This window comes from Giraffa tippelskirchi, chromosome 8 (assembly GCF_054371585.1).
Source record: "Giraffa tippelskirchi isolate mGirTip1 chromosome 8, T2T-mGirTip1v1.2.pri, whole genome shotgun sequence".
Taxonomy (NCBI): Eukaryota; Metazoa; Chordata; class Mammalia; order Artiodactyla; family Giraffidae; genus Giraffa; species Giraffa tippelskirchi.
Window position 1 is genome coordinate 55,902,130 of NC_137282.1, and position 72,089 is coordinate 55,974,218.

The following is a 72,089-nucleotide window of genomic DNA, read 5'->3' on the forward strand; positions in this document are numbered from 1 at the left end:
AGGGGGTTGTGTTTTAAAATAATCTTTGGTGACATCTTTTTGAAATTGTGAGGGGTGCTAAGAAGATGCAGACCCTTCGTTAGGAGAAGCTGAGATCCATTTGTATGAAAGGCATGTTGTTGTTGGTCAGTCGCTCAGTCATGTCCGACTTTGTGACCCCATGGACTGCAGCACGCCAGGCTTCCCTGTCCTTCACTATCTTGCAGAGCTTGCTCAAACTCATGTTCATAGAGTCGTGATGCCATCCAAACATCTCATCCTCTGTCGTCCCCTTCTCCTCCTGCCTTCAATCTTCCCCAGCATCAGGGTCTTTTCCAATGAGTCAGCTCTTCACATCAGGTGGCCAAAGGATTGGAGCTTCAAACCATCTCAACTGGATGATGACAGAAACTGTACCTGGGACAGCGGAGTGTTGCATAAAATAATTATGTAGTTTGCAGTCTCTGAGTTGCCAACTCCCTACTATGTTAATGATGGAGCATCAACAGTTTTTTGCCCTAAGGACTCCTTCCACCCTAGTGACTTTTGGAAGACCTTAAAGGGTTCACAGTTTCCCCATGTACCCCCACACATAATCCTATACCTTTTTCCTCCTCTCTTGACAACTCTGCCCCCCACCCCCCACTATCCCACAAACTCTGCCTGCAAAGCCCCTCTGTTGTCCCAATCTTCCAAGGACACTAAACACTCTGGGCAGGTCTTGGAGCTGCTGGGCGTTCAGGCTGCAGGCTGATGAGGGGCAGAGGCTGGGAGGAAGAAGGGTCTTCCCCAGGTGGTTTACTTTGTGACTTTGCAACTCTAGACACAATGTCAGCTGCTCAGTGTCCCAAGTGACCAAGTTCTTCAGATTGGTCAGTGGTCTGGAGCATCTGAATCCTCTCTGGTTGGGAGTTTTAAACTTGCTCCAGGAACTTCAGCGAGCAGGTGCCCCTCACCCTTGAAAATTTTCTTCTTCTCATTTTAGTCTCTCCTCCTCAAAATGTCCACTCTCTCCTCCCATTTTCAAAATCAAACACGTTGGATGTGAATGAAACAGAACAATCCTACTGAGGGGCTGAGGGGGCCTTGATTTCAGGCGCATTGGCTTTTATGCCTCCATGAATTCCTTAGAGGCCCTGGGCAAGGACTCAGGCCAATGAGTTTGCTTGGCAAAGAAGCAAAGTTAAACGTGGTGAACTTGCATTGGATGGAATTGATTTTAAATAAAAGAAGGGAGGTGGCTGAGGTTGCTATTTCACTTTGGAGCTATCTGGAGGAGTAATAAATCCCAGTTGAGTAGCAAGGAGCATTGGTGAGATGGAAAGTGCAGCTCAATGGTTAACAGATGGAACTCCCTACCCCTCCCCTTCTTCCTTTCTTCTTTTTACTAACGTTGTAATTTTGACAATTTTACTTAACATCTGTGAGTCTCTGTTTCCCTATCTTAGAAGATGAGCATAAAAAGTATAACTTGAGTCATAATGTCATGGACTTCCCTGGTGGCTCAGCCTTTTCTGCCTTCAATGCAGGTGACTCGGGTTTGATCCTGGGTTGGGAAGATTCCCTGGAGAAAAAAATGGAAACCCATCCAGTATTCTTGTCTGGATAATCCCATGGAGAGAGGAGCCTGGAGGGTTACAGTCCATGGGATCACAAAAGATTCCGACACTACTTGGTGACTAAACCAACCAACATAGTGTCATTAGCGGGGTTACATGAGGTTTATACCTGTAAACATCCAAGCATTCTGTTTGACTCCTAGGAATGCTCTATTGCTTTTAGAAATTATTATGTTCAGCTGTCTTTCTACTACAAAAAGTAATAGACTTCTAGTTTTCTCACTCCTCTTGCTTCCTGGCCAGTTTGTCTCATGCCTCACATGCTCTCATTATGGATCTTAAAACCATTCCCTCATAACCTCCTTGTAACCTCCAAAACCTGCCAGCTGGCCCCAACTTTCTCCTCTCCATTACAAATATTATAGTATCCTACAAGATGAACTTTGAGAGACGGTATTATTAGTCTGAAGCTATAGTTTCACTTTGGCATTTAACAAACAGAGACAGGGACCTCCCTGGTGGTACAGAAGTTAAGACTTCACCTTCCAACACAGAGGATACGGCTTGGGGAGCTACATGGCGAAAAACCAAAACAACAGCAACCAAACATAAAACAGAAGCAATATTGTAACACATTCAATAAAGATTAAAAAATATATGTGTGTGTGTGTGTGTGTTTTCTGTTATGTCCTACTCTTTGCGACCCCATGTACTGTATAGACCATCAGGCTTCTCTGTCCATGGAATTTTCCAGGCAAGAATACTGAAGTGCGTTGCCATTGCCTACTCCAGGGGATCTTCCCGACCCAGGGGTTGAATCCAAGTCTCTTGCATTCCCTGCATTGGCAGGCAGATTCTTTATCACTGAGCCACCTGGGAAGCCCTTAAAAAAATGGTTCTCATTAAAAACAAACAAACACAGATGCATAGAACAGTCTTATGGATCCTGAGGGAGAAGGTGAGGGTGGGACGTTCTGGGAGAACAGCATTGAAACATGTATGTTATCATATGTGAAACAGAACGCCATTCCAGGCTCGATGCATGAGACAATGCTCAGGACTGGGGCAATGGGATGACCCAGAGGGATGGGATGGGGAGGGAGGTGGGAGGGGGTTTCAGGATGGGGAGCACATGTAAACCCTTGGCTGATTCATGTCAATGTATGGCAAAAACCACTACAATATTGTAAAGTAATTAGCCCCCAACTAAAATAAGTAAATTAATAAAAAAAACCTGAATTATACATATCTTCCAATTTAAAAATAAATAAATAAATAAATAAAAACAGACAACTCAGAGGCAGTAAATGTTGTAGACATGGTTGCGCAGTAAAAGCTAACTGGTCTAAAAGTGGACCAGACTGTATGTTGTTTCGCCACATGAACCCACCTAAGCTAATTTCATCCTTAAACCACGCCTCCTGAGATAGGTCCCATCGTTACCCTACCTGTCAGATGAGAAAGTTGAAGCTCCAAGAGGTTAAGTAACTTTTCTGCAGTCACGTGGTTAATGAGGGGGAAGTGCAGGACCTGCACCCAGGGAGGCATGCCCCACGGTCAAGTGCTCCTGGCCACTGTGCTCTGATACCTGCAAATGCGATGCTTCTGCTTATTCCTCAGCATTAATTGCCCTCCACCAGTGCAGCATGGATATTCCTGGCCGGGCACCTGGAATGGTCTTGATCAGGAAAAGCCACATGTGGTCACCCACCCCTCTTGCTGATGATTTATTCAGGCTGGGCCAAGCCAAAGTGGGCCATTGCAATGGGAGGAATTAATTGATTACATTCAGTTTCTCATCCCATAAAATGAGGTTAATAATCACAACCATTACAGAAGATTGTTAGTGAGGATTAAATGAGTTCATTTAAAAAGAGACCTGGATTTCCTAGATATTAGCTATTATTTCTTCTGCAAATTGTTACTCACTGATGGTTACAATGGACTGAGCTTTGTGCTGTGTTTGGATGAAGTGTTTTGATAAGAAAGCCACTTCAGCTCGTGTGTGAGAAGGACTCCAGAGACACACTCAGAGAGAGGGGTTTGGAATTCTCTGGGAGAAACACAGGAAGGGAAAGGGGAGCCTGAGACCCAGTGGATAAGAGCAGAGTTCAGCTGGAAAAATTTTCCGGAGCTGAACATAAGGGAAAGGGACTTGGATTCTTAAATTGTTTGTTCAAGGAATTTACTAGAAAACCATTGCTTCAGTCTTAGTTTGATTCAGAGACACTGGTCAAAATGTATTTGGTGACCAGTGAATGTGTTTGCTCTGGGTTTGGTGATGAGTCAGCGGAGCACGTTGCCAGCCCAGGATCAAAGGGCAAACAGAGTAGAGACAGGATTTAGGGGAAAAGAGGAAGCCTGGATTTCTCCATGACAGATAGATTTCATTAGGATGCTGTCTATGATTGAGGGCACATGGGGGTCATGCATGCAGTGTTCTGAGAGCTCTGTGAAATCAGCCTTAGGAAAAAAAATAAGATTGTTACAGAAGTAAACACAACGCTAGCAGCATGTCTGAAAGAACCGGGTTCCTCTGCAGTTATAATTCCCCCACCGAACAAAAAATCTTTTCCTAATATTAAATAATATCAAACAGTTTTATTGTGCCAATAGATTATACATTTATTCAATCACCAAACCTCTCTTATACATACACACTTATATATACACACTTTGTATCAGGTATCCTGTCAAGTGCTGGGAAGACCTTGATTAATAGGACAGTGCCTCTGTTCACCTTGAGGTCGCACTGAGCCTCTCTGCAGGGGAGAAGCAATGCAGTGTGGTCAGTACACAGGGCTCGGAGAGCAGCTGGCGTCTCAGAGGACAGCCTCTGGAAAGGTGATGGTCGTGTGGCCCTTGGAAGGGGAGATGGATTCTGCCAGAAGTGAGAGCAGCAAAGCTAGGATGCCGGATCCTCTCCGCTTACTCCTGCAGACCTGTTCTCCTCCCATCTCCACTGTTCTGTGCCTTTACTTACTGCTTCAATTGGTTCCTTTGTCCTTCAGCTCCCAACTGAACTTGTGGAATAAGTGGTCCTAGGAGCAGATCACAGCTTGGGAGGAGAAGAAAGCTTGGATATTTACTCCTGGCTCCCCGCCTACTGGACCAGGGGTGGACAGTAACTGCAGTCTTTCGCTGAAGGGCATTGCTTCCTATGGGTGACCGTTTTCTGTAGCTACAGCTCTCTTTGGGTTCTGGAAACAGCTCTCTCCCCTTGATGTGCACCTAACATCAGTCATAGCCTTGTGTGCGTGTGTGTTCAGTCACTCAGTCCCGTCCGGCTCTTCCAACCTCGTGGACTATAGCCCACCAGGCTCCTCTGTCCATGGGATTTCGGATTCCTTACCACTGAGCCACCAGGGAAGCCCCTGGTCAGTCTTACAGTTTCTAAATTTGGGGTGGTAGAAAGTCGTTTTGGTTTGCTTTAACCTCGTTCACATCATTAACAATATCCTATTTGAGTGCCTTTGTTCTTCCTGGGAAACCTACAGATACAGCAAGTATCGGGTTGGCCAAAAAGTTCACTCTTTATTTCGGATTTTTTTCCATGAGACGTTACGGAAAAACCTGAATAAACATTTTGACCAACCCAATACATATCATGTCTCTGAAATGTACAATTTACACATGGTAGAGGTTGTTGGTTTTCTCAGAGAGGCGTGGCCTGTGATGACATTAATCATAAAGTCCCAATCATGCTTAGTTTTGCACTTGATATAAAGCATAATTTGGGCCTCAAAAAAAAGTAAACCTGGAATAAACTAGGGAGTTTTTAATGTAATGTCTTTTTATTTCTATTCAAACTCTGCATTTTCTACTCTGTCTATAGCTTTAAGAATAACTTATCCTCAATTTTTAATTAGCCAAACTGTGTGATAGAGTTTGAAGGAAGACTATATTTAAGCATATTCTCTAAGGAGTAATGCAATTTAAAAACAGCTGATTAGCTACAAGAATGTTAACTAGGATATTAAAGGAACATTTGAAATTATTAAGTGATTTTACTCTCTCTTAAATTATGCCAATATAGAAGAGCCAATGCAGTGGACCCTATATCACATAATCGTTATTATGAATCATTTAAACATCAGGGAAAAGTGATCATTATTAAAATTGAAATTAACTTTGATTAACATTTGAGGAAATGTTTTACATTCACGATCATATTGCTTTAACTGACAAGAAATACTGCATTAGTAGGTTTTAGTTTGTACACCGTATGAATGATTCTTAATCCTTCCACACTATGGGAGAAATCAAATTTTATGTGCTTTCTATTGTGAGACCATCTCTTTTGACTTCTGCATTTTTACATTATGGAAGCAACTATGACTCTGAAAACAGCACATGGGTTAAAATCAAGGAGTGCTTAAACCAAATTGTTGGATGATTCTCCCTTGACTTCTTGCTCCCTTTCTTTGTAAAATGTAGTTTTCTGATCTGAAAAGTTTGAATAAGTTGTTGTTTAGTTGCTCAGTTTTATCTGACTCTCTTGTGACCCCATGGACTCTAGCTCACCAGGTTTCTCTGCCCGTGGGATTGCCCAGGCAAGAATATGGAGTGGGTTGCCATTTCCTTCTCCAAGGGATCTTCCAGACCCAGGGATAAAACCTGCCTGTTTGGCAGGTGGATGCTTTACCGCTGAGTCACCAGGGAAGTCCGTTGAATAAGTTATCCATCTATAATTCGTGTGTATTAGGAGAATAAGAAGGGGATGTCTGGGCATTGAGTATTCTCATCAGATTCAAAAAGAGATAGTTATTCCAAGGAAGATGTCTGGGACCTATTGCACTTTGTGCTCAGTCCTGTCCAACTCTTTTTGACATTTCCATGCAACAATCTTGGTGTAGGTTGCCATTTCCTTCTTCAGAAGATCTTTCTGACACAGGGATCGAACCTGTGTCTCCTGAGTTGGCAGGCAGATTCTTTACCACTAGCGTGACCTGGGAAACACCATGTGCAATCATCATCTTGTATGTAAGTTTGACTATTTTCTCTTGTTCATATAAATTCAGACAAAGGTATATACACAAGTGTAGAGGTTAGATAAGTTCTGAGCTCACAAAGTAAGATTCAGACTTCAGAGCAAGACAAGGCGTCAAAAGGGACTAGTGGTTGACAGGCTACTAACCTGAACATTTGCTGAAGGTAGGACTGTTCTGAGAAACATCTGTCTTCTTGTTTCTCCTAAGAGAAACAGGCAAATGCTTCTGAACTTTCGGTAATAAAACTGGTGTCTTTTATTTTTTCTTTTAAATAACCAAAGCTTTTCCTTTGGAGAAGTTTGAAAGATTTGATGGAATGTAGTAGCAGTAGTGTTAGTCACTCTGTCATATCTGACTCTTTGCCAGCGCATGAACAGTAGCCCATCAGGCTCCTCTGTCCATGGAATTCCCCAGACAAGAATACTGGAGTGGATTGCTGGAGTCTTCCCCACCCAGGAATCGAACCAGGGTCTCCTGTATCGCAGGCAGATTCTTTACCAGCTGAGCTACCTGGGAAGCCCTTGATGGAATGTATCCACCATCAAATGATGGAAGGTACCCACCATTCCACTTGTTCAGGCTTCCCTGGTGGCACAGGTGGTAAAGAATCTGCCTGAAATGCAGGAAAACCTGGGTTCTATCCCTGGATTGGGAACATCCCCTGGTGAAGGGAATGGCTACCCACTCCAGTAGTCATGCCTTGAGAATCCCATGGACAGAGGAGTCCATTGGGTCACAAAGAGTCGGGCATAACTGAGTGACTAACACTTCACTTTCATCCACCAGTGTGCAGACATGTAGTTTATGTTGCTGTTCAATCACTCAGATGTGTCCGACTGTGACCCCATGGACTGCAGCTCTCCAGGCTTCCCTGTCCGAAACTATCTTCCAGAGTTTCCTCAAACTCATGATTACTGAGTTGATGATGCCATCCAACTACCTCATCCTCTGTTGTCCCCTTCTCCTCCTGCCCTCAGTCTTTCCCAGCATCAGGGTGTTTTCCATTGAGTCAGTTCTTTGCATTAGGTGGCCAAAGTATTGGAGTTTCAGCTTCAGCATCAGTCATTCCAATGCATATTCAGGGTTGATTTCCTTTAGGACTGACTGGTTTGATCTCCTTACTGTCTAAGGGACTCTCAAGAATCTTCTCCAACACCACAGTGTGAAAGCATCAATTCTTCAGCACTCAGCTTTCTTTATGGTCCACCTCTCACATCCATACATGACTACTGGAAAAACCATAGCTTTGAGTAGATGGACCTTTCTTGGCAAAGTGATATCTCTGATTTTGAATATGCTATCTAGGTTTTTCATAGCTTTTCTTCCAAAGAACAACTGTCTTTTAATTTCATGGCTGAAGTCACTGTCTGCAGTGATTTTGGAGCCCAAGAAAATAAAGTCAGCCACTGTTTCCATTGCTTCCCCATCTATTTGCCATGAAGTGATGGGACCAGGTGCCATGATCTTAGTTTTCTGAATGTTGAGTTTTAAGCCAACTTTTTCATTCTCCTCTTTCACCTCATCAATAGGCTCTTTGGTTCCTCTTCACTTTCTGCCATAAGGGTGGTGATATCTGCATATCTGAGGTTATTGATATTTCTCCCAGCAATCTTGATTCCAGCTTGATCTTCAATCAGCCTGGTATTTCGCACAGTGTACTCTGCATATAAGTTAAATAGGGTGACAATATGATGCCTGGACATATTACTTTCCCTATTTTGAACTAGTCCATTGTTCCATGTCTGGTTATAAACTATTGTTTCTTGACCTGCATACATATATCTCAGGAGGCAGTAAGGTGGTCTGGTATTCCCATCTCTTTAAGGATTTTCCACAGTTTGTTGTGATTCACACAGCAAAGGCTTTAGCTTAGTCAATGAAACAGAAGTAGATGTTTTTCTGGAGTTCTCTTGCTTTTCCTATGATCCAAGAGATGTTGGCAATTTGATCTCTGGTTCCTCTGCCTTTTCTAAATCCAGCTTGAACATCTGGAACTTCTTAGTTCACATTTTGTTGAAGACTGGCTTGGAGAATTTTGAGCATCACTTTGCTAGTGTGTGAAATGGGTGCAATTGTGCAGTGGTTTGCATATCCTTTGGCATTGCCTTTCTTCAGGATTAGAATGAAAACCGACCTTTTCCACTCATGTAGCCCCTGCTGAGTTTTCCAAATTTGCTGGCATATTGAGTGCAGCACTTTCATAGCATCATCTTTTAGGATTTGAAATAGCTCAACTGGAATTTCATCACCTCCACTAGCTTTGTTCATAGTGATGCTTTCTAAGGCCCACTTGACTTCACATTTCAGGATGTCTGACTATAGGTGAGTGATCACACCATTGTGATTATCTGGGTCATTAAGATCTTTTTTGTACAGTTCTTCTGTGTTTTCTTGCCACCTCTTGTTAATATCGCTTGCTTCTGTTAGAGAAGAAAGTGGGGAAAGCCTGTAGGCCATTCAGGAATAACCAAAATCAAATCCCTTATGTATTTTTTAATTCCTTGTATTAATTTTCTACATATTTATAAAAACAACCATTTTACTGTTAAAAACTACCATTATCAATGTGATCTTTTTTTTTTTCAGATTTTCAAAGGAAGCCATCACCCAAGGAAGTTGAACTTTTTACATGCCAAAGTCAAAGAAAGCTACGCTTGTAGGAACAATCTGTCCAAGCAGATCAGGGAACAGATTTCATATAGGTTTCTGATAAGTGGGTAATTAAGAGACTGGTGGGCTTTGACAGGTAGTAATATGTAGGCATTTGTTTCATTATCTGGGTAATCCATGTTGTAGTGTGTATATGCTGGTGACTGGCTTGCTTCCAAAGCCGTGGTTACTAACAGGCTTATGCTGCCAGTAGGTGCGCTGTTAGGAGTGTGACCTGTCGCTGGTGTGTTCCCTCAGTCGTGTCAGACTCTGTGTTTCTGTAGACTGTAGCCCATTGGATGCCTTTGTCATGGGATTTCCCAGGCAAGAAAGGGAATTAATAGTCATTTCCTCCTCCAGGGGATCATCCTGATCCAGGGATCAAACCCACATATCCTTCATTGGCAGGTGGATTCTTTACCTCTGAGCCACCTGGGAAACTCACCTGTCACTGATTGACTGGCTTTAAACGTGATGTCACAGAGCTTACTTTTTTTTTTTTTAATCCCTTAGACATGATTAATGCTGGTTCTCTGTTGTTTCTTGTTAGGGTCACAGGACCAACCACATTTTCTTGAGAGACGGAGAACTCTTCTTCAAAATCTGTTTTTTTTGATCTTCCTTTATCCAAAGTTGCAGCCCAAAGTGGTGACTGTCTTCAATGTTGAATTTTCACATATAGTTTGATTTATAGGTTGTGTGTCTGATTTAGAGTCTGAGATCTGATTTAGAGTCATGAGTCAATATTTCATTCTGTGTATGTCTTTAGTCTTTATTGGCTAGTTTGATGTAACATAGCATTTCTTATTCTCTATTTTTATAGTCCTAAATGCTTTGATCTTCTGTCATTTCATAGTAATATATATGATTTCAAATGTTGGAGTCTCTTTGAGGATTTTATTTGTAGTATTATTATAAGAGAAACACCATGAACAATCATTAAAGAGAAAGTATGTTGAGGAACAGATCAAATTACATGATCATCGTGAATTATGGTTTTTATATAAGTAAAATCATAACCACTCTCTCTTGGATCTTTATTTTTACAGTTTGCCTTGTTTACCTTAACAGTTTACCACTTGTTAAGGTTAATTAATGATTAGAATATCATTGATAAAGATATATTTTCGCAGCATTAATTGTAGTTATGGCCATTTTTGAATTTTTCTAAGAACTGGCAAGGGATAATATGTCTGATAATTATTAAAATTGTTTGTGTTAGCAATAGATTGTGAAATCTGAATTTTAAAGTGTGGGGTGGAGGTTGTCTATAATAATATATAGACTTAGGCAAGTGTTTACTATTATTAAAGTCAGAAATTTAAAATATGAACTGGTAAAAATATTGCCAAAAGAAAGATGACCAAAAATATGACCAAAAGTATGCAAAAGGAGAAGGAAATGGTGGCCCACTCCAGTATTCTTGCCTGGAGAATTCCACGGACAGAGGAGCCTGGGAGGCTACCGTCCATGCAGTAGCAAAGAGTCAGACACGACTGAGTAGCTAACACTGTACAAAGGACAATGTGACAATCAGTGGCTCCAAGGATGTCCAGAAATCTTGTCCTGATGGTCTTATGCAGAAGCTGCTGATTTCATAAAGTGTCTGCTTGTTCTGAGAATCATTTATCATCACTCAGCTTCCATGGACCATCTGCTTCCAGAATTCCTTGGAGAATGATAGTTTGAGATCTCCAATTGCCATGATTTTTTCCATTTTTTGTCATTTGAGAAGGGGTGAAGAAGCATTTAAAGTTTGCTTCCTTGCCATTTCATCGCTATCATGGTGGTCATGAGACAGGGCACAGTTATTCCCAGTGATGTGGGAAGACAGGCTTTCTTTGGTATCTGTTTTATAACCTCAAACCATCTAGTTTTTGTCACTTAGGGGCTGATGATTGGTGAAGAAAAACATCCAGTAAAATTTCATGATCAGACTGAGTATACTGAGTTCTTCTTCTGCAACATTGAACCATATCAGCTGTAAAGTGTAGGAAGTAAGCATCGGTGATGTATTTTTCTGTAACCTAGGCCTGCCAGTGACCACCCTAGAGAAGGAAAATATATACATTCCTGTGAGCTGTGAAAACTGAAGTTAGGATCTTAGGCCCTGAGATTTCAAAGGTGTCTGCTAGTTTAAATCATTTTGGCTTCAATATTCTGTTTTACTTCCAGGGTTTCCATGGTGGCTCAGATAGTAAAGAATCTGCTTGCAATGCAGGAGACCTGGGTTCCATCCCTGGGTGAGGAAGATCCCCTGGAGAAAGGAATGGCTACCCACTCCAGTATTCCTGCCTGGAGAATCCCATGGACAGAGGAGCCTGGTGGGCTGCAGTCTATGGGGTTGAAAGGAGTTAGACACCATTGAGAATGGAGCCCTGCAGGTTACGAGGACAGAGAATTTCCCAACTGAGAAAACCTTAACTAAATCACAAGTAAGTTTCCCAATAAAATATTTTTTTTCATCATTGTAGGATAAGTTATAACTCTCTAACTAGAAAACACAGAATAATATTCTTTTTAAAATCCACTGTGAGTACTAAGGTTTTAAAATAAAAGGAAGGATTATTTCAACATCTCTAAGAAAATAAATGTATTATGACTAGTCCATATCCACAGCACATAGCGGGAGACACTCATCTAACATCCACTTGGAAAAGCTCGAAAAATCTTTTTAAACTATGATTTAATCAGTGTTCTGTCTTTACGGTTTCCCCATGAATTTGTCTTTCTGTTCTGTAGAAGTCCTTTAGTCAGAACAGAGGGTCTAGTATGAAGGTCTGCCAAATTTTCCCCTCTAGCTTACTTTTTTCCCTTTTCACTGTGGGGCTTTACCCTTACGATGGTAGGTTTGGGGAATAGTATCTAGATATCAAGTCATTCTTATATTTTGGACCATGTTCACAGGGGTGCCTCAGGAATTTAAGAACACTCTTGTTTCCATAGCATCCTGGAATTAACAACTGTTCCAAAAGCATATGTCTGTGAGGGTATATATTTACCATTTAAAATTTTTGTTATATTTTGTTGGAACAGAATGTTGTGTTAGTTTCTGCTTTGCAGCATTGTGAATCAGATATATATATGTATATATATCCTTCCCTGTTGAGCCTCCCTCCCTCCCACCCTCCCAGTCCACCCCTCTGGGTCATCACAGAGCACCAAGCTAAGCTCCCTGTGCTATACAGCAGCTTCCCACTAGCTAGCTATTTTACACATTGTAGTGTATATAAAAATTATTTTTACCATGTATCACAATGGGTGAGATGTCAGAAAGAACAGATGTATGCATGCATGCGTGGATATGTACAGATAGATAACTTGTACACATTTAATTTAAATGAAATAAAAACCTTTCACCTCATATAACAAAAACACTGTCAAAAAATGCATTCACAGTCTATTCCAGAAACTACTTGATCCCTCAGCTTGTGCTCGGAGAAGGCAATGAATGGCACCCCACTCCAGTACACTTGCCTGGAAAATCCCATGGGCGGAGAAGCCTGGTAGGCTGCAGTCCACGAGGTCACGAAGAGTCGGACATGACTGAACGACTTCACTTTCACTTGTCACTTTCATGCATTGGAGAAGGAAATGGCAACCCACTCCAGAGTTCCTGCCTGGAGAATCCCGGGGACGGCGGGGCCTGGTGGGCTGCCGTCTATGGGGTCACACAGAGTCGGACACCACTGAAGCGACTTAGCAGCAGCAGCAGCAGCAGCTTGTGCTGCTTTGCGACACACTCCTCTCTTTTGCGTGATGTAAGAATAAATCTAAGGGCCTTGGCATCGATAAATTCTTTGGAGAAAAATAGATGTTCTGGGGTGTTGTTTCCCTGTGTTTCCTCACAGTCGTGCAATCGTTTACAACCATCCACAAGCTTCTCCATCACAGGAAACTGCGGCCGCACGCATCTTGTTTTAACGCTCTTCCTAGACAGGTACATCCTTTCCAGTCACACAACTCTTGGGCATCTGATAGAACTCAAGACCACCTGTGCTTATCTCTAAGCTTTTTAAGGAACAAAGTGCCACAGCTTGCATTGGCTTTGGAGATAGTCTGGTCACAGCCCCATCACTCCACCCCCGAGGAAACTGAGGCAGGAGGAAACCATGACTCTCCCGGTCCCAGGTCTCACTGGGGGCAGAGTCAGGGCTGGGACCAACTCTTCTCACATCCAGTGTCCTGGGATGGTGTCTCCTGCGTGTGCTTCCATCCGACCACATGTTGTAGCAGCCTGTGTGGGAGGGTCTAACGCAAGCTGTCTCCCTCCTATCAGTGCCCCTCAGCCACCGCACCCCAGTTCAGCCAGGCAGAGGGCGTGCAGCGCTCTGAGACTCGTGAAACAACAGATACCCGTTTGTCAGATCCGTGCAGGCACAGTCCTCACTCTTATCTAGCTGCCTGCAGACAAGACTGATCTTCCAGCCGGATTAAAGAGATGTATCAATACACCTGTCTTCTTAGGTCGTGCACAAGTTCACGGAGATTTGCTGCACTTGGTGTGGGTTTGGGATATTAGACAGAACCAGGAGTGCTGAAGCAGAGATGCCATTAATAAAAGCCAGTAGACTGAGCCAAGTGTATTTTATCAAAAAAAGCAGAGAGCAAATCTGCTGAGCACAACTGTGTATTGTGACAAGTAAAAATAACAGCATTTTTTTCATGTTCTGGGAAAAAAAAAAAATATATATATATATCTTAAACACAACGGAGATGTTCATAGTCTGCTACTGTCCAGTTGAGGATGGAGATGTGGATTAAAGCATCCGTGAGGATCCTGGAACTAATTCTTCCACATTCAAGAAGCCCCTGTGGAGAAGCGACCTCAGGGGAAACAGTGGCAGGGGGGGTATTTGGGATCCTAGGTGATCACAGACTCTGCCCTCCGGAGGATCACACTTTATTCTTTATGTAATAACACCAGGGAGACATCAATAAGTTCCAAAAGGTTAAAAAGTGATAGCTTAGTTCAGAGAGGGGTAGCCAGCTTCCTACTGGGATGTGTAGAAGGAAAGAAGAGAGATCACTTCTTCATGTCTTTTGACTTCACCAAAGTATTTAGTATGAGTTGCTTATTAGAAAAGGCTGACTTATTAGAAGGGGCTAAACATGTGCTTTCTGCAACTCAAGGAGGGAAGAGTTTCAACTGTGCGTTCCAGTTTCAAACATGAGATCATCTCATGTCTAGAAAGTCATTGCTTCACTCAAATGTAGCCACTCTTAATGGAAAATGAGGATCTCAAAAGAAATCTAGTGTGAGACTGTGAATTAGAATACTTTAAAATAGGCGAACATTGAATTCTTAAAATTAGGGAGTATGGTTTCATAGATTTAAGAGATTTTAAGATTTTTAAATTTTATACTGGATTTTAAAACAATGTCCTGAATTTGGCTTCTTCCATCATTAACCGAAAGCAATCTTTCCCCAAACTTTGCCGATCTCCACCCCATTTCCATTATAGATGCCCATTGTATTAGATGCAAAGACTAACATGGCTACAGAGTTTAGAAAATGGGAGAATTAACTGAAGAACAGACATGAGGCCTCTTTAGCCTTCAGATTATTTTCTCTCATTTGTATCTATTTTTTCTCTTTTATACTCTGTATTTTTATGAATGCAAGTATTTTCATCTTATCATGTCTTCATTGAATGTGTCTAATGTAAGACACAGCAGGTCTTCTCTAAAAGCTAGATTTAAAATTGATAAAAAAATAAGCATGTGACTAAATCAATTAATAGAATATCTGTTTCCTCTTTAAAAATAGACCATTCGATGTGTTGAAATCCTGTTACAGGGATTCCTAACTCCACATATTTGAGCTTTACTGAGCTCGTAGGCGAAGGACTCATTACAACTGCTCTAACTCAGCTCACGGCAGGCACAGGGGACTGAATGGCCCACGATGTGCTGAGTAGCGGACAGTGGCTCGCCTTTTTGTAAATAAGGTGGCAGGTCATCATGATAGTTTAAATATCCAGATTTTTCCTATAGTTGAAGAAAAAGAAAAAGGAGAGCAGAAAACAAATCTAAAAATGTAAAAGGTAGGAGAAAAGTTGAGTTCGCATCTCAGGAGGGTAGAACTTCATAACTACGAACTGGGTAACTGATGGGAAGAACGCTTGTGTCCACATGGAAAATATAATCATTCACAGTAGGAAGGGCACTGCTAGGCGTTAGAGAAAACTTATTTGGGGGAATTAAACATCCAGGTTTCATTAACACCAAGGACGTCTTGACTCTCACTCCATCTTCATCACCCTGATTAGACACCCCAGGTGTTCAACCAGACCTTATTTTATATCATCATCTCTAGTAAACTAAGACACAGTGAAATTCAATTGTTACAGCAGAACCCATGTGAACTGTAATTTCAGCACAGCACTGGAATTTACCCCCTGAAGTCTACTCTAAAAGAGTCTGTGTCTCATGTTATAGTCTATGGAAAAGCATAATTGGTGCAAGTGACATCAAAACCTCGTGATATGTGAAGTCAGTGGATTTGAGAGAATCTAAAGAAAATACTAAAAAGATCCAGCCATGAATAGCGGCTGACAAGTAACCACAGTAGTTGTTGTTTGTGTTGCTATTTAGATGACTGCATTGACAATATTGACTTTGGGAAAAATTGCTAAATACTCCAAAAATAATAATTTTTTCAGAGAAATAAAGCTAGACAAAGAACAGCCTATTGTATGTCTTCACAGGACTGTAAAACTTATATAATGTCAACTTTCAAATAAATAAAAAGAGAAGTTTTGTATTCAGACTTGGGTTCACTTTCCATATACCTAATTTCTGGTTCACGTGGAAATGATTTAGACTTGGTCTTAACACTTTGCTTATTTAGAAGACAAAATTGTATGCATGAATGGAGGCGGAGAGTAAGTGCTATATCAAGCTCTCATACAGAAAGCAGAGCTTAATTAAACCTTGGGCTTGGAGAGAATATGGGCACAGGTGTGAGAAACACTCTCTTGACCTCACAGCTAAAATGATTCTTAAAGAAAAATTATCCTGAGAAAAACTGGATATGAAAAGTATGTACAATTTATCTACATAAACTTAAATAGCAAATGAGTATTGACAAAAGTCATCAAAGAAAGAGATCAGCAGAGCCAGCATGGTGTATATCTACTTGCATTTTTCTCTAATGAAAAGAAAATATTGGGAGAAAATAAATCATAATCTTGTCCTGAAGTCTGCCAAAATCATCAGCATTCAGTAAATTATATATAAAGAGCTGAATTATGAATGGTTACTAAAGATATGTTACAGATACCCTAAAACTCAGCAGGGTGAAGCAAACATTCCTTATGATTAGAGATTCTGCGGGTCTGGAACTTAAACAGGGAGCCTCAGAGACCAATGGTCTCTACCCCACAACATCCAGGTCCTCATGTGGAAAGCCCAGAAGCTGGAGTCATCTGAGGATTCATCCTCTCACATGTTGGCTGCTTGAGGCTGGCTTTCAGCTGGGGCCTGGAATTGGACTGGAGGCAAAACTCTCCTTGTGATCTCTCTGCTTGGACTTCCTAACAATATGGCAGTTGGGTTCACAGGGAATGTTCAACTTCTGCTCATGAGAAAAAAAACCTCAGACTCAGACCTCACTTCATGTAGGGAGTCATTTTATGGTCTGCAGCAAGGGGGCTGAGCTCAACTGCTGTTTCTCCAACCAAATTAAATGTGAGCCTCTACTTGTTGTCACTTAGTCGTGTCCTGCTCTTTGAGACCCCCTGGGTTGCAGCATGCCAGGCTTCCCTGTCCATCACTATCTCCCAGACTTTGCTCAGATTCATATCCATTGAGTCGGTGATGCTATCTAACCATTTGATCCTCTGTCACCCTCTTCTCTTTTTGCCTTCAATCTTTTCCAGCATCAGGGTCTTCATATCACATGGCCAAAGTATTGGAGCTTCAGCATCAGCCCTTCCAATGAATATTCAGGGTTGATTTTCTTTAGGATTGACTGGTTTGATCTGCTTGGTTTCCAAGGGACTCTCAAGAGTCTTCTCCAACACCACAGTTCAAAAGCATCAGTTCTTCAGCACTCAGCCTCTTTATATGACTATTGGAAAAACCAATAGTTTTTTAGCTTAAAGCTCAACGTTCAGAAAACTAAGATCATGGCATCTGGTCCCATCACTCTATGGGAAATAGATGGAGAAACAGTGGAAACAGTGTCAGACTTTATTTTTTTGGGCTCCAGAATCACCGCTGATGGTGACTGCAACCATGAAATTAAAAGACGCTTACTCCTTGGAAGGAAGGTTATGGCCAACATAGATAGCATATTTAAAAGCAGAGACATTACTTTGCCAATGAAAGTCCGTCTAGTCAAGGCTATGGTTTTTCCAGTGGTCATGTATGGATGTGAGAGTTGGACGGTGAAGAAAGCTGAGCGCCGCAGAATTGATGCTTTTGAACTGTGGTGTTGGAGAAGACTCTTGAGAGTCCCTTGGACTGCAAGGAGATCCAATCAATGTATCCTAAAGGAGATCAATCCTGGGTGTTCATTGGAAGGTCTGATGTTGAAGCTGAAACTCCAATACTTTGGGCACCTCATGCGAAGGGTTGACTCATTGGAAAAGACCCTAATGCTGGGTAGGATTGGGGGCGGGAGGAGAAGGGGACGACAGAGAATGAGATGGTTGGATGGCATAACCGACTCGATGAACATGGGTTTGGGTAGACTCCGGGAGTTGGTGATGGACAGGGAGGCCTGGCGTGCTGCAATTCATGGGGTCGCAGAGAGTCGGACACGACTGAGCGACTGAACTGAACTGAACTGGAAAAACCATAGCTTTGACTATATGGACCTTTGTCAGCAAAGTTAGTATGCTTTTTAATATACTGTCTAGGTGTGTCATAGCTTTCCTTTTAAGGAACAGTTATCTTTTAATTTCAAGGGGGCAGTCACAGCCCACAGTGATTTTGGAGACTAAGAAACTAAAATCTGTCACTGCTTCCACTTTTCCCTTCTATTTATCATGGAGCAATGGCACTGGATGCCATGATCTTAGATTTTTGAATATTGAGTTTTAAGCTAGTTTTTTCATTCTGTTCTTTCATCTTCATCCAAAGGTTCTTTGGGCATATTCTGCTCTTTCGACAAGAAATCTAATCTTATTAGAAATAATGGTTCACTTTTGGAATGGAGAGGCAAGGAAGCTTTGAAAAGAACCTGAAAATCCTTAACAGTTGATTAAATCGACAAGGTAACTTCTTTCTTCTGTTGTTATATGAATATATGTGCAGATTAAAGGACTAGAAGATTCAGTAATACTTCACTAGCAAAACTCTTTTACTGAGTAAATTGAAGAATGGCATAATTAATGTTTTAAAGGGTTGGCCAATTCATGTTTGGGGCTTCTCAGGTGGCACAGTGGTAAAGGATCTGCCTGCTAATGCAGGAGACACAAGAGACATGGGCCTGATTCCTGGTTTTGAAAGATCCCCTGCAGTAGGAAATGGCCACCCACCCCAATATTTTTGCCTGAAATATTCCTTGGACAGAGGAGCCTGGTGGGCTATGTCCGTGAGAGTCACATAGAGTCAGACACAACTGAGAAACAGAACTCACACACACTCAATTGATTTTTAGGTCTTGGATATTGGATACGGAATAGCACAACAGTGCAGATTAAAGATTCGGGCTTCTTTGCAGCACATAAATGAGAATTAATAATAGCCCACTGTATCATAAATATTAATCCACATGTTCATTCTAAAAATTTATGTTCTTTTTATTTTGATACATGGATTAATAAAATAACCACATATACACATACAAACACTCACAATTACATATTCAATCTCTTTAGAGCAAATGAAGAACCATGTTATCTTAGTATCTACGTTGTATTTTCAGTTTAGTTGAATTCAATTTAAGTAGTTACAGCCAATTAGTGAAGGCTAAATATCATGAGTCAAGTTTCAAGAAAGAGAAGACAAACTGAGAAGTAAAAACAATCTCATGTTAATAGGCAAAATGTTTATTTTTAATTTTGGGGAAACTAATTTGTACTAGATCACAATGAATTTTACCAAAAGAAGTAAGTAAAAAGTAATGACCCATTCTGTTCAGTTGTTTTGTTTCTTCTCAGCAGTGAACAAAGCAGCAGGAGGAGAGCAAGTAAAAGATGTTTAAACGACTCTGGAATAGAGCATATTCCATGGAGTATAACTTGTGTAATTTCAAATGATCTTTAATGGGCCCGTTGTCACATGAATGAATGATTGATAGATAGAGCATGGATTGAAGGGGAGTAATGCCCAGAAGCCAGCCTAGTATAGAAAAAGTTAAATAGATATCATTTTGTTTTTTTCAATGTTCAGTTTTACTTAACTTCTTATAATGAGGGGTAGACAAATAACATGTTAGGAAAATCAACCAATGGAATTCTTTTATCAGAAGTGAAAATAATAATAAAGTATTTATCAGTTGATTAAAACTCCAAGCCAAGTGATAAATATCTTCCAAGACGGAATTGGTAAGTATAGATTGAGGGCATAGAACTTCTCTATCATGTTCACTAATGTACTTCCATCTCCCAGGATGATTCTTGGTACCTAATAGTCATGTAAAAAATTACATTTAATGTGCTAATCAATTGATTTATGGAAGGATGCCAAAATGCAGAGAACACAGGCACTGGGAATAAGATGTGGTGTTGTAGTCCAGTACTGATACTAACAGTACCTTGGAAGAAAAGCTATCACAAACCTAGACAGCATATTCAAAAGCAGAGATGTTACTTTGCCGACAAAGGTCCATCTAGTCAAAGTTGTGGTTTTTCCAGTAGTCATGTATGGATGTGAGAGTTGGACTATAAAGAAAGCTGAGCACAAAAGGGTTGATGCTTTTGAACTGTGGTGTTGGAGAAGACTCTTGAGAGTCCCTTGGACTGCAAGGAGTTCAGACTCCTTTAGGAGTTCATCTTAAAGGAAATCAGTCCTGAATATTCATTGGAAGGACTGAGGCTGAAGCTGAAACTCCAATACTTTGGCCACCTGGTATGAGGAACTGACTCATTTGAAAAGACCCTGATGCTGGGAAGGATTGAAGGTGGGAGGAGAAGGGGACGACAGAGAATGAGATGGTTGGATGGCATCACCGACTTGATGGACATGAGTCTGAGCAAGCTCCGGGAGTTAGTGATAGACAGGGAAGCCTGGTGTGCTGCAGTCCATGGGGTTTCAAAGAGTCAGACATGACTGAGTGACTGAACTGAACTGAAGTGATACAATCAAGCTGTTTAACTTTGTAAACTTACTGAGTTTTCTGGGACTAGTTCTAAACAGATGAGAAGAGATCAGATGACCCCCAGGCACTTTTTAGCCCTTATGGAGTAAAATTAATGAAGCAACTAGAAAATCTAGCCTAGAGGTAAATGGAGCCATGATATAATCTTTGACAGGGATAGGTTACCTCCTCTGCTCACTCCTACACAGCATGGCAAATGAGCACCAGAATCACCAAAGGTGGAAAAGTTATCCATCAGCATCTCCCTAAATGTCATATAACCTCAAACTCACCAAACTAGGAAAACAAAACTGCTTTCCCTCCTCTTTCCTACTGTTTCACTCTTACACTATCCTTGCGCATCAGTCTAATAATAGAGGATAAAGTTAACTGATGAGGGCTTGAAGTATGGACCACTGAACAGTGGACTGTGAAAATAAAAAGAGCGTATTGTGAGTACTTCATGGCAGAAGGCTCTGCCTAGTTGCTATGTGCCAGAAAGCCCTGTAGTTATGGCTCTGTGCTTAGTTTCTTTTCGTTTTTTTCTTTTAATCTATTAATATTTTTGGCAGAAGTTGCAGAGAAGGAGGTCTCCATTGATTCCCTTTCCTCTCTTGAGTATTCATTCACACCGTTTTTTCCTTTGTATGTCTGATAATTTTGGATTGCATCTTGGGCATGGCTGAGACATCATAAAATTCTGATGTTCCGAATGTTCAGAATTCAGAATCTTGCCATGTTCCTGTAAAAAGTCCTGATTTAGTTTTTTTGTTTTATTAAACTCAAATTGCCTACCCCATCGCCATAGAAATGGCAGTAGCTAAAATCTCAGTGCAGTTCCTTTCTCCTTAGATGAACTTAGCTTAGTTTACACACAGGACTACATACACGAAGTAGGGCTACCTGTAGGACTACAGAGTCAGTCAGGGGTATGGGGGGCTTACACACAGAGTTGGGGCTCTTGCACTGTGCTGTGTTAGTCACTCAGTCATGTCTGACTCCTTGAGACCCCATGGACTGTAGCCGCCAGGCTCCTCCGTCCTTAGAATTCTCCAGGCAAGAATACTGGAGTGAGTTGCCTTTTCCTTCTCCAGGGGATCTTCCCAACCCAGGGATCAAACCCAGGTCTCCTACTTGGCAGGCAGATTCTTTACCGTCTGAGCCACCAGGGAAGCCCCAATATCAGGATTTCCTTTCTCTCTTTCTAGCTTCCATATTCACTTTGAACTCTGTCATTTCATTTCTCAAGCCAGTAAGACCTGGTGTTTCTGTCTGGGTCTTAGATATCCAGCATGGCCCTGATTGAAGCCTGGCTCAGCTAAAAGCTATAAAAATGGGAACTCACAGAGTCCTCTTCTCTTACTGGAGTTTCTACTAAGTGTCCCTGGGTCTTTTGACCATTCACAAGCAGATTAGCTAAACTGCAAATTGAAGCAAACAGTTTTCCTGTATGTTAACTAAGTACACATGGCCTACAATTTTTCTACTTCATTGATTTTTTTAAAATTACCACCTCATACTAGAATGCTGCTCACTTTATCTCTTAACTCTTTATACCCATCACTCACATGCTTAACAAGGGGAACACTTGGAATTAAAGGTGAGTTGAAGCTGGCTAGACACAAGGGACAGAATGAGCCTCTAATACTTTTCATCCACACTGAGTCGCTTCTGAGAGTTAAGGAATGTTATTAAAAGATAACCAATATAGATGGAAATGTCTTTGACAATTGTACTGATTAGGATTATTTCTAGTTCTCCACTGTATTAGTTTCCACAGTTGCCACAACCAAGGACGGACCACAACCTGAGTGGCTATAAAACAACAGAAATTTATTCTCAATGTTTTGGAGGCTAGAAGTTTGAATTTAAGGTGTTGGCAGGGACATGTTCTCTCTGAAAACTGTAGGGTGATCCTCCTTTGCCTCTTCCCAGCTTGGTGGTTTTCTGGGATTCTGGCACTCCTTGGCTTGAAAATGCATCAATCCAATCCTCCAGCTTCACAGGACATTGTCCTTGCATCCCAGCCTTCACATGGACGTCTTCTGATACAATCCTATGGCGTTTTACAATCCTATGTCTCCTTTTTCCCTTTACAATAGAAAATTGGTGTAAATTCAATGTCAACACAAGGCTCTGCAGTTGTAAGGAACAGACAACCAAAGGCAGATAAAGTAAAAGTCCAGCATTCCCAGGATGACAGCTGGGCACTCACCCCAGGGAGCAATGGACCCTCCCCAGAGGATAGGACCAGCAGAGAAGCAGTTGGAAACAAGATGGAACCAACAGAAGCATGGGATCACTGGACCAGGTGGAAAACACCACTGAGAAGTATTTGAAGAAAGTGGGAACAACTGATGAGGGTTACATAGAAATCTATGAAAATGAAAGAGCAGAATAGCTATTAATTATAGGAACAATAATCCTTTATATTTAAAGCAAGGGGAACCAGACAATGTACCCCAAAGTTCATTGCAACACTGTTTACAATAGCCAGGACATGGAAGCAACCTAGATGTCCATCGATGGATGAATGGATAAAGAAGTTGTGGTACATATATACAACGTCATATTACTCAGCCAGATAAAGGAACAGATTTGAGTTAGTTCTAGTGAGGTGGATGAACCTAGAGCCTGTCATACAGAGTGAAATATGTCAAAAAGAGAAAAGTAAATATCATGTACTAACACATATATATGGAGTCTAGAAAAATGGTACTGATGAACCTATTTGCAGGGCGGGAATAAAGATGCAGACATAGAGAACAGACTTCATGTACACAGTAGGAAACAGAGATGGTGGGATGAATTGACAGAGTAGCATTGAAACAAACACATTACAATATATCAAACAGCCAGTGGGAAGTTGCTGTGTAACACAGGGAGCTCAACAAACCACACGCTCTGTGATAACCTAGAGGTATGAGATGGGGTCTGGGTGGGAGTGAGGTTCGCGTGGTAGAGGCATACGTATACTTATGGCTGATTCATGTGACTGTATGGCAGAAACCAATACAGCATTGTAAAGCAATTATCCTCTAATTAAAAACTTTTAAAAATCATTAAAAATAACAAAGAGAGCCTAATCAAAGTACACCACTTAGCTAAGCAGAAAACAATAGTTACTGGTCATAAGAATACAAGCTCGGATCTGATGTCACCAACAGTTGTGGCATAAAAGTTATGTGAGGAGAGGGGAGAAGAATGATGTATACTGGAAGTCTAAGAACCAAATCCCTATCTCCATAACAGAAAATTATCAAGTCTAACACTGGTAAGTAAACGCAAAAATAATAAAAATGAAAAAATAAAAATTACTCCTTTCAAAACAGGATTCTGAAAGGTAGCTACTTTATTATCATTAAAGTGCCCTGGTGATCATGGTAAATCCCAATTGCCAGCTTACATTTATATTGTACCTTAATAGACTCCAACACTGGTAAATACATTTCCCGATCATTTTTAATTCATTACCAGGATATTTTACCGTTTAAACAAAGATGAATTACAAAAGTTCCGAACATTATCTTTCTCAGTAAACATGCTACAGAATAGATTCAAATGCTCAAGTAGTTTGCATGAGTGGACCTTTCATTTTGGCATCCCCAGTTTTTCAATTACAATGATTGCAGATTGTTCACATCAGGTAAGAACAAAAGGCTTTAATTTCTGAAAAACTGAGAAGTCTATACGAACAACAGTATTCAACAGTGCATCTACTTAGAGCATTAATATGGCCCAATTTTTATTCCACTACTGCTCAGTGTGGAGAAGAAAATGGCAACCCACTCCAATACACTTGCCTGGAAAATTCCATGGATGGAGGAGCCTGGTGGGCTACAGTCCATGGGATCGCAAAGAGTCAGACACGACTGAGCGACTTCACTTTCTTTCTTTCTATAGTTCCTTTTGGAGAAGGGAATGGCAGCCCACTCCAGTGTTCTTGCCTGGAGAATCCCATGGACACGGGGGCCTGGTGGGCTGCAGTCTGTGGGGATGCAAAGAGTCCGACATGACTAAGCAACTAACACACACACACTGCTCAGTGTAATAGTCCTCAGTATAAAACTATAATTTTATTACCTCATTCTCTTAGTTTGCCTTTTCAATCTTGTGAAAGAACATCCATTTACAATCTACTTATTCGGTACATTCACAATTGTACCTGAAAGTCAGAATCTTCTTCACTGTTTGTGCTTTTAGCCAAGTATTAAATAAGCACTTTTCTCACTTGATTTTATTGCTGACCTCAAATATAGGGTCATAAACCCTTACCCACCAGAGCAATCTCCATTGTGGAGTGCTTTCCTTTGGTCAGCCTATAGTGTGTTACAAGAGTGCATTTGAAGGCCTTTGGTAGTGTGTGTGTGTTTATGTGTGTGTGTAGATACAGTCCTCTTCATCTTGTATTTTTATTTATTTGTTTGATGTAGCATTGACTTAGGGCTTCCCCGGTGGCTCGGTGGTAAAGAAACCACCTGAAATGCAGGAGACACAGGTTCAATCCCTGCATCAGGAAGATCCTTGGAGAAGAAAATGGCAACCCACTCCAGTATTCTTGCTTGGAAATTCCCATGGACAGAGGAACCTGGTGGGCTACGGTCCATGTTGTCACAAAGCAGTCGGACATGACTTAGCGACTAAACAACAACAGCATGCATGGGTTTATATCACAAATTCCACACATTCAACCTTTTATTTCTAACTTTGTACATCCAACAGGGTGCTCACCACCAACATTGCGTTGTCCGTCTGTCACCGTACCCTTGACCAGCTTTACTCTTTCCCTCCTTTCCTCCGCCGTCTCCCTCTGGTAACCATGACTCTATTCTCTGTACCTATGTGCTCTTTTTTGTTTGGTTTGTTCATCTATTTTGTTTTTTCTTGTGTTTGTTGGTTTTTTTTCTAGTCTACACATGAGTGAAATCACATGGCCTTTGTCTCTCCCATTGACTTATTTCACTCAGCACAATGCCCTCGAGGTCCACCCGTGTTGTCGCAAATAGCAAAATTTCATGTTTCCCAGCTGAGTATTATCCCATTTTATATATATTCTGCATCTTCTTTATCCCAGAAATAAACCCATGTAAATATAGACAATGTATGACAAAAGAGCAAAAAGAACAGTCAATGGAGAAAGACCAGCCTTTTCAATCAATAAATGGTGTTGGGAAAACTGGACAGCCACATGCCAAAAAAAGAAAAGAAACAAGATCATTGTCTCACACGATATACAAAAACTGAATGGATTTGACTTGAACACAAGAAACCATAAACTCCTGGAAGACAGCATAGGCGGTACACTCTGACGTGAATCTTAGCAATATCTTTCTAGATCTGTCTCCTCAGGCAAGGAAAAGAAAAACAAAAAATAAACAAATGGGATTACATCAAACTAGAAAGCTTCTGCGCAGTGAGGGAAACTATCAACAGAACAAAAAGACAGCCTACCAGATGGTGAAGATATGCGCAAGCGTGTCTTCGTGTACTCAGAGAAATTACACGTCAGGTTACCTGCCTGGCCCTGTGGACACTGAGTTTAAGCGCCTGCTACAATAGTAGATTGAAACATCTTGGAGGAAAGACCCCCACTCAGTGGGAGGATTTTCTGCAACTACATAAGTCATGCCTCCAGCAGAGGTGGAATCAGTGACCTTTGTTTCAGGATCCTTCTTAGTTTCAATCCTAGGAGGGATTTAAGAAATCTGGGAGGCAGGGGACACAGAGGTGCAGAGCTTGGCTCTGGGCTCAACCTGACTCTAATCACTGCCCTCACCACTCACTCTGTGCATTTCGGACACTTTACATGAATTGTTGAAAACTCAGATCCTTTCTCTGCAAGATCAGAAATTGTGATGGCATTATTACTGGGTTCAGTTGCAGGTGAAATTGCATATACATAGTAGTATTCCCTCGATATTACCATTAATAGCGAAAATAACCATATTACTGGTTTGTTAGATAAAATATAAGAAGAATTAAGATGACTAAGTAATCAAGGTCCCAAAAGGCAAAGTTCCAAATAGAGTTATATTAATACAGTGCAATTTATGTTTTCTATTTTGCTTAACTTTATTATGACTGTACTGAAAGTCTCCTCCAAAATCTTCTTTTTTTTTCTTTGCCCAGAGATGATTGTCTTAGTCAATTGTGGACGGGACTTAGGTCTGGTTACATCCTCAGCTGACTGGCTTGCAGTGCTGGCTAACTTTCCAGTGGATTTGTGTTTCTCTTCTAAGACCTCAGGGTCAGACTTGCTAAGCTGCTGTCTGAGAGGGGGCCACAGGAGGGAAAAATGACTTTTGCAGCAGACGGGCCCTGTCTGCTGCCTCCCCTCTGATCTTTCAGGCTTGCGATAATAGCTGGAATAAATTGGTTCCACCTTCTTGAATAAATTCCTTACAAAGCTCCGTAGATTTCTGGACTGAGTCCCTTATGATTGTGAAAGCGGGTATAAATGGATTCTTTTTCAATTTATTCCAGTACTTGTATGTGTTAAATTTTACTGTCTATGCCTAGGTTTTTGGCTGGTTTTCCTCTTAGCCAATTTTTTTTTTTAATGAAAAAAAAAGAGTATCTTTTTTTATGCTTTAGCAATCTCTCAGATCCTATGTACTTTTCCAAAGATAATCATTGGAGACTCTACAACTATGTCTTTATAGCCACGGTTGTTCGCAGACTCACAAATAAAAATGCCCTCAGGCTCACTGAGGTTCCTCAAGTGTCATGTGTAAAGGAAACCCCCATTCACACCCTTGAGATGATGCCCACGTGTGACTCTGTCCATTCTGAATGTGGCTATTTTCACCTTTATCAAAGCCATCTTCCAACTCAAAAGCAATCTTGTGACCCCCAACTAGCCAAGTGACTCCTCACCTTGGGAAAGAAGGTCAAAGACCAAGGTGCTTATCATGTAATCTAGTACATAAACCTTTTCTCCTTCCTGGAGCCCAAAGGAAAGCAAGAGAAAACAAAGCAAATTATTAAACGTGCTTTTAATAATTAGTTCTAATAGTGTCAATTTAAAATTGATCACTCTCACCAGTAATTTAAGTGTTTCTTAACAATCTGCTACAGAACTAGGCAGAAGTGGAAACAAAACAGCCTATAAATTAGCTGTTACTTTTGGATTTGGGAGGTGCTAAGTGCTAGCAGAGGCTGGTCAATGGGGGAGAATGCCCTGCTCAGAAAGAGAAGTTATGGGACCTGGTGACATATTTGAGATGATTAAGAGCAATTTAAACTTTCCCTTATTTAGCGAGATTTCAAATTCTGGGCATGCAAGGACAATCATTTTGGAAAATAGTTGAGAAATAAAGAACTCCACATTTATTTCTAGATGTGTAAATTCACTTGTCCTCAATTTATGCTACTAAATTACTTTCTGAAGAATAAATCTGGCTTTGTGCATATGGAATATGGTCAATATGTATCATATAATCAGATAGTTTTCTTGGAAACATGGCCAATGAGTTCCAGAAATTATAAAGATTTAAAAATGAATACTTTAAAGAGAAAATAAATTGGTTGTATTTTAACATGACCACATGAAAAAAGCCTACTGAGAAAGCAGAGTTTATTTTCACCAAGGGATAGAAATGAGGCAGAGGGTTTTGCGGTGGGCTAAGTGAGAAGGAAGGTGCTTCCTTCAGGATGCCGTTGTCATAGTAGCGATTGGAGAGGAAGTAGATGACCTCTGACCTTGGTATGAGGACCACCATAGGGAGGAAGGTAATGGGAATCATCACAGATTGAAACTTGACTTATTCTCCTGATGCAAAACAGTTTAACATGATCTGAGCATATTGACTATTCTACTGAGAACTTCAATTTTCCTGCTTTGGCAAAGAACCCCAAATGAGGGGCTATGAGGAGAAAGTGAGAAGGTTCATATTCTATATAAAAAGAGTACAAGTCCATTTTTCTAAACCGTGACTTCAAAATTACACCTGCAGGCCCTTGCAGAGACAGTCCTCTCATGACCAGAAATCCCGTGTCAGTGTATTTGTTCATGTTTTATTTTTTTGTGATAGCTGCACTTGACCTGTTCTCCCCACCACCACCCCCGACAGGGAATGTCTTGTGTATGCTGAAAGGGGAACCCCTCAGAAGGAAATGTGTATAGTGGTTATTATTTGGCAACTCGGGAAGAAGAGATGCTTATTAAGTGTAGTTGAAAAGATTCTACCCCAACAGAAACCCAACTCACACTAGCTCAATGTAAACTGAGAATTTAATGGCTCCCGGAGCAGAGATCCAGTTCAGGCATGGCTGGATCAAGAGGTTCTAACCTGATCAGCAGGCACCTCCATTTCTTCATTTCTCCTCTCCCCTGCCTTTTGGATGGGCATGTACACACATATGCATGCAAATGTGCACACACACACACACAAAGGAATTTTTATGCATCCTGTTGGTTCTGTTTCTCTGAAGAACCGTGAATAATACAGAGCTGTAGACAAGCGGGTGTGGATCAGCAGGAGATCTGCCTCATCGATGGTACACATGTGTACAATGGGGTTAGTGATTCCTGCTTAACAGAGTTTCTACAAGGCTTAGGTGAGACCCTACAGATGAAGACCCCAACATAGCACCTGCTGTAAAAAATATCTAACTTAGTTCCCAGCATATTCAGAGAAATTCCTACATTTATATAACCATCACTGGCCTCCCTGGGGTCATCAGTGTCCTGTGGAAGAAGTAGACACTGTTCTGATTTCAGAGCTTCAGGAAAGTACACTCTGTTCTGATGAACACAGTATCAAGGGGAATAGTGATGTGGTATCTGAAGCCCCATGCAGGAGTGAGCCTTCATCGTGGTTACACACGTCATTCTCCCTCGCCTGGAGAGAGACCCTGCTCTCCAGGGTCACTCCCTGCCTTTCTCCCACCCACTCTCCTCCCAGGACACCCAGAGAAGACACACTAACAGCCCCAGGCCTGCACGAGAGCCTTCTCTAGGGGCTCATCTGACCAACCCGTGAGCACCACCACTCACTAGCCAGACAGGGTTTGATGACACCCTACTGGATCACAGCTCCCTCTTCTCAGACCACAAATATCATGAATCTACATATCTCTAAGTCATAACTATATAACTGTATAGTTGTACCCTAACCATAGCAGGGACTGTAGAAGATGCTGTAATTAGCCCACCTACACTTATTACCACTCTTCTTCCATTTCTAAGGAAGTAGTTTTTTAAAAAAAATATTTATTGATTTATTTGGCTGCACTGAGTCTTAATTGTATCATGTGGGATCTAGTTCCCAGACCAGGGCTCAAACCCAGGCTCCCTGTATTGGGAGTGCAGTCCTAGCCACTGGACCACCAAGGAAGCCCCCTAAGGAAATCTTTATGGTGGTTGGGCAGCCGTGTGTCTAGCTGAAAATATCAAGTTTCCAGGCTGCCTTCTAGCTAGTGGTGACCATGTGACACAGTTCTGCCCAATAAGAAATTGTGGGTGGGGCTTCTGGAGAAGGGGCTCTTTTCTTAATAAAAAGATTCAGAATAAGCTGACACATTCTTTTTGCCCTTTTCCCCTTTCTCTTTCGCTGCCTGAAATAGGAATGTGATGCCTAGAGGCACAGAAACCATTCTGTGAACATGAGGATGAAAGGCATTCATTAAGGGTCTCAGAACAGGGAGGAGGAACTTGGTTCGGAGGCTCAGTTTGGAGATTCTCTTTCCATTCAGAATGCTTACTTCTAGCTTTCTGCTGTCTTATGGAAAAAACTGAATTAGTTTACCACTTTATTCAATTTTTTAATACTTGCAGTTGAAGGAAACTCTGATATAAGTGACATAAGATGAGGAATGAACTGTGGTGTTGGAGAAGACTCTTGAGAGTCCCTTGGACTGCAAGGAGATCCAATCAATCCATCCTAAAGGAAATCAGTCCTGGGTGTTCATTGGAAGGACTGATGTTGAAGCTGAAACTCCAATACTTTGGCCACCTCGTGTGAAGAGTTGACTCATTGGAAAAGACCCCAATGCTGGGTAGGATTGGGGGCAGGAGGAGAAGGGGATGACAGAGGATGAGATGGTTGGATGGCATCACTGATTCCATGGACATGGGTTTGGGTAGACTCTGGGAGTTGGCGATGGACAGAGAGGCCTGGCGTACTGCAATCCATGGGGTCGCAAAGAGTCGGACACGACTGAGCAACTGAACTGAACTGAACTGAAGATGAGGAAAAGTAGAATGTCAGACATCTTAACAATCATCATGGAAAACGACAACTAAATGTGACCACAGGCACTTATTAGAAGATAAAACAGGGAGAAACATAGAACTTGATAAATATAGTCATTATCTACTCATTCACCCTCTAACTCACCCCAATTGCATTTAACCTTTCATACTTTCATACTTCGATATTTCACAAACACATTCATACATATATTTATCTTATTTTAAATCTCCAAAATAGTCTCAACATGTTTTACTGATCATTTTGGTTACAAGATTGGTAAAAAGGAAAGAGATGTTGGGAGAAAATGATAAAATTTTCTTCAAAATCTAAGAAGTAAGGATGTGCCAAAATTAGGAAGACTGAGCACTCTTAGTCATTATCTTTATTGTCATATAGTTAGACTGCATGACTTTCTATTTTGTCCTCTTAACAGAAAATTGCAAGGATCAGTGAACATTCATAACTGAGGCATGAAATGAAGGGCATTTTTACCTGAATTATCTATTTTGGCAATTATCATCTTTGACAGTCACTGCATGATGACAAAATTGCTTCCTCAATTTGATCTTAGATAATCAGACTTCATGAGAAGAAATATGAATTGATCTGTATGAATATACACTGTTATAAATGTTTAATAGCTTAACTCATCAACCAAATCCTTTATCACTGTTCTGTGTGCTACCATCTCGTAGGAACTAGTCAGAGTGGCTTCTGTATGTGGAAGACCTAAGCAGTTTTTACCATTCCAAAGGCAACAGGAATCAGACATGAATGCTCTTTTGCCAGTTTGGTCTTTCCTTTTTAATTCTAGGAATTACGTACGGGACTTGAGAGGGTAGAATGTAGAGCTGCAAAGTGGGAGAATTTGCTTCTCTCCGTTTTGCCCTTGGAATTGCAATCACAAACCAATGTTCTGGGGATTTGAAACAAATATTTCATCCCCCTCCCCACAAATTGCAGGTGGCATTCATCTCACTGAAACAAGCTCTCTTGGGCAGATCATAATTGCAAACATAAGCTTAGATGTCTCAATTTCTTATACTGGGTTTTCTCTTTCCATCATCTGGTACAGAAAGGAGTCTCAGGTACTTACGTGACTTCTGATTCTCCAAGATGCTTTCTTCCTCCAAACACCCAGGGCCCAATCAGTGGAAGAAAATCCCTTCCTCTCCAGGAGTCTCCGAAACCCTGTGTGTGGGGGCCTGCATCAGGCGGAGACCCAGAGGATGGGTGCGTTTACTTGTTGTCTGGAGAGCCGCGAGCCCTGGTGTGTGTCAGGCCAGGGCCCTGGTGAGCAGGGACTGAGCCACAGACTGTGGGAGCGGGGAGCCTTGGGCCCAGGTGGGACATGAGGGAATCCGGGTACCAGCAGGCAGGTCCAACCCTGCCTTAGCAGAGCTCCAGGTGAGACCTGTCAGCCAGGAGGCTGAGGCACTGGGGTTGGGCCTGGTGGATTTGTGATCACCGTCAATGCCTGGAGAGCCCGGGACAAAGGGAAGGCCAGGCTGAGGCCTGCCTCTAGCCCCCTAATAAAACATGCAGTGAGTGCGGTGGGTAGTCATCTGTGGAGAGTGGCCACATCCAGTGCTTTTAGGGTCTAAGGATCATTGGCTGGCTTCTTAGCTATTGTTAAAATTCTGACCCTGGAATCAGAGGTGCACGGAGTAGAAGTATTTTCTGAGGCTCTGGGATGCTGTGTGGCTCAGTTCAATATGGGAATATGATGGGAATATGATGTCCTCCAGGACATTTGGGCTGGAATGTTGGACGAAAGACAGATTTTTCTCAGCCTGAGTTGAGTGGGGGTGGAGCCAGGACTTCTAGGAAAATCAGAAGGCAAGTCAGAGTGAATTGGGTCTGTACGTCCTTTAGGGGAAGTCTAGGAGGGGAAAAGATCTTGTCTGGAAAAGGATCCATCTGGGAGTGGAGGGCTTTCAACCAGGTACTGAGGTGCTTACATTCCATCTTTCCAGGGTGGATTCACTGAATTATTAGTATCTTTATTTATTTATATAATGAAAGATGCTTTAAATTCTACAGTGCTTTACAATTTTCAAAACTGTCACACGCATAATTTCATGTAATCCCATAATAATGCCTTTTTTCCTACCCCTATATTGCTCCTTCCCCTTTTTTCTCCCCATTGATAAAGACTAAAGACTGCCTGTGAGCTCAGTCATGTCAGATTCTTTGTGACCCCATGGACTATAGCCTACCTCTGTTCATGGAATTCTCCAGGCAAGAATACTGGAGTGCGTTGCCATTCCCTTCTCTGAAAGGTTCTTCCCAACTCAGGGATCAAACCCAGGTCTCCCATATTGCAGGCAGATTCTTTACTGTCTGAGCCACCTAAATTACTTTCTAAATCTGTAAGTCTGGAGGCAACCTAAGTAAGTGTCCATCAACAGATGAATGGGTAACAGTGTGGTATATATACATATATATTGGAATACTACTCAGCCTTAAAAAAATAAAGTTTTGTCACTTGCCGCAGTATGGATGGACTTGGAGGGCACTGTGGTAAGTGAAATAAATCAGGAAAAGACATACTGTGTGGTTTCACTTATATATGGAATCTGAAAAATCATAACAAACTACTGAATAAAACAAACAAAGAAGGAATTATTATTATCTTTCAAAGTTTGGAAAGGAATGAATACTTTCTACTTGGAATAACTGCCAGATATTGAACTAGGTATCCTAAACCTACTCTTATTCTTTCGAGTCTGTAGAGATTGATAGTGCCAAAGTCAAGGTCTGGGGAGACTTACCAGCTGACTCTGTGTAACTGGGGTTGGGGGGAATCTTTGCAGGTACCAAGTCTGGGAAGGTCAGATGCATCTTCCAGCAAAGGGTGGAGAGAGCTGGGATGAGAGCAGCCCAGGGAACCACATGGTATCAATCTGAAAAGAGCTGAAAACCATCTCTTGCTTAATACAGATTTCTGCATATTACTGTTTTTTAGGACTTAGATTATATACCTGTAATGAAAGAGTGAAAGTCACTCAGTCGTGTCTGACTCTTTGTAACCCCATGGACTAAAGTCCATGGAATTCTCCAGGCCAGAATACTGGAATGGGTAGCCTTTCCCTTCTCCAGGGGATCTTCCCAACCCAGATATCAAACTCAGGTCTCCCATACTGCAGGTGGATTCTTTCCCAGCTGAGCCACAAGGGAAGCCCAAGAATACTGGAATGGGTAGCCTATCCTTTCTCCAGGGGATCTTCGCAACTCAGGGATCGAACTGGGGTCTCCTACACTGCAGGTGGATTCTTTACCAACTGAGCTATCAGGGAAGCCCTTTTTTTGGATGCAAGCCAAAAAAAGATACCTACCCCATGTCCAAGGGCAAAGGAGAAGCCCTAGCAAAATGGTAGGAGAGGCAAAATCGCAATTAGAATCAAACCCCATGCCCGCCACAGACACTCGGAGGGCTCAAACAAAACCTTGTGTGCACCAGGACCCAGAGCCCTCAAACAGACACACAAACTGAAGAACAATTATACCAAATAAATTCTTGTACTGTTAAGAAAGTTCTAGGACCCCCAACAGAGTTCCCAACCTGGGGATCTGGCAAAGGGACTGAGAACCCCGAAAGGAATTTGACTTTGGAGGCCAGTGGGATTTGATTACAGAACTTACACAGCACTGGGGAAACAGACATTGGACGGCACAAACAAAACCTTGTGCTCACCAGGACCCAGGAGAAGGGAGCAGTGACCCCACAAGAGACCGAGCCAGACTTGCCCGTGAGTGTCCAGGAGCCTCCGGCAGAGGTGTGGGTCGGCAGTGGCCTGCTGCAGGGTCAGGGGCTCTGAGTGTGGCAGAGCCTGCATGGGACCTTTTGAAGGAGGTCGCCATTATCTTCATTACCTCCACCATAGTTTGGACTCAGGTCAAACAACAGGGAGTGAACACAGCCCTGCCCCTCAACAGAAGATTGGATTAAAGATTTACTGAGCATGGCCCCGCCCATCAGAAAAAGATCCAGTTTCCCCCACAGTCAGTCTCTCCCATCAGGAAGCTTCCATCAGCCTCTTACTCTTATCCATCAAAGGGCAGACAGAAAGAAAACCACAGTCACAGAAAGCTAATCAAACTGATCACGTACTACAGCCTTGTCTAACGCAATGAAACTATGAGCCACACCGTGTAGGGCCACCCAAGATGGAAGGAAAGTTGACACATGACAACATCTAGTCCGCTGGAGAAGGAAATGGCAGACCACTTCAGTATTCTTGCCTTGAGAACCCCCAAGAACAGTATGAAAAGGCAAAACAATAGGACACTGAAAGATGAACTCCCCGAGTGCATAGGTGCCCAATCTGCTACTGGAGACGAGTGCACCCCACCCCCCATCATCTATTATTGCCCACGACTCAGCCCAGGAGGAAGAGCTGAGAGCCATTCATCAAAGTGACAGATACACCCAAGGGGTGAGATTAGAAGCACCTCTCAGTTCACTATAAAGTCAGAATACAATCTTCTTGGCTTGAAGACTCGCTAAAATCGATAACTCTGAGCTTCATTAAAAAGCGATATAGTGTTTGTTCTAGAATGAACTAGTAATATACTCAAGGTTCTTCTTCAGTCTGAGAAGGACATAATTCATTAGCCCTATTACTGTCTACTCAGCCCCAAAGTTGGGTCTACCATAGTGCTGATATTTTATTAATGACAGTTTGTAATTTTCTACCAGATCCTGAGCTAACTTAATTTGATTGCATTTTATATATATACATATATACATACATGCATATACATATATATATACACACATAATATATGGTAGACAAGGTATAATTTGGATATATCCTATAAGTGAAAAACTTATTCAAAATAATTATATCAATTTTTAGGGTGTTTACAAACCTATAAGAAATAGATAGTACAAGGAAATCAGATAAAATGCAAACCCCTCAAAGGGTCAATATACAAGGGCCAATAGCTATGCAGAAAAAGATTCTAGTCTTATTAAAATTCAAAAACATGAAATACCATTTCTCACTCACCACACTGGCCAAGACAAAGAAGAAAAAAGAAAATATTCCAATGTCAAATCCAGCCTTCTCATGCACTTCCAGTAGAATAATAAACGGATATAACATTCTCAGAGATAATTGCCAAGGTATTTCAAAAGCCTTAGAAATGTGCTTGGCATTTGTTTCATCTGGAAACACAGCAGGATTCCATGGGGAGCAGCTGGTGAACCAGAAAGGCAATGTGTCTCCCCATCTCAGTGGTGTTCCTTGCTAGACTGCTGGCTCCAACAACTGTGTGGAACATGGGGTCACTGGGAGGGAACACCAAGTGTGGGATGGGAGGAGGCACGAAGCATTCACTGGTCCAGCCACACAGAGTCACCAGGGCCTTTATATACGGTAGCCTGAACTCGTACTGGGAGAAATAAGAGCTATGACGGAGTTGGAGAGTAGTGGTGAGGAAGGAGAGAGAGTGAATGAGGCAAACTTTCAAGAAGTTTTTGGTGGAAAATGAGAGATATGGGGGTAACTGGAGGAATATATAGGGCTAAGGGCATTTTTTAAAGATAGGAGATTCTTGATCATTTTATTTATTTATATTGAAGGATAGTTGATTTGCAATATTGTGCTAATTTCTGCTGTACAGAAAAGTTATTCAGTTATGATTCAGTAGTACACGTGTGTATATACTCTTTTGAAATACTGTTTTTCATCGTGTTGTTTAACATGGGATATTGAATATAGTCTTCTGTGCTTAACAGCAGGATCTTGCTGTTTATCCATGTTGTATTTTAATAGTTTACATCAGCTAATCCCAACTTCCTTCTCTGTGACTGCACTGTATTTAACACACTATGTGTCTTGAGAATAGAGCAGATACTAAGTAAAAGTTAACAGTTATTTATAAGTTAATCATCAGTAATGCTGCTGCAACCAGGGAAAGGTTCAGTCCCTGGTTGAGACACCATTACTTCTTCAAAATTGGAGTATAGTTGATTTACAATATTGTGTTCTTGAGCATTTCAAAATACTGATGAGGAGATAAAAAGGTGAGGTTGAATATAGAGCAAAAAGAAGATAATTGCTAGATCAGGGCTGCTGAGAATTGAGGACGGGGCTGTGTAAGTGAGTCCACAGGGCATCTGGTGCAAGAGCAGGCTAAATTCAGGAGCACCTTCTCCTAAGGACCCAAGGGGAGAAAGAAATGTTGAACACAAGTGAAAGCAATTGTGTGGGATTAGTGCTAAAAATCTGACATAGACCAGGCAATGGTTTAATTCCCAAAGATGTTAGAAAGAAGAGTTCCTGTATAAGTGAGATTTAGGAGAAGGGAAAAGATTAGAAATAAACCATAGGGAATGGGAAATTGACTTAGTTATAGTTTAGAGACTCAAATGGATTGGATGAGAATAAATTCTTATTCCATTCTGGGATGTTTATTTTAATCTAAAGATACCTTCTTCTACACATTTGCCATCTACACTGTAAAACAAACTATTTATTTAAGTTCACAGAGTTTGAGTAATGACTTTGAAGATAGAAAGCAAATCTTCTCAGAATATGATATAGCTTCTGTGTCTATTGATTATACCTTTTCCCATATAGTATTTCTGTAAGGATCTGGTAGAATCTGATTTCTATCCTGACTCATAAAGCCCAGGGATTTCATAAAGACAAGTAGGTAAGAGATCACAAAATGAACAGAAGACGGAATGCACAATCATATTGTTCAGGCCCTAATTTTGATTTGGAGGAAAAGCTTTTCAGTCATTTTTATTCCACATCATTCCATACTAAAAAGTAGCAGAGAGATATTCAAAAGAATAAAGAAAATTAACTTTATATACTTTGGCCACCTGATGCAAAGAGCTGAATCATTGGAAAAGATCCTAATGTTAGGTAAGATTGAGGGCAGGAGGGAAAGGGGGTGACAGAGGATGAGATGGCCCTCATTATATTTTCCCTCAATTTTAGTCTATTTGCTTTTGACTTATCTTTCAGCTTAATTATCCTTTCTTCAGCTCTCAATATCCTGTTATCAAACAATCTTAATTACACTTAGAGCATACTTAATTTTATATTTTCCATTAGATTTACTTTTATTGCTTCAATTTTCTTATTGATGATCTCCCTTTGCCGTCTAATTTCTTGATCATATTTGTACGCGTATTTACAATTTAAAGTTTGTGTCTGATAACATTAATTAAAATGTCTGAATTCTCCATGGGTCTGTGTCTGTTTTTTGTTTGCTTGCTTGTTTTCTATCACTAGTTCTTATCTCCTGGTATGTTGAGTGATTTTAAAATTTGATGTCAAAACGTACATTTCAAAATTTGTAAAGATCATTTGTTATGATAAATGATAAAGCTTGTTATCATCCTTAGAGATTTATTTTTACTTCTGACAAGCAGATTGTTCATCACTAAGCATGAAATTCCCCTTGAGTTTTGTGAACAAAAAATTCAGAACCAGTAGCTCAGAGCAAATCATAAATTGAAATTGACCAGGGATTAAATAATAACAGGCTGAATTTTGTTATTCTTAAATAACTGTATTATTATTCTTAAAGATTTGGTACATTTCACTTTGTTCTTACTCACAGCATGTAGACCTTCAGGATTTCCTGGGTTAAACACCAGGCATTCTCTTCTTGCTGAGACCTGAACTCCCTTTTCGGTCTCTCTAACACAATGAGATTTCTGGAAATTCTGCTCAGCTTCTTCACCTCTCAGCTCTGTCTGATTGGTTTCTGAACCAGTGGGTATCACCCTTCTAATTTACAAACAGTTCGAGGGGAAAAAAATTGTGTTTCATGGTGAATATGCTTCTCTGCACTTCTTTTATCTCTGGGATCCTGGCTTTTCCTGTCTTGGTAATTCTTCAAGGCCTTCAAACAGATAATTCCCTTTTATTGTTTCAGTATTTCTAGCAATACTTGGTGGGAGGGTTGGAGTGCAACAAACTAATCTACAAATATCAGAAGAATGCAAATCCACTGATAACTTCTTAGAAACCTAGCTAAGCCAACACAAAGTAATATAATGAAAATAGGCACTAATAATATTAGTTAGATAAATTTTTGATTTTCATGTACCTTTATCCTTAAACCAATAGAATTTACGTAAACCCCCTGTCCCAAAGCACTGTGAGCCAGTGGACAGTAAGGAGCAGCAATGAGAGTCAGGTTTCCAGACAGACTAGAACATCTTGGCTTGAATCTCTCTTCCTCATGTTCAAGCTTCAAGGTCTTTGGGAAATTGCATAACGTTCCTGTCTGTTATTTTTCATCTGTGAAATAGAGCCAAAAACCAGTCTGCCTTACAGCATTGCTATGTGGGTAAAATAAAAGTGAGAGACTGATATGAAGTCTATATCAACTTTCTAGAACTATGCAAAGAGGGTTTATAACTTTCATTTGTATTTTTAACAGATTTTTCTCTTTAAGAGAAGACAAACTACACACACTATCTCATTATAATAATGTTGTTCCACAGAAAGGACAGACCTCTGAAGAGAAACAAAATTAGATTTATTTCCTGGGTAATTTAATATTATCTATGGAACCAAGCCAACTCAACATGCCCTAGTATTTGAAATTACATGGAATTTAAGGGCTCAGAGTGAAGATAAGCGTTTTTGGCATCACTGATCCTAAGCAGGTGGCTTAAAGTTCACGGGTACTGCTTTCCAGGTGGTGCTTGTGGTAAAGGACCCATTTGCCAATGCAGCAGACTGGTAAGAGATACGGGTTCTATCTCTGGGCAAAAAAGATTTCCCAGAGAAGGGCATGGAAACCCACTCCAGTCTTCTTGCCTGGAGAATCTCATGGACAGAGGAGCCTGGCAAACTACAGTCCAGGGGATTGCAAAGAGCTGGGCATGACTGAAGACATTTAGGACACACGAACGCATGACTAAACTGAAACACCTAAGAGAAGCAAAGATAATTCATTCTCCAGTTCTTTCTTTGCCAAAATTGCCCCTCCTGGAGGGCTTGGTGTTGCAACCAAGTCATGAAACCAAGCTCTTCGGAATTTAGAAATCGTCCTCCCTGTACCATCAGGGGGCTTCCTGAGATTCCTGCTGTGTCAGAAACCAGCAATCTCCATGAAGTTGATTGATCCTTAATTATTTACTGCTTTGGGCACAATTCAAAAATCTCAAGACTTATGAAGCTGGTATAAAACTTGATCAGTGTTGCTGCTACTATCAATGTATTGATATTTCATATGAATTGGCTGATAGGCAGCATCTTCAGTCATAGCAAGTAGCACGTGTTGTTCTCCTGTTATTGATGCCATAGAGCAAACTGTACATTACTTTTATGGGTGCCTAGCTGAATGAAAGATGCAGTACAGAAAGGATCAATCACTAGATACGATGAAAAAGGAAGGAATATATTGAAACATTTGCTCTGAGAAAATCGCCAAGAGGGTGAAGAGTTTCAGAAAGCTTAAGCACCTCATGTGAAAGAACTTACGTCTTCCTGCCCTGCCCCGCTCCCCAGAAGGGAGAGCCAAGAGTGCAGACAAAGCTGGAGGGGGACCACTGAGTCCTCGTTAATAATGCAGAGGAGATCATAAGCTTAAATGCAGTGATGACTAAAACCTGAAGACATTTATCTCAGATGCTAGCTGGTTGGCCAGTTGATTGTAAAATTGCATGTGATTTATGTGTGTGATTTATGTATCTATAGTGAAACGTTCCTTTTCCTCACTCCATTCCTTGGCAAACTAGTCATAATGCTGTTATTATTGTATCAAAATTACATAGAAATATCACCCTAAGTACATCTATTTTTAAAATGGTTAGGAAAACCTGCCATACCCTGTAATGCTCTTGCTATTAAATCAAATTTTTTAAAAAGACAATAGGATAAAAATACAAATAGAAGTGTGAGTAATCTAGTTACTGAATGCTTAATATATTGAAAAACTTACAGAAATATGTCTCTATAAAAATATATGTTGGGAAACTTGATAAAAAAATGGAAGTGGCCAATGAATATGTATGGTAATACTTCTGAAATATAATCATGGAAACTTATAATGGTAAAAATCATTACTATAGAATTATGATAGTAAACGTTCAATATTGGAATAGATGAAACAAGGATATGAGTAAAATAATTGCCAAATATCACTCAGCATCACCCAGTACTTTGATTGCTTTTTGAGAAGTTACTAGAATATCGCCATTTTTTTCTATGAGAAAAATAATGAGTTGTGTAACATCTTAAATCATATTTGCAAACAATTTTCCAAAGCCATGAGTCAGACAAAGCTTTCTTTTTGGAAGATTCATGCTATCTCCTACTCATACTGTTGCCTTTCTCCACACAGGGAGATGACAATTCAGCCTGGCTCTTAAAACGTAAGCAAACCCACCTGACCATTTGACGACAAGATACAACCCAACTCCACCCATCTCCTTCCCTTGCCTGGGTCCAGTCTTCCCACCTCTCATCCCAGTGCACAGGAGGCTGTTTCCTAAGGTTCACTCCATTCAGGGAACTCGTGTCAAGACTCAGCATGTACGTCCATTGCTCTAACAGCACTGGAGGTTAGGTACTGGTGTATTCTAACATTAAAAACAAGGACACTGGCAGTTGGCCCCACGTGTTCAAGTCACAGAATGGCTTTGGGCAGAGCCAGGACTCAAACGTAGGTACCTGTTATCACAGCATTAGAGTTTTCATCCGCCGTGATGCCTGTGTCTCACTGAGTCCCCACACGGCTCGGTGAGAACTGGTTTACCTCAGGCAGAGTTTACACTGCACTGCTTCAGCCATAGTCATGTTAAAGGGGCTCCATATTATTGATAAAAGTACTGTTTTGGGAACCAAACACATAGAAGGATGGAGTGGCAACAGAGGTCAAGGATCTTGAGCTGATGGATGTTGCTGCTGAAAGTGAAGAGATGTCGGGAGGAGGACTCCAGAGGGAAGCGGAGGGGGCGCGGCCAAGTCTCGAGTGGGATCAAGGGAGAGTCAGGGGTACAGTAAGGACGGAGGAGTCCGGCGATGGAGAGGCGGAGAATGGTCTGACCGGAATGGAGAAGACAGGGGCAGGGGACAAGAAAGTAGACGAAGAGCCGAGGAGATGCGAATGGACCTAACGGTTGTGAAGCAAGAAGTAATGGACTGGTCAGAAATGGTAGAAGGCACGCTGAATGGCCCGTGGGTAAAGCAGGAGGAGGACGGACCTGAAAAGAGGAAAAACCAGGTACATTGGCGGTGAAGCAGGAGATGGATAGTAGTTTGATGGTGAAAGAAGAAAAGGTGGAAGAAACAGAGATAAAGGAAGAGAAAGTGAAGGTGAAGGAAGAAGTGATGGACTGGCTAGAAGTGAAGGAAGAGAAGAGAGATAGCTTGGAGATTAAACATGAGGAAGTGTCTCGTGATCAGAATATTAAAAAGGAGGAAATAATGGATGAAGCATATGTAAAAGAAGAGAAGTATTTCCCTGAAGAAGAAATGATGGATGATACAGAGGTGAAAGAAGAGCCTTAGATAAATCCCTCAGTGGGCTCCAAGCGGAAACTGGACATGTCAAGATGGGAAACTTGTGGTACAGAAGAAGCAAAATACAGATGTCCACATTGTTTGCGAAATTCCTGCAGTTTGCCCTGTGTAAAGAAACACAAAGCAGAACTAACATGTAACGGACTTCAAGATAAAACTGCATATGTTTCAATACAACAGTTTATTGAAATGAATCTCCTAAGTGATTATCGATTTTTGGAAGATGTGGCAAGAACAGCAGACCATATTTCTAGAGATGCTTTCTTGAAAAGACCAATCAGCAATAAAAATATGTACTTTATGAAAAATCGTGCTCGAAAGCAAGGTATTAATTTAAAACTTCTACCCAATGGATTCACAAAAAGGAAAGAAAATTCAATATTTTTTGATTAAAAAAAAAATGACAGTTTTGTTGGCATGTGAAGCTTCAATTTCCTCAGAGCTAAGCTGTGTATGTAGAAAAAAGAGTACCAGATGATAAAACTATTAATGAAATCCTAAGACCTTACATTCATCCTGAAAAGTCTGATCCTGTAATTCGTCAAAGGTTGAAAGCCTACATTTGCTCTCAGACTGGGGTCCGAATTTTAATGAAGGTGGAAAATACGCAGCAAAATTTAGTAAGATATTATGAGCTGGATCCTGACAAAAGTCTCCTTGACAATTTGAGGGGCAAAGTGATCATTGAGTACCCAACATTACATGTGGTATTAAAAGAATACAGTAATGACATGCAAGTTCTTCACCAAGTGAAAAGTGAATCTATTAAGAACATTGGTGATGAAAACTGAGGACTTCTTTTGGAGGAAGAATGTGACAATACCCAGATAGTGGCAGAGGACCTTGTTGGAAGATTTGGGGGTACTTTCACTTGGTCATTGGAAAGTTTTGTTTCTCTGAAAAGTGATTAAACCATCTTGGAAAAAAAAATTTTTAATGTATTTTTTAGCTTTCTGAATTGACTTGTAAGTATCAGATTTTAATATGCTTTATTCTGTAGGCTGAAAACTTTGTTAGTTTGATCCAAGGATCCTGCGTTAGCCAAAAGTTGGCATTTTCTTTAGCGGAACCTCACTAAAGAAGGGCCATATGGCACACCATCTAGCCACAGGAGGACTGGTGCCTCAGATGCCCATTCTTGTCCTTGGGATTTGTATGTAACTTAACCTCTTGAGACAACTGAATGGATCTTTTATACTTGGGTGGCACCTGGTATGATGTCCTATGTAAAAGGTTGTACAAGTACTAGGAACTGCTATTTCTTAGTCAGTTCAGAGAATCAGTGGCTCCACATTGTTGTTTGAACCGTCAGTGCTCACAAAGCTGGCTTTCCTTGTTCACACAGTGAACTGTGTCTTGCTGTGAATTCTGTGCCTTTCACCCCATTCCAACTCTCCTCTTGACATTACCACACAGGGTGTTGTGATGAGCAGTTTTATGCTATGTTTGGAAACATCTAGCAATAGCTAAAGAAGAAACACATGGAACTCTTCAAAGTGCTTTGGGAATGTGTATGTGTATTTATGTATATACATGATTTAATTTATTCCTTATGGCAGCTCTGTATACATTATGGTCTCAGTTATTAAAATTAAAGTTTCCTAGTTTTATTGGAAAAAAAAAAGTACTGTTTTGCCTCCTCACTAAAATGCTGGATTGAGGTAAGAAAATTGTTTCTATTCTGGTAGGCCTGACCAAGGATTCATTTCCCAATGATCCTCTTCTGTTTGCCTGGAACAGTTCGTTACATTAGTTTTCCAATTATTTTTCCTTCTTATTGTTTCAGAACCACTTTATACTCTCAAAGAATTAAGGAGTGTTCCAAAGGAGCTTTTGATTATGAGTTTTCCATCTGTTGATATAGAACACAAATCAGATTGGTTAATATGACTACCAATGTCATAAGAAGTGTTTTAAAAAATAGCAGGAAGCTGTCTAGTTCACAGTAGCTGACATAACTTTTCCAAAATTCTAATTTTCACTTGAAAGCTCAAATTTTGTCATTGGAAACAGGTTTTGTCAGCTGTTTTCTTTGAAGAAAATGCCTCACTTTATTCATTTTTAAGAAGAGTAGCTGCCAAATATCTATGTTTGAAAAGCCATGGTTGGTCTGTCAGTTATTTTTTCAAATATAAAAGGTGTTCTGTGGAAAAATAGCTAGTGTTGTTTGTAACTGAAATAATCACACAATCAATTTTTCTTGAGATAACTATTACATCCCACTTTAACACCTAAAATATTTTTAAAAGGATGTATACTAAAGGGTTGAGATTTAATAATAATGATTTTTACCGCTTCATCTAGGACATTCTTAAGTATAACCCTTTTTGAAATAAAATGCATTGATTTGTTTTATGGGAGTGTGTAGCAGGGAGGAATACAATGCCTGCTAGTACCGTTTCCTGCCACGACTTTGATTCACATGCCAGAAGTTTTAACCACCACTGCATCTGCATCAATAGTGAAAATATCAACACTTCTTTTCTGAAATAAAACAAGAGTTTAAAAAAGTTATTCAATAGTTCAAATATTTCAACACCACTTGAGAGTTGTGTTAAATATTCATGCACTGGCTTCTACTGTATAGCATAATGAATCACCCATACAAATACATATATCCCCTTCCTTTTGGGTAAGGCAACTATGTTGTCATTGTTCAGTTGCTCAGTCTTGTCTGACTCTTTGTGATTCCGTGGACTGCAGCACTCCAGGCTTCCCTCTTCTTCACTATTTCCCAGGTTTGCTCAGATTCATGTCCAATGAATCGGTGATGTCATCCAACCATCTCATCCTCTGTGATCCCCTTCTCCTCCTGCCTTCAATCTTTCCCAGCATCAGGGTCTTTTCCAGTGAGTCAGCTCTTCACATCAGGTGGCCAAAGGTTTGGAGGAGCTTCAGCTTCAGCATCAGTCCTTCTAATGAATATTCAGGACTGATTTCCTTTAGAATTGACTGGTTTGATCTCCTTGCTGTCCAAGGGACTCTCAAGAGTCTTATCCAGCACCACAATATGAAAGCATCAATTCTTTGGCGCTCAGCCTTCTTTACAGTCCAGCTCTCACATCCATACATGACTACTGGAAAAACCATAGCTTCAACTAGATGGACCTTTGTCAGCAAAGAAGTGTCTCTGCTTTTTCATACACTGTCTAGATTTTTCATAGCTTTTCTTCCAAGGCGCAAGTGTCTTTTAATTTCATGGCTTCAGTCACTGTCCACAGTGATAAAAAAAGTAATTTTAAAAAACTTAAAAAATTAAATTTTGAGAAAAAATGATCCAGGTACTGGGAAATCTTTTTTAATCAACTATTTGGTGTTCCTATTGGACCAATGTGAGCAAAATAGCAAGTCCTCTCACATCTAGAAGTTTAGTCATGTGTAAGGCAAAGTGCAATTCTGTCACTTAGATATTGACTCAGTCTTTGTGTTTGTAGCAAAATTTGTGAATCAACAAGTTACTGAATCTGGGAAAGCAACACTGGTTCATATGGTGCATTTGCACCCTGCAGGCATTCAGCCGTGGGTGTCTCAGCTGCTCTGTGGTCCCCCAGACAAAATACAGTGCAGTGACTCACCCTGGAAGATGCTTCCTGGCTTTCTCATTTCTGGTGTGAAACTCTTTAACAGTTTGTGTGTCTTAAAGAGCTATGCTTCATATAGTCAATTCCTTTTTCTTTAGTCTTTGAATGATTAGTCTCAAAATGATGCCTGTCACCCTAATGTTTTTCAAAATGTTCTATTACGTAAGATTCAATACAGTTAATTGTTAATGTCGATGAAGACAGGAAAAATTGTCCTCATCACCTTTTAATTTTTATATATAGTTTTACCCAGTTTCTTTGGAGTAGAGTCTTTCTCTCATGAATCAGAGAACTCTGACATGGCAGTCTGATTTCTGGAGCATTTTTAAATATAGACAGTGCCATTGTAGTTTGAAAAAGTATTATAATCCATTCATAAGCCAATGATAAAAGCTCAAAACAAGAAAAATGTAATATAAATAATCTCATATTTTAAAATTACACATTGTCAAATTCTAAAATAAACAACAATGTAAATAAAAATTAAAAATTTAGAAATATTTCCTATAAAATATGAAAACGTATTGCAAAAGAAGCAAAATATTGCATTTGCCTCTTTTTAGTGTTTCTTCTTATGATTAAGGAAAATTTTCAACTATAAAATAGCTATCTGTTGATTAATACTGAGCTTGAAAACTTAGCAGAAGATATGGATGTAAGAGTATTGAGAACAAGTGAGTTATTTTTGCAAATGCACATATTTATATTTGTATACTAAATATGAAAAAAAATGTTAGTCACTCAGTATTGTCCAACTCTTTGCGACCCCATGGACTGCAGCCAGCCAGGCTCTGTCCATGAGATTTCCCAGGCAAGAATACTGGAGTGGGTTGTCATTCCCAAGGCAATGGCAACCCACTCCAGTACTCTTGCCTGGAAAATCCCATGGATGGAGGAGCCTGGTAGGCTGCAGTCCATGGGGTTGCAAAGAGTTGGAGACGACTGAGTGACTTCACTTTCACTTTTCATTTTCATGCGTTGGAGAAGCAAATGGCAACTCACTCCAGTGTCCTTGCCTGGAGAATCCCATGAATGGGGGAGCCTGGTGGGGTACCATCTATGGGAACCCACAGAGTCGGACACGACTGAAGCGACTTAGCAGCAGCAGCCATTCCCTTCTCCAGGGGATCTTCCTGACCCAGGGATTGAACCTGGGTCTCCTGCATTGCAGGCATATTCTTTACCACTGAGCCACCAAGGAAGGCTGTACTAAATATATCATGTTAGAAAACTCTAGAAAATATAAGAATATACAAACGTGCATTCTATTTGTTATCAGAATGATGATGACATCATGCATGTAGCTTCTAGATAACTCAAACTCTACCTGAATGAGAGAATGACAGTAAAAAAGGTAAATCATGTCATAATTATTATAAAGATAGTTTTGACCTAGTATTTTGACAAATGGGAACTCAGATGCTCCCTAGGGTCCTCAGGCCACATTTGGAGAACCTGTCATATACTACTATTCCTGACTGCTTCTATTTAGGGGTAAATGTGTCAACCTCCTTTAAAAACTATGTTTAACAATTTTTAAAAATATTTATTTATTTGACTGTGACAAGTCTTAGTTGCAGCATGCTGGATCTTCCATCTTCATTGTATCACGTGTGATCCTTGTTGCAGCCCGCGAACTCTTAGCTGTTGCATGCAGGAGCTAGTTCCCTGACCAGGGATAGGACCTGGGCCCCTTGTATTGGGAATTTGGAGTCTTAGCCACTGGATCACCAGGGCATCCCTCAGTCTTCTTTTTATGGAAACCAGGAGAGCTCCCTTCCTTTCTTTTTTTATGAGAACTTTGGTTTCCAAAGTGAAAAGAAAATTCATCTCTTGGGCAGGAAAAATAGATGTTTTGACTTTTCTGTGTAGCTCTGTTACTAAACTCCCTGGCAAGGCATACATGCTTCAGAACCATGGAATCTTCTTCCTTTAAGGAACAAAGTAGTCAACTGGTAAAATTTTACAGATAAGGATAATGAGAACCCCCAAAACTGAGCATCCCAAAGTCATAGCTAGATGGGTTAGGAGGTGAGATGGATGATTCAGTTTCATTTTTTGTCTAGGTTTTGTGATTTATGGTACTAAAAAATGTTTGAAAATAACATTCATGATTCAAACCTGCCATGTATTATTGTACATATACAAGGACAACGTTTAATTTGGAACTGCATTTAATTTACCTTCCCATCCAACACTCATCTGCCTCACACAGGAGCATGACCTACACTAAAAAAAATTATAAACTTCCACTTCAATAACCATTGACCCAGCTGAAAGTATGATGCAGTAAGAGTAAGACAGGGCATCATGTGAGCCTGGAGGGCTACAGTCCATGGGGTTGCTAAGAGTTGGATACAACTGAGTGACTAAGCACTCTGCGCTGAGCTGAGGGCATCACATGTTGGTCTGACTCTGGGGTCTGGTGGGTGCGGCAGAGGAAGCCCTCAGCCTCGTTGGATAATCTAGTCCCATTTAATTTCTTCTCCTCCCGAGTGCATTTTCTCTGTTTATTCATTAAACTCACACTGTATCACTTTACAGTTTGCTTGGAATAACTGAGACTCTTTAACACGCATATAGTGTCTACCAAGAAATGCTCACTTTGCAGAAAATTCTTCTAGCTGGCAGGGGATGTCCTGCCAATCATCACGGTGATTTTTGATCCCATCTTATTAAGTCAAATCTCAAGCTCGCTGCATTTCCTTGTTGCTGAGTCCTGCTATTCTTTCATTGGTAAATCCTGAAGATTAAATGAAACATTGATGTAAAAGCCTCAGCATGACACCTGGAACATGACAGAAATGCACTTTTAATGCACAGTTATGACCTCTTTTTTCTGTTAATGCAAAGCTTACTGCCCTCATATTGCCATGGAGTCAGCACGATCTCTTCATGTTTTCCACAGGAGACATTTCATTTGTGGTGTGTCATGTTTGCTGCCCTGAATTACCTGTATCTGATCTTTGTTACCTGGTATCAGACACCTTCGATTATTAATACTGCTTAACTATATCAGCTTCAATGTCACACATCCTACTACACTGCATTCAAAATTTGTAATAAGTTAGAAGTAAGTGTTACCTCTCCAAAATCACAGTATTAACTCACTCAAAAGATTTTTTAAAACATTTATGTCATATTATCCAAATTGTCTAGTTCTTTTTTTTATACATTTATGAGAAATGTTCCCAAAAAAAGCAACTGAAATGTATTTAAATTAAGAATTCAATTATAAATGTTTAATAATAATATATGGATGAGATAATTACTTGCCAATTTTGATCTGTAAACCATTCTGAGGCAGAGTATCAATCTCAGTCCAGATTCTGATTGCATCTTACTAAACCAGGACTTCTGAATTGGCTAAGTTACAAATCATTATATTCTTGGTCTGAAAGACTTTCATTGGTGCTAACAAATGCATGCTCTGTAGAAGAAAATTTCAACTTGAAAAAAATTTTTCCTTGAATAGTATCCTTTTTTGTAACATCCAAAATATATTTAGTTGTTTTATGATACATGTTGAAATGAATATCATTAAATTGACCAATTTTCTGTTCCATTTTCTGTAGTTTCAGATTCACTAAATGAGTATTTCTTTTGTTCCTTTCCAACAATGCATAAGAATCTGTGCAGTAAAGATCTACCCTCATACTGGCCGAGAGACATTTTGGCAAAGGCTAAGGCAGCCATATGGTGGAGGAGGCAGCATTTTACTAGGTGAGTAATTTGATTGAGAGGCATTTCATCAAACCTTCCCCTCCAATGGGCCACCTGTCAGTTCACTCTGAGTCTCAGGGGAGGGGTATTCCCCAGGTGGTTCTGAATCCGTGGTTGGCTCCAAGTTACTGAGGAGAAAAATGATAGAGTCCTTGACAGGAAGAAAGGAAGACTTTTTTTTTAACTCTACAAAAGAGATATTATCCCCAAGCACAAGCTTTGTGAATCTACAGAGCAATTTCCCTGCCTCCCCTGCCCTCCTGCATCTCACAACCAGAGGACTGGGTGCCTGGAAGTGGATGGGTCCCCTCCTTCACCAGGGAGATACAAGGTCTTCCAAAAGATCTAGTTCGTTCCTAGACCAGAAACAGCACGCACTGTCTGTGTGCCTATAAGAATGTTACTTATCCCTCCCGACTTCTTCTTTTTTTTTTAGGCTTAAAAGAACATTATTTTTTATTGGACTGTAAATGGTTTACAATGTTGCATTAGTTTCTGCTGTTCAACAAAGTATATCAGCTATAAGTATACATATAGTCCCTCCCTCTTGGACCTCCCTCCCACGTGTAGTGATGTGGATGGACCTAGAGTCTATAATACAAATTGAAAGGGGTCAGAGAGAGAATAACAAATTTTGTACATTAATGTATATATGTGGGATCTAGAAAAAAAAAAAAAGTACAGGTGAGCCAGGGCAGGAATAGAGACACAGCCATAGAGAACAGGCACATGGACACAGAGGGGGATGGGGAGGGGGGGATGGACTGGGAGTGTAGGGTGACGTATGGACACTACTGTGTGAGTAACAGATCACAGTGAGAAGCTGCTACACAGCGCAGGGAGCCCAGCTCGGGGCTCCGTGATGACTGACTTCTTCAAGGGAGGAAAGATCAGCTCATTCAGTCCTGCTGGGGAGGTTTAATGGGAACATTGAAATGTCTGGTGACTTCAGCTCTTTCCATTTCCTCCCTTGATCCTCTGCTGCATTTTCTGCTGCCTCCATTGGGAGAAGTGGATGGCTCCTGTCTTTCACACTCTCAGCAAACCTGGAGAAGGGCATCTCTAATGGGGCTCCATGTGCTTTGTCCTACTCAGAAGAAAGCAGCATTCATGCAAAACCTGGAAATCGGAAGTGTTTTCATAGCAGATTCAGCCTGGCAGGCTAGAGTCCTTGGGGTTGCTACGAGTCAGATATGACTGAGCAACTTCACTTTACTTGTGTTCACCTTTTGACGCCTCCTCTGCTAGGATAGAGGATTCTGTGCAGCCCAGCTGCCTGCAGTTCAGGGAGTGTGTGTCCAGGGAGGCACAGAGGGAAGAAAACCCAGATCCAGGATCCACAAGACACTGCCTGTGAATTCTCCTCTAATCCTTACTACCATGCTATGACTGCAAGGAGATCAAAACCAGTTCATCCTAAAGGAACTCCATCCTGAGTGTTCACTGGAAGGACTGATGCTGAAGCTGAAGCTCCAATACTTTGACCACTTGATAGGAAGAGCTGACTCATTTGAAAAGACCCTGATGTTAGGAAAGATTGAAGGTGGGAGGAGAAGGGGACAACAGGGGATGAGATGGTTGGATGGCATCACCAACTCAATGGACATGAGTTCGAGCGAGCTTCAGGAGATGGTAAAGGACAGGGAAGCCTGATGTGCTGCAGTCCATGGGGTCGCAGAGAGTCAGACACGACTGAGCCACTGAACAGCAACAACCATGCTATGAAGGATGGTGCTGTGATCCCCATGCCATGGATGAAGCCACATAAGTTTGGAGAGTTAAATGGCACTCAGTCTCTGCAGTAACTTCACTCTACTTCAGGGAAAATAGATGGCGTCTGAGCAGCAGAAAAGCATGAGCAGCACTGCTTATCTGTGGTTCTCCCCATCTCCTGCCTCATGGCCATTGTCACAGCAGGTAAATCAACAGAAGCGCATAATTATGGCGCTCCTGTCATTCCAGCAGGGCACGGAGGAAGTCCTGCTGAACATAGGGAGCTGGACGCAATAAGAAGAGTTAAAAATCTGGAATCGTGTGTGTTCTTTTTTTGTTGTAAACAGTCATTGAATCACTCTGTTCTAGAAGCCTCTGTCATTTCTCAATGGTTTCCCTGAGAGTCTAGATATTAATGCATATGGCTGTGTGCCTTATTCCTACCCAAAACCACACAGACCACACTTGATTCATTAATGATTGATTTAAGGAGATTGGAAAGGAAAAAGCCACACTTCATCCCACTATCCCGTTTGACTTAAATGTGAATTGCAAAGAGCCATAACTGGACTAACGTAACAACCCCTTACTCTGTGCAACTTTGAGCATTTGACACCCTGAAAACCTACCCCGCCAGGCAATTTTTAATTTAAAAATATTGTGCGAAGTTCAGCTTCCTGATAGACCTTTGTGCTTCTGTAGTAGGTCAAAGCTCTCACACATTTTTCATGTAAATTATTCAATCTGAGCTCTCAGTAAATACACTAGATTGCGAGGGCAGCTGTTTTATTTGTGTTGCATTAAGTAAAGACAATAAAGCTCTTGAAAGGAAATGTCTTTTTCTAGGGTCATGTGGCCAACAATTTTTCAAGCCGGATTTAAAGTGCCGGTCAACATTTTTTTTTTTTTCTACTAAAGTATGATGTATAGACTAGGTAATGTAATTAAAATTAAGAGTGAGCTGTTTACTTTTTAATTATTTCGTAGTTTCCTAGAGGAATCATGTCACTAATTCAAATATAAACTGAAAGAAATCAAGTTGTATCGCATGAACTATAGAAAGGATAATGTAGCGTTTTCCGCTTCCATTGGTTTTTCTGGAAACCTGTTTGCTGTCAGTGGCGGACAGCTCGGGGATCTCACTTGTGTCAAAGTGTGTGCTCTGCGTCCGCTTCCCCGAGAGCCTTGGAAAGAGCCATCTGATGACGCGCGCCCCTAGTGGACAATCCTTGTCATTGCACGAGGTGGTGAGCACACGCCACCTACAGGACTCTGTCCGAAGTGCTTCAGGGGTGCTCATCCTTTGCTTCTCACAACAAATTCATGACCCCAATATACTGTCATTTCATTTTTAGAGACAGGGGTATGAGACTCCTCAAGATTAACTATGGAGCTTACAAGTCGCATGAGTAGTAAGCGAAACAGTTTTAAATCAGGCGTTCTAGACCCCCAGCCACCCGTTTAACTTTAGTGCTACCTGGACTTGCCTTCACAATGAGATGGACACTAGGCACTGGAGGTAGATGCAGTGGACGGTTGCAGTGGGCGGGAGAGGACCTCAGGAGCTAGCAGGTAGAAAGCTGGGCTGCTGAGGTGTGGAGAGGACAAGTGAGCAGAGAGCGTGCGACCGAGGGAGAGTGGCCAGGACAGAACTGGGCTGGAGGCGGTAACCCCCAGTGATTGGAAGATGATAGAGCTGACTCTGGAAAGAGCAGATGATTGATTAGGAGAAAAGCTGAAGGCAAGGTAGAAGTCAAACTGAAGCCAAATAAAGAATAAATTGGAGCCCTAGACTGAGCAGATGTTAGTTTTTGAAGTTTGTGAGTAGCGAAGGAGGTGAACACAAATAGCAATTGCATACCTGCTGTGAGATATCCATGGTACTGGGTATTCTAATATCTCATTTAAATTCCATAAATCTTAAAATTGGTAAGTTGATCCCCATTTTACAGAACAGAAAACTGAGGCTAGGAATGTAGTGTATTTTGAGCTGCTTTGTTGCTTGACTCCCTGCACTGATGGAAGTTTAGATTTCATCTGTGACTTTGTGAAGTTGTGTATTAGTTCAATAACTTCATTGGAAATTTGACCAAATGAGAATTGACAGATCGGGAAGCAGAATTTTAAACACATTTTTCAATAAATTTTGCTGGCATGCAATTTGAAATAGGCCTATATAAAATGAAAAGTTATTTCATTTCCTCTTACTTCTGTAGGGGAGTTCTTCTGGCCAGCTTCCAAATAGAATGGATTTAAATCACAGCCACTGGCTGACTGTTAATAGTGATTCAAGGGAAGGAACTGGAGACCAAAATTTTATTCTAAAATTAATCCAAAGTTGTCTGAAAATTTACCTTCCTGTAATGAATCTGATCAAGATGAAAGCATGATAAATTTAACTATAATTGACTTTGTGTGGGCATTGCCATTCATTTGCATATTCATCAAGTCCCATGGAATAATTTTTCTTACCTACTTGAGTGTAAAGACTGAAGAAGGACCAAAACATGGATAATTACAAGGCAAACTGGTCTCTGGAAAAAGGTCTCTAACTTAAACTTCCCAGACTTAATCCACTGGGCCATTCTCTTTATCATTGCACACATACTCGATACAACCTGGTTCTCTGGGCTTGGGAGCTCTGAAGGAGAAATCCTGTCCTAATTGCTTAGTAAGGAAGTAGGAAAGCGCTGAGGAAACCCTCTCTGGAAGGCTGGGGTGTCGCTGGCCGTGGTGCTGACAGATTCCCTGACTCAGTAGAGCTTTGGGGCCCCAGGCTTTCTGTCTCTCCAGACTTTGGTACATAGCATAGCTTCTGCCAGGACCAGTTTCCTGACATGGGATCTCTAGGACCTGGGGCTCCAGGATTTCCTCATTTATATCTGGAGTTGGAAAAGGCTTCTCCTGGGCATTCCCCAGAAGACTGACAGGAGCGTCTTCGGAAGCTGGTGGCAAACTTCTATTTGTCCTTCATTGGTCCAGAGGGTGCCATGTTTCCACTCCCAATCCGAATATTGGCAATAAGGATGGGTTCAACCTGACTGATTGACTTGGATTATTCAGGAGCACATCTGCAAATGGGGGTGAGAGATTGAATTAATATATTTCAAAGATCTGGAACAAAATCAGGGCAATGGAAGGAGCTCTATTTAGTGAGAGATATTTTCACACTTTGTTTTATTTCTTTAAGCTTGATTTCCTTAGATTTTAAAAATATGTATAATAGTTGATTTAAAATGTTTTTCAATATCTGGGTTTCCCACAGTATGGCTTCAATGGACTGCTGTTTCTCTGTGTGTATGGGCAATATTCTGTAACATTTTTTTTTAGTTAAAAATAAGACATTTCAAATATTTTGCCACTCTAGAAATCCACTTCTCACTCCACTCCAAGGTTTTTTTGTTGCTATGTGTGTAGCGCTCTGTTTGTTGAGTGACTTTATAAGATCAATTTCTGTAAAGTCTGTATCTTTGACGTATCTACCTGATTAGTTTAGTGATCAGCTAGAGATTGTAAAGAGATTTCTCTAATTGCCTAGGACCTCTGGTTCTTCCAAGGAATACCAATCAAATCAGATAATGATGCCTGCTTGGGAATGAAGCTGTGAGAGGTTTCCAGTCCTGCTCGACTCCCTCCGCTCTGGGAAGTTGGGCTGTTATTTTACAAGGCTGCTGTGAAGCTGGGCAGCAGGAGATGTGACTAGATGAGTTGAAATGCTGCAAAGCTCACTGTTCTTACTGAGCTTTAGCTCTTTTTCTTGACTAAATGCACGCCAGTTTGCTGCCAGCTATTAGTTGATTTTCAGAGATCTGAAAATGTTGATTCTGACAACAGCTTCCAGTTCTCTCGTTGCCTTTATGGAGAGGCAGAGGTTAGGAAGTCTTAACCCCTGCCATTCCTGCAGACATAACCCCCCTCTAATTTTATGCCTCTGTTTCTTCACACATGCCATGCTCTTATATCCATCCAAAAGGAATAGTGAAATTGAGCTAACTCGTAAAAGGGGTAAAGAGAATGTTAAGGAACACAAGAATGAGAGATGTAAATAGTAACCACTAAATCTAGGACTAAGGGAAGTATCTAAGGGAATCATTTAGTTGGAAGAAACCACCTACCCAACATTCAGGGCTGAGACTCAGACCTTGTTGAAAAGGATGCATCCATGGTCCACTCTCTCTCTTTGCCAATAACTTCCCCATAAAATAAAGATGGAAAGAAGGGAAAAACCAAATTAATATCTACAAATAGTATAAATATATATATCAAATGTGAGGAAATATTTCCCTGAGGCTGGGGAAGATTGAAGGCAGAAGGAGACGGGGGCGGGAGAGGATGTGAGGGTTAGATGGCATCACCAACTCAATACACATGAATCTGAGCAAACTCCAGGAGATAGTGGAGGACAGGGAAGCCTGGTGTGCTGCCATCCACGAGGTTGCAAAGAGTCAGACACAACTCAGGGACTGAACAAAGTGGGAAATATGCAAATATATGATAATCCTCATTTTAAAAATTGGTCACAGGACTGTAGTTGATTATCTCTGACTTTTTCTTTCCACAAACATTTCACATTTCTCCTCAGGCATCCCCTGGAGAAGGGAAAGGCTACCCATTCCAGTATTCTGGCCTGGAGAATTCCATGAACTGTATAGTCCATGGGATCACAAAGAGTCGGACATGACTGAGTGACTTTCACTTTCACATAAACTGGCCAGGGCTCCTCAGCTGGTAGAGTGATTCAAACTTTCATTCCTGTGTAGTATTGATACTCAGGAGTTCTGTTATTTTGATTACTGTACTTTTCCATCAGCTTTTACTCTTGGGCATGGACTGTTAAGCATAAACCCAGAGCATCCCTATGGGTTCTAGAAACAGTCTTCCCTGTCTGCTCTTATGCAGGGCTCAAGAAGATATCTTGATGATATCAAGATGAATATCCTGATGATAATAAAAATCAATCATTCTACTCAGGGGAGTAACCCCTTTTCTTTCTGTTGGTTCAGTGGCATAAGAAGGCCAAAATATCTGGATTGGGTATCTCATTTTCCATTAGAGTGAGCTATTTCTGTATCCCTTCATGCAAACATCACCCTTTGGGAAATAAGATCCCCAAACCAGGAGAGCTCAATGCGTCTGGAACAGAAAGTAAAACTTTTGTGAGTTGCTTGTTGCTGCTGCTGCTGCTAAGTCACTTCAGTCGTGCCCGACGCTGTGCAACCCCATAGATGGCAGCCCCCCAGGCTCCTCTGTCCCTGGGATTCTCCAGGCAAGAACACTGGAGTGGGTTGCCATTTCCTTCTCCAGTGTATGCATGCATGCCGAGTCGCTTCAGTTGTGTCTGACTCTGTGCAACCCTATGGATAGCAGCCCACCAGGCTCCTCTGTCCATGAGATTCTCTAGGCAAGAATACTGGAGTGGGTTGCCATTTCCTTCTCCTGAGTTGCTTGTTACGGATAATATTAAGAGGAGACGTACCAACCTTTAACCCTTGATCCTCAGGCTCATGCTTTCTGGCTATGGGGGAGAAAATAGCATATGATGATCTCTGATTCAAAGAGTAAAGTGTACCTATAATACAGAACACCAGTCTGTATTTGTGTATTGTGTTACTACTGCTATTACTGAGTCCTGAGTAAGCCATTCTACCCTTCATTCTGACCGCTGCTTCCAGGTGGGGAGAAATGTGATAACGACTGTCCTTTCCTTGGATATGAGCCTCTTGCAGTGCTTGCTGCCATGAAGGGAGTTCCTGGTCAAAATCATTGTTATGTGGAAACCATGATAATAGATATTAGGAGTATACCGATGGTGGTGCAGGCAAGGCAAATTCATACCCAGAATGTGTCTATTCCAGTGAAATGTCTGCATAACTAGGCATTTATACATACTTTTTATAAATATTGAGTATTTAAAGAGTATTTATACTCTTTAACCTGTGTTTCCCCTTAACATTGTTCATGAATATGTTCCATGGAACAGTCTGCTAAGTATTCCTCCCCATCATGTTAAGTGACACCACAGCTTCCATGTCATGAAAGTAAAATCCTATTTGTGTAAAGTTAGGTCATTTCCAAGAGTCATTGTTACAAACAAGACTGAGATGACTATTTTCATAAGCATCCCTTAAGAACATTGGCTAAAAAAAATGCTCAACCTAAAAGTTGAGAATTATGTTTTATTAGGGGGAACTTTTAGGTCTTCAAACTTTTAGAGTGGCAGCATCTCAAGTAATCCTGAGAAAACTGGTTTGAAGAGCAGGGGTGGAGGAGGCCAGGATATATAGGAGTTTTGCAAAAAAGAGCAGGTGGTCTGCACATCAAAAGATCATTGTTAATTAAAGAAAACCAGATATCTCAAGTTAAGGAAGTTAGCTCCTTTTCTATGTATGGGAAGATGCAAGAGTCTGGGATTGCTGAAACTATTCTTTCCAAATGCACCTCAGCTGTCTGGGGCCAATATCCGGTGTTTTCTCATCCTGAGTTTCCTCGGGGCTCACAGTAGGAAGTGGCTACAGTCTGATGGCTGCTAGATGGCAGGTATTCTTTCTTTCCTGAGTCCCCTCAGGGCCCATCAGCTCAGGAACGGAGGTGACTGAAATCGCTGATGACTGTGACAATCTTTGTTTACTGATATGCCAGGAAATAGTTAATTTCTCAAGATATTTCCAATAAAAGTAGTTACTGGGCCAAAGTTAGGCATTTATTTGAGGCTTTTATTTGATTGCTAAATTGCTCTCTGGAAAGGTTATCCTGATACATATTTCCACCTTATTTCCAGCTACCTTCACTAGTGCTAGGGGAATCATCGTTTTTTTCCCCAATCGTAGTCAGGTTTTGGGGGTGGAATCCTTCTAGAATTATGAGGAGTGCTAAGAACATGAATGTATTTAATTATAAGAAAGTGAGGCCTGCTGTATAAATGGTATAAACCACATCAACCAAGAGATCATGGGAACTGTTCCTGGGAACAGTGACATGGCTGTGAGAAATGATGATGTGGTCAGTAGAAATTGCACTGATAAATTCTTTCTGTGTTGGTGTTGGAGCACCAATCTTTACCCCCATGAGTCCTCCAGTTATTTCCGGAAATTCTTAGAGGCTACCCTATGTGTCCCCACAAACACACAAGGCTGCCTCTTTGTCCTCCTCTCTAGGGAAGTTCTCATGGGGTCATGAGTTCTGACAGCAAAGCCCCTGGAGGACCCTCTTGCTGCCCCAGGTTCATGAGAACACTGAATACCCACAGCAGGTCTCAGAGCATCCAGACATCTAGGCAGGCTGTGCTGGGCAGAGGCTAAGAGGAAGAGGGATTTGCCCTAGCACTCAGAGGAGGCCTTGAAGGACAGTGGTGTAAGCAAGTTCTCCAAGTGGACAGTAATACGGTAGCTATCAGTTTTTCTACTGTCACTAGTTTATTGCGCAGACTCATTTGTAAACCAGGCTTGAAACTTGACATTCTCAGCCAAACAATCATCAGGAATTCCCCTAAGAAGCTGTAGGAATGAACTGAGGAAAAGGAAGCAATGCAACAGAATGATAAACATTCTGAGCCACCTGCTCGTGGAACAAAACTGTTGTGAACATTTGTTGCAGCAAATCATAGCAACTCATTAATGAAAATGATGTAGAATACTCGGCAGTCTTGAAAAGAAAGAAGCCAAAAATCTCCACATCAATGAAAAAGTGAGTTAAAGTAAATCTTCTTTGAAAACTAATTATCCAAATAAATTCAACTATTAAGATAAAAACAGTACATTTGTGAATAGAAGGAACGAAATCTATACTCCCTTCAGGATGTGAAACTGGTTCTTGCCGTCTGTGCTGTCACTGGTGCTGGCAACTCGTGTGACCTGGGAACACTTGCAGGGAGGGTTGGTTCTCCTTCAGGGAAGAAGGACTGTTATGGATCAGAGGACTGCAGTGCAATTAAACACGAAATGCTCATCTCCTTGCATAGGCTTCTCAGGCAGAACCTGCCCTTCAGCACCAGATCACAGAAGGTGATAAAGCTTCATCTTAATATCCTCCTAATTCAGAGAATCAGCAGCATCACAATACCATCAACAATCATCCTGGTAGACAGTTAAACCCAAGCACCAGGCTAGGAAACAAATATGATTTTATAAAGTTTAAAATTGGAAAAATATACAGGGAGACAAAGAAAAAATGTAGAGAAACTCAGCATAGAGAATTCATATCTTTTCTTCTTTTCAAAGGGTTACGATTTTATTGGAGAAGCAAAGTGATGTAGTTGAGCTCTGTCCTTTGTAATACAGGCTATCAAGAAGAGGAACTAAAGAATCTCTTAATGAAGGTGAAGAAGGAGAGTAAAAAAGCTGGCTTAACATTGAACATTCAAAAATCTAAGGTTATGGCATCTGGCCATATCACTTCATGGCAAATAGAAGGGGGAAAAGTAGAAACAGAGACAGATTTTATTTTCTTGGGCTCCAAAATCACTGCAGGTGGTGACTGCAGCCATGGAATTAAAAGACGCTTGCTCTTTGGAAGGAAAGCTGTGAAAAACCTAGACAGCGTATTAAAATGCAGAGACATCACTTTACTGACAAAGGTCTGTATAGTCAAAGCTGTGATTTTTCCAGTAGTCATGTACAGATGTGAGAGGTGGACCACAAAGAAACCTGAGCACTGAAGAACTGATGCCTTCAAACTGTAGCACTGGAGAAGACTCTTGAGAGTCCCTTGGACTGCAAGGAGATCCAACCAGTCCATCCTAAAGGAGATCAGTCCTGAGTGATCATTGGAAGGACTGATGCTAAAGCTGAAGCCCCAATACTTGGGCTACCTAATACAAAGAGATGACTTACTAGAAAAGACCTTGATGATGGGAAAGATTGAAGGCAAAAGGAGAAGGGAGTGGCAGAGAACGAGATTACTATATAGCATCACAGGCTCAGTGGACATGAATCTGAGAAAGCTCTGGGAGACAGTGGAGGGCACAGGAGCCTGTCGTGATGCAGTCCATGAAGTTGCAAAGAGTTGGACATGACGTAGTGACTGAAAAACAAGAACAGCAAATCCAGAAGCTGAATGTTTGATGTTTCTAGTTCAGGAAGTACTTGGAAGAACCCCAGTTTTCTGTGTACCTGGTGCAGAATAAGTGCTGAAGTCTTCCAGGGAAGGGACGTTCAGATCCTCCCTGGAAGAGCTTTTCAAGGATTAAAACTCGTGACCCCATTTTGGTTTCCTTGCTCTCATTATGGCTGGTATAGAAACTGTATCTGAATTCTCCTATGGTTAAGAGTTTCTGTTTTTGAAGATGGCTTGAAATGCATGCAACTATTGATTATTCTTATATACATTACATTATCTCCAGATTTTTAAGTCATGTAAGTACTATCCAGATGGTTTTCTCATTAGTCCAATATAATTAGCTGTCCATGTTTTTGTTCCTTTTTATTGCTATTTAATCTTCCCTACCAATATGTTTGTTATGTGTTCCCCCCATCTTGGTAAAGACAATATCTAAGGATTTAAAGTACATGAAATTGTATTTAGGACCACTATTACCAATGTCATGGTTTGTCTATAAGTTAAAGTAACTAGGTATTTAACACAACTGACTTTTCTCAAGTCCTCAACTTCAAATGCTGTGTGTATGCTATTAATATGTCAATCATGTTGTTCTAGGACAGAAAGCACTTTACGTTCTAAAATATCATTCAGAGTCCATTAGCTCAGAGTTCACAGTAGTTATGCATGCTGTGCTGAACATAACCTTTAAAAGCTTCTGTGAAAAAAAGAAGGTCCTGAAAAAAATAATAATGCAAATAAAGAACATTTTCTCCAAGTTAATAATGACATCATACAAATATTCCTGGCTCTGCTTGAGTAGTATCTCAGATTCCAACATGGAAGTGTAACATGAAATAGAATGTAAGTGCCTGATAATGATGTCAAACTTGACCTCTGTGCACTCATGCTGAATCAAATCTTGGAAAAAGTTTTGGGTGAAGTAGAAAAGAAGAGCTTTGTTGCTTTGCTAGGTTTTACAGCAACAGTTCAAGGTCAAGTTTGCTGATAATATATAGGGTGAGTGCAAGACCTGCACTCTTTTAATCTGATCTCAGGTATTCTCTTGATGAGTTTCTCTGGTTCCTTTAATCTGGCCTCAGCTTGTCTTCTCTGGAATGAAGACTTTTAACTCCGTTTATTGGGGGTTTTGGTTCTGTAAAGAGCTCACAGATATCGCTATGTGTTCTCTTGACATGAAACTGTTGTTTCTTGACTCCTCCTCCCTTGTCTCTGTATCCTTTCTCTTCTTTGATTAACAGCTGCTCAAATCTACCCTTTGGAACTTAAGGAAGATCATGGAGGCTACAGTCTGTTCCCTACAAGCAAGAAATGGGGAACACAGAAATGCTTCTCTGACCAGCAGTCCCGCAGGGTCCTGCTCGGTTTCAATAGGGACAAAAAACAAATGTTTTCAATAATTTATCATATTCTAGGCATTTTGCTAGATCTTGGAAATGCAATGGTGAATATCATGGTGTCCTTAATTTTGAAGAGATCGTATTCTAGAAGGAAAAATAGATATGTATTTTGTATTCACTTATGATAAGAAATGGAGAAGGAAATGGCAACCCACTCCAGTACTCTTGCCTGGAAAATTCCATGGACTGAGGAGCCTGGTAGGCTACAGTCCATGGGGTTGCAAAGAGTCGGACACGACTGAGCAACTTCACTCATTATGGTAAGAAAGGGTTTTCCTGGTGGTTCACTGATAAAGAATCTGCCTGACAATGCAGGAGACTCAAATTCAGTCTTTGGGTTGGGAAGGTCCCTTGGAGAAGGACATGGCTACCCACTCCAGTATTTTTGCCCAAGAAATCTCATGGCAAGAAGAGCCTGGTGGGCTATAGTCCATGGGATTTCAAAGAAGTTGGACATGACTTAGCAACTAAGCAACATCAAAAATTTTAAGAAAATCTATAGTAGGAATGTTAATAAAGTACTACATTTATACAAAGAAATATGTGGATAAAATGGATATATGGAGAAATGATGGATAAAAAGTTCACAAGAGATACTTGGGTTGGGTCTCTAAAAACAGCTAAAGATTTAAAAGGAACGCCAGAGGATATTACTTAAAGGTTTCTTGGACAGAATGGTGTATGTAGACATGCATGGTGTGCTCAGATGAAGGTCAGATATTGTGAGCACAAGCAGGAGAGGACACATGGGGAGAACAGAGAAAGAAAGCCTATGAATACAGGGTTCAGTTACTGGCAATATTGCTTGGTTGGAAGCTTCAAAATCATTTTAAGATTCCCCGTTTTATACTCTGCATTTGATAAAGAGCCACTTGAGCATTTTAGGCAGAATGGCAATGTCTCCAATTTCACTTTGGAGATAAATATCTGGCAGCTGTTTGGAAGTGGAAGGGAAGCAAACCCAGTGGCCTGGAAGAGAGGTGATCAGGTTCGAAACTCACCCGGGGAGGAGTGAAGCCGGAAAGACGCAAGAGAGATTTTGGAGGTAGAGGGATTGGGGGGCAGGGAGGGGGGAAGAAAGATTGAAGAAGACTTCAGTGTTACAACTTGAGAAGCTGAGTGGTGAGTAAAGAAGGATATTTGCAGGTAAGGAGAGAGGGTGTCTTTGGGAAATGATAAGCTTTAGGTGCCGGAGGAAATTCAGAGCCCAGAAGGGAGCTGGGGTACAAATTGTCCATCCTTACTACCGGGTGCTATGAACACCACCTGAAGCTGCATGAGGATATCCAGGAAAGGGTTAAACCAGGGACCTGGAGAGTCAGGGGCAGGGCTTGTGAGAGAGCCTTTGAGTGAGGGGCCAGCCACAGCAGTGAAGCTTCTGCAGGAGTTCCAAACAAATCCAGAGAGGGCTCAAACAGTGAGGAGGGAAGTGAGGTCATGATGGAATTAAAGGTTTTGATGTCATGGCTGAAGGAGATGGGGAAATATGAGGGTTGAAAGAATTTTTTAAAGTTATGTTGGGGCTTCCCAGGTGGCTCAGATGGTAAAGTGTCTGCCTGCAATGCAGGAGACCCGGGTTAGATTCCTGAGTCCGGAAGATCCCCTGGAGAAGGAAATGGCAGCCCACTCCAGTACTCTTGCCTGGAAAATTCCATGGATGGGGGAGCCTGGTAGGCTACAGTCCATGAGGTCACAAAGAGTCGGACACGACTGAGTGACTTCACTTTTCTTTTCTCGGAGATCAAAGGAAATAGCTGAGCAAGGAGGAGACATGGAAGCCAGTTTGCTGTGGAATGAGTTGTTCATGAAGGAAGATGAAGCTTCACCTTTGGAACAGTGGCTGAAATGGCTTGGGTATGATTGCAAAGGGAGGTGAAGCAGGATGGGAATCCAGGATCAGAAATGCTTAAAGTAGACAGGCCAAGGGAAATAGTATGGAGAGAGATGAAGAGAAAATTGCTTTTGATATAGGAAATAGGTGATTTCAATAACCCTGGCTCCCCTTTAAGCAAGGGAGATCATGGTAATAGACAGATCTGAGTAGACAGATTCCCCAGAAGTTCATAAAAGAGTGCTGGGGGTGCCAGGCAGAGTTCACGGAGTAAGGAAAGCCTCCGGGCCATGCCTATTCTGACAAGTCAGAGGAAGTCCTTTAGCATAGGTAGTCACAGGAAGGGGCCCGTGGTCAGGCATGGGGAGCATTCATAGTGGAGTGGCTAGAGAAAGTGTCAGATGAGCTTGGAGGCTAATCCTGGATCCTAAAATGCCTTCGATATTTGACTTTTAGGAAAAGTAAGGACCACTGAGGGACTTTGAAGTTTTCTATGATTTTTATTATAAGAAGGATATTCTGACAGTGTGACAGTGGGTTTTGTGTGTTAGGTAGACAGTGCTTAGGGCTGCTCAGAGAGCTGGAAGAGAAGAAGAAGAGATGAATTAATAGACAGTAAAGGAGGTCAGCTCTCCCCAGTGTGGGTGGGTCTCATCTAATCCCTTGAAGGACTCAGATAGAACAAAAAGGTGGAGGAGGGACTTCCTCTGGTGGTCCGGTGGTAAACCATCTGCCTTGCAATGCAGGGGTTGTGGGTTAGAGCCTTGGTCAAGGAACTAAGATCCCATGGATCCATACCATGGAGCGACTAAGTCTGCGGACCACTACTGAGCCCATGCACCGCAAGTAGACAGTCCATGTGCTGCATCAAAAAATCCTGCGTGACACAGAGATGATCCTATGTGCTGCAACTAAGACTAGATGTAGCCAAATAAACAGCATTAAAATAGATAACCAACAAGGACCTAGCTGAATAGAAAACAAAGAAGGTAGAGGAAGTATTAATCTTCTCTCTCCTCTTGAGCTAGGATGTCAATTTTACCATGCCCTTGGAATCAGCAGAACCCTTGGTTTCACACACACACACACACACACACTCACAAACTCACACTCATACTTCTCAAATCTTTGGCCTCAGACTGAGTTATACTCCTGGCTTTCTTTGTTCTTCAGGTTGCTCATGGCATATTTTGGCATATCTCATCCTCTGCAATCACCTAAGCCAATTCTCATAAAAAAATCTCCTCTTACATATCTATATTTCCTGTTTTTTTCTGTTTCTCTGGAGACCTCTGATTTATAAAGAGAGTAGTCAGAAAGCAGAAATAACAGGGAGGCTCAGGTGAGGGATGAAAGAGATTCGAAATAGGTAATGATGCTGATAAATAAGAGGGGATGGAGATGAGAGATGCTTAGGACGAAGAAGCCACAATCATGGTGGGATTTATTACTCTGGGGTTATGGTGGTTCCAGGGTGACCTCCAGATATGTAAGTGGATGATGGCCATGAAATAGAGAAAGTGAAATAGATTTGGGGTGGGGAAAGAGAAACAGGTTCAATTCTGGACCTGCCAAGCTTGAAGAGCCTATAAAACGTACAGAGGAGAGGTCACTGGGCAGCCGGCAGCATGCACCTGCAACAGGTGTACTAGTTAAGGTGATTCCAGTCGCTGTAAGAAACTAAAGCAGATACGATACCTCAAACATGAGTAGAAGACTATCTCTCACTCTTGGAAAACCCGTAACTGGTGTTGCTGATGGGCAGAAGGCTCTCCCTCAAGCAGCAAGTCAAGAGCTCAGGCTCCATCATTTCAAACAGGTGATTTACGAAGTCCCCATGCGTGCTGATCAGGAGTAAAGAATATAGAGGATGCAATGAAAGTGGTTCCTGTGGGCGTCTTGCAAGTCTCAGACATCATTTAGACACGCATGCCAGTGACTGAAGTCCACTTCTGTGGTCATACTCTGAATAACTACAGAGGCTGCACACACTAACCACAGAAGGAACAGCGCAGCAGAACCTACCTTGGCCGGTCTCTGTCTCTCAAGCCTCTGTACTTGGTAGCTTCTCAGTGAAGGCAGGCGTTATTAATAGCAGAGGGGTCTGGGCTGAGGGAGAATGAGTGCGAGCAGGTATTATGTAGAAATTAGAGAAAAATCCCAGAGAGAATTTAGAGAGATCAGAAAAAGAAGGCGATGCACGAGCTCCAGGGAGCTAGTAGCCTCAGAAGTAGCGGTGGAAAATCCTTCAGCAACAAGGTGTGTGCTCGACTGCCAAATGCAACAGCGTTCATGAATCTCGCAAGTGCAATGCTGAAGAAAAGAAATTAGGTAAAAAGTACACACGGACCTGCTGGATAGCACAGGGAACTCTGTTCAAGGTTATGTGGCAGCCTGGATGGGAGGGGAGTTTGAAGGAGAATGGATACCTGCATACGCATAGCTAAGTCCCTTTGCTCTCTGCCTGAAACTATCACAACATGGTTAACAAGCTACACCCCATCACAAAATAAAAAGTTTAAAAAAGAAAAGTACACACTGTATGATGCTTCTTATGTAATGTTTAAAATCAGGTAGAGCCTAGTGGCAATGTGGACCTGGCTGTGCTCAGATAGACATAAATCCCATTTTAAACACACTTGGGGAACTCTCAAATACCATCGAATCCACTTAAAATGACCAAAGGGAAAATTTTTGATTTTAGCAATGTAGGAAAAAACTGGAAGTATATATAGATATGTCAAATACTTATGATGGTTCCAGTGCCTAACCGTGGTGAATTATTTAATCTGGAATTATAATAACATTGACATAGTGTTGCAAATTTACTTAAAATAATGAAAATATTCTTGTTTTGTCTACCTATTACTACATAATAAACCACTCCAAAACTTAAAAAAAAATCGGGTAGAACCCATGTGAAGTGCTGAAGCCAGGGGAGCAGTTAACTGTATCTAGTCTTCTGATTGGTGTAGGACGGAAAAGGGTTGGGGGTTGCTGGTCATGTTTATCTCCATCTGGGTGTTGGTTTCCTAGGATGTTCATTCTGTGAAAATTCATTGATGGGAACACTTGAGCAATTTTTGTATATTGCATTCCAACAAAACAGCTATTAAAAAAATAATTGTTGCATATGTTCTAAAATTTCTGTTCACACACCCTAATAAGAAAATTGGCTAATTGTATCCTCACTAAGAACTCTCTCTAATTAGGAAATATTGGCCTCTATTCCCTTTTCTCAACATAAATATTCATCACCTGTTAAATTTTGGACTTCCCAGGTGGCACTAGTGGTAAAGAATCTGCCAGCCAATGTAGGAGATGTAACATCTCCTGAGACGCAGGGAAGATCCCCTGGAGTGACAAACGGCACCCCACTCCAGTGTTCTTGCCTGGAGAATCCCAAGGACAGAGGAGCTTGGTGGGCTACAGTCCATAGGGTCACAAAGAGTTGGGCACGACTGAGAAACCAAGCACACTTATTAAATTTTGCTTATAACTTTTCCTTAAAAGTGGAAATTATTTTATGCTAAAGGTAAGTCTTTCTAGCAGATTATTTTTGAATCATCTCCTCTAATCATACTGGATATTTTGAGGTTCAAAGCAAGCGTTCTCTGGTAGAGTACCTTATGGCATTAGTAGTATTGAAACTTATTTCAAACAACACTTGAGTGTCTGTGGTAGAGATAGCTCCCTGGTCACCAAGGACTCATGTATCCCTTCCATAATGTAGCTATTTTTGCTGACCCTTTTTTATCTGAATGGGGTCACTGACTTCTAGTAAATTGGATGTGGGCTGATGTAATTTATGTTCTTCCAGCTCTGACCCCTGCAAACTTCCAGACAGACCATCCAATCCCTCTCTACCCCCATCAGCTGGGAGGTCATCCAGTGCAGGTGGCCTGGGCACCCATGTGTCTCACACGGCTGAGCTTCTGTTGGCATGGTCTCTGGAACGCCTGCACAAAGCTGGACACATCCATTGTACTTTACAGGAGCAAGAGACCGTTTTCTTGCTGAGTCACTAGGATTTCAGGTTCATCTATTCTTCCTCTGAATATTTTGCTTGTCTTACTTGAAATGGTTGTAAATTGCTTGCATGGAATATTTTATCCTGTCTCCTTGCAGAACCTTTGGTTTACACAGCCCACTACTCCCATACTCTACACTAGGCCAACTAAGCAATCTGCCCCTGAGTCAGTCATTCCATCTGCAGTAATATTCAAATTTGTCCAATTAGTCAGAAGTCCTTTATTATCTTGCCTTACAAGGGGAACAAATAAACCCACCTGTGTGGATAAAACCTCAGGGGGTTCAGATTTCAGTCTTCCTGAATTTGCTGCTACTTTGCATATTTACTTTTTTTTATATTTAATTGGAGAAAAACTTGCTTTACAATGCTGTGTTGGTTTCTGGCATATAACGCGAGTCAGTCATAACTATATGTACATACCTCTTTTCTCTTGAGCCTCCCTCCCCTCCCCCCTTCCACCCATCTAGGTCTTCACAGAGCACCAGGCCAGGCATGTTGTTTTGAATGTAGTAGCATCAGTCATGGGCTTCCCTGGTGGCTCCGTTGGTAAAGAATCTGCCCGCAATGCAGGAGATCCAGGTTCTATCCCTGGGTGGGGAAGATCCCCTGGAGAAGGGAATGGCAACCCACTCCTGTATTCTTGCCTGGAGAATTCCATGGACAGAGGAGCCTGGTGGCCTCTGGTCCATGGGGTCACTAAGAGTAGGACACAGCTGAGTGACTAGCACACAAACGCACAGAGCATCAGTTAAAGGTGGACAGTTGATGGTCATTAATTCTCAGAGAGGGAACTAGCCTCCATGTGGTTGCATGATTCAGGGTGATTCTCATAATGAAACACCTGCCAGGACATACAAGGGCAAGTGGGATACCTGTGTTAGGTGATGTCTGCTGCTGTGGGAGAGTGTGTGGCTGTCATAATAAAGACTGACAGGGTGCTCCAGTAGGCATGCTGCTTGAAAAGTCAGCAAGTCATTGCTATGCCTTTCAGCAGATCTCCAGACCCGAGCGGTGGGTGCTATTATGAATGGGAGATAATTTTATTTCTCTTCTCGTTATACTGGATCCTGCATGACTGCTGAGCTGTGTGATAAAAACAAAGCCTGCCTTTCTGATCCCAGTTTGTTTTAGATCTATTTGAAAGAAGAAACATTCCTACAGGACAATAAAACAGTTCCATATTTAATTTTGTATTTTCTTTCATTCCATATACCACAGATCAGTTCAGTTCAGTCACACGGCTATGTCCGACTCTTTGAGATCCCATGGACTGCAGCACTCCAGGTCTCCCAGTCCATCTCCAACTCCTAGAGTTTACTCAGACTCATGTCCATTGAGTTGGTGATGCCATCCAATCATCTCATCCTCTGTCACCCCATCTCCTCCTGCCTTCAATCTTTCCCATCATCAGGATGTTTTCCAATGAGTCAGTTCTTCGCATAAGGTGGCCAAACGATTGGAGTTTCAACTTCAGTATGAGTCCTTCCAATGAATATTCAGGACTGATTTCCTTTAGGATGGACTGGTTGGATCTCCTTGCAGTCCAAGGGACTCTCAAGAGTCTTCTCCAACACCACAGTTCAAAAGCATCAATTCTTCCGCTTTCTTTATAGTCCAACTCTCACATCCATACATGACTGCCGGAGTCCAGCTCCGGCAGCCAGGGAATCGCCCTGAAGGGATGAACGGGGTGGGTGAATGATGCAGACTCTCACTCATTTGAACTGCATCTCGGCAGAGAAAATGATGCAGTCTCTCGCTCAAAGCACTGGGCTGCATGTTTATGTTAAGCATCAGGTTTTCTTTTATACTTTTACAAAAGCATTAGGTCAGAGGTATGACATCTTCAGTTTCCCCTCACCCATATTTACTGTCTTCATAAATCATTGTTGTCCTTCAGAGTTCCCTCTTAAGTGTCCTTGTGATAACATTGTAACTCAAGTTTGTCTCTGGGCTGTATATTACATTCCTCAGTTTGTTTCTTGTCTCTTTAAATCCTGCTATCCCTTAGTAACTTAAGCTCATTATCTCCTAAAAAGGCTTTTAGCTATTACTATCTCTAAAATACCTAGTTTCCATAAGCTATAGTAAAATATGCCAACACTACAACATACCTTAAACTTTTAGCTTCTAACTATTGTTAATTATTCCTAACCCCTAAACTCAGCAAACTTCTGTTGCCATAAACATTCCCCTTACAGGCAGGTTTCAGATCACAATGTTTCCCATGGTCTCAAGCTGCAGCCTATGTGCTCATCCTGGAGAATTCTTTGTAAAGATCCTTGAACAAATGTCAATATGGATTATAACATTCTTTCCAGCCAACTCAACCGGAGGAAGGAAAGGACAAGTCAGAATCACAAGACCTAACTCCTTCATCCCGGGACCGTGCCTGCGGGATGAGGAGAGGGGGTTGGGGCCGTGCCTCCATTTTGTCAGTAATGCCTATCACGGCTCTCGACACATGACTACTAGAAAAACCACAGCTGTGACTAGACAGAACTTTGTCAGCAAAGTAATGTCTTTACTTTTTAATATGCTGTCTAGGTTTAATTTAATGGCTGCAGTCACCATCTGCAATGATTTTGGAACCCCCCAAAATAAAGTCTCTCACTGTTTCCATTGTTTCCCCATCTATTTGCCATGAAGTGATGGGACCAGATGCCATGATCTTTTCTGAATGTTGAGTTTTAAGCTAACTTTTTCACTCTCCTGTTTCACTTTCATCAAGAGGCTCTTTAGTTCCTCTTCACTTTCTGCCATAAGGGTGGTGTCATCTGCATATTTGAGGTTATTGATATTTCTCCTGGCCGTCTTGATTCCAGCTTGTGCTTCCTCCAGCCTGGCATTTCACATGACGTATTTGCATATAAGTTAAATAAGCAGGGTGACAATATACAGCCTTGATGTACTCTTTCTCCTATTTAGAACTAGTCTGTTGTTTCATGTCCAGTTCTCACTGTTGTTTTTTGACCTGCATACAGTTTTCTCAGCAGGCAGGTCAGGTGGTCTGGTATTCCCATCTGTTTAAGAATTTGAAGTAAATTTTGATGGAAGTAAAGTCCAATGCTGTAAAGAGCAATATTGCATAGGAACCTGGAATGTTAGCTCCATGAATCAAGGCAAATTGGAAGAGGTCAAACAAGAGACCACAAGAGTGAACATTGACATTTTAGGAATCAGAGAACTAAAATGGACTGGGATGGGTGAATTTAATTCAGATGACCAGTATATCTACTACTGTGGGTAAGAATTCCTTAGAAGAAATGGAGTAGCCATCATAGTCAACAAAAGAGTCCAAAATGCAGTACTTGGATGCAATCTCAAAAACAACAGAATGATCTCTGTTTGTTTCCAAGGCAAAACATTCAATATAACAGTAATCCAAGTCTATACCCCAACCAGTAATGCTCAAAAAGCTGAAGTTGAATGGTTCTATGAAGACCTACAAGACCTTCTAGAACCAAAACCCAAAGAAGATGTCTTTTTCATTATAGGGGACCGGACTGCAAAAGTTGGAAGTCAAGAAATACCTGGAATAATAGGCAAATTTGGCCATGGAGTACAGAATGAAGTAGGGTAAAGGCTAATAGAGTTCTGCCAAGAGAACACACTGGTCATAGCACACACGGTGTTGCAACAATACAAGAGAAGACTCTACATATGGACATCACCGGATGGTCAATAACCGAAATCAGATAATATTCTTTGCAGCCAAAGATGGAGCAGCTCTATATAGTCAGCGAAAACAAGACCTGAAGCTGACTGTGGCTCAGATCATGAACTCCTTATTGCCAAATTCAGACTGAAATTGAAGAAAGTAGGGAAAACCATTAGTCCATTCAGGTATGACCTTAATCGAATCCCTTACGATTATACAGTGAAAGTGACAAACAGATTCAAGGGATTAGATCTGATAGAGTGCCTGAAGAACTATGGATGGAGGTTCGTGACATTCTACAGGAGGCAGTGATCAAGACCATCTCCGAGAAAAAGAAATGCAGAAAAACAAAATGGCTGCCTGAGAACGCCTTACAAATAGCTGTGAAAAGTAGAGAAGGAAAAGGCAAAGGAGAAGAGGAAAGATATACCCACCTGAATGCAGAGTCCAAAGAATAGCAAGGAGAGAAAAGAAAGCCTTCCTCAGCGATCAGTGCAAAGAAATAGAGGAAAACAATAGAATGGGAAAGACTAGAGATCTCTTCAAGAAAATTACGGATACCAAGGGAATATTTCATGCAAAGAGGGGCACAATAAAGGACAGAAATGGTATGGACCTAAGAGAAGCAGAAGATACCAAGAAGAGGTGGCAAGAATACACAGAAGAACTATACAAAAAAGATCTTAATGACCCGGATAATCACTATGGTGTGATCACTCACCTAGAGCCAGACATCCTGGAATGTGAAGTCAAGTGGGCCTTAGGAAGCATCACTATGAACAAAGCTAGTGGAAGTGATGGAATTCCAGTTGATCTATTTCAAATCCTGAAAGATGATGCTGTGAAAGTGCTGCGTTCAATATGCCAGCAAATCTGGAAAACTCAGCAGTGGCCACAGGGCTGGAAAATGTCAGTTTTCATTTCATCCCCAAAAAAGCAATGTCAAAGAATGCTCAAACTA

At 41.3% G+C, this 72,089-nt stretch overlaps 1 pseudogene across 1 annotated transcript; it reads left to right on the plus strand.

Annotated features, from left to right (window-relative positions):
- Window positions 1–41,501: 41,501 nt before the first annotated feature.
- Window positions 41,502–42,923, plus strand: LOC145516330 (box C/D snoRNA protein 1 pseudogene; annotated as a pseudogene). Its single transcript, XR_014061304.1, has one exon. The product of XR_014061304.1 is annotated as a box C/D snoRNA protein 1 pseudogene (transcript).
- Window positions 42,924–72,089: the final 29,166 nt, after the last annotated feature.